The sequence below is a fragment of the Bos grunniens genome, chromosome 3 (assembly GCF_055505025.1).
Source record: "Bos grunniens cultivar Pamir isolate PY7600 chromosome 3, Bosgru_T2T1.0, whole genome shotgun sequence".
NCBI classification, from domain to species: domain Eukaryota; kingdom Metazoa; phylum Chordata; class Mammalia; order Artiodactyla; family Bovidae; genus Bos; species Bos grunniens.
The window spans coordinates 109,878,767-109,950,855 of NC_141167.1; the positions used below are offsets into that span (position 1 = coordinate 109,878,767).

The following is a 72,089-nucleotide window of genomic DNA, read 5'->3' on the forward strand; positions in this document are numbered from 1 at the left end:
TTTATTATGTGTTGCCCTAAAACAAGTAGATGACCACATATATCCCCAAACAAGATTGATTCATTCCAGATGAGCAGAGAATTGCAATTTGGCATCTGCAATCATGGTGACCCATGTGAAAGCTTGAGAGCCCCCACTTTGGGTCTCCCAACTCTATTTAATTGAGGTTTCACTTTATTATTTTTTTACATCATAAATAAGAGATTTACTGCAGGACCCTTTCTGTAAACTTCATGTTTATTAGCATATATTTTAATCTGAAGTAAAACTCTAAAGTTTTTCACTTCATCAAGTAGGAGTAAGTAATGTTTTCTGATGTCTTGAATAATTTTATGTTGAAGAACACTATAATGTACAATATCATTTGATGCCTGTATCAAATTTATGCCAACACTCAAATATATTCGCTGAGCACTTACCACTTGCCAGGCACTCTGTTAGATGTTGGGGATCCAGTAGAGTAGGGGTTGTTGAATAGAAAACCACAGGCCCATAGTGGAGTCACTTGGGTAAAGTGCATGATGCCAAATCTAGATTCAATATCTGACTTAACTGCATATCCAACCTTCACCAGAAATGTAATCTTAATCAACTATTTTGGGATTTTCTGATCAGCACCAATGGGATAATCTCCCTGTGAGGCCCTCTCCATCCTCCAGAGAAAGAAGAGGCAATCTACATGATAAAATTCTCGCTATTCCTGAAAAGTTGTTGTTGAATCACGCGAATACACTGGAATTCTTGGCCCCCGGAGGAGAAGAATTCAATCCGGGGCCAGAGACGAGGCTTGATCGCTCAGAGCTTTTGTGTAATAAAGTTTTATTAAAGTAAAGTATAAAGGAGATAGAGAAAGCTTTTGACATAGGCATCAGAAGCGGGCAGAAAGAGTACCCACTTGCTAGTGTTTAACAACGAAGTTACATAATCCAAAGAATGTCTGGAGGTTGTAAAGACCTCATCAGATCTACTCCCATAATTTACATTTTAAGATAACAGAAGGTTGAATCCAAAGACTGTCCTTAGGCAGGATACATTATTGTTATGTAATCCTAAGGAATGTGGAGAAAGAAAAAAAGTTTGTCCTTTCTTCCTCCTTGAGAATTCCAGACCCCTCTCTCCTTGGGGACCCCTAGACTCCCTATCAACCTGCCTAGGAACTGACTCTCTCATTTCCCCCTTTTCTTTTAGGAGAATTATGTTGCCTAGGGAAAAGGGGCGTTGTTCTCTTTCCATAACTACTTCCGAGCTGACAAGGGGCATTGTCCCTAAATTGGTGAGGCAACATATTCTCCTAATCCTCATATTGAGGATATCTGATCCAGGGGCCCCAAATAGTAGCTGGAGGAAGCTACAGCAGTAGCAGGAGTTTGAGCAACCATTTGTAACTTAAAAGCTTTCATGCGGCTAGAAACAAATCCAGTTATACAGTTACAGATGCAGGGAGCAAACAGCAAGAACAAAACAACCAGAATTATTGTAATTAAGATAGTTGTCCACCATGGGGAACTAGTTAACATCTTCCAAATTGAGGCAATTGAGGCTTCAGGAGTATCCATGGCCCTAATCATCTTGTTCATGTGGTTAGTAAAATGAGTAACATTCGTGCTCATATCAGGTATATATGTACAGCATTGGGTATGAATAATGGCACAAGTTCCTCCTTGTGCAGCTGTCAGAATATCTAGAGCCAATCTGTTTTGTAAAACCACCTTTCTAATTTGTGCTTGTTCAGCATTAAGAGCTGAAATAGCCTTTTGAGAATCCTGTAATGCCTGTTGAGTAAAATTAGTCAAAGCATCCACTCATAACATAACACCTGTAGTTCCCAAAGAGGGAACAAACGCTGCAGCCAAATAATCATACCAATGAAATACAGACCTTGCCCACCGAGTTTTAAGGTGGGGTAAATTAGCAGGCTTTTCTGGAAGCTCTGAAAATATAAAGCCATGCTAGACCCAGGGTGCATCTCCCTATCCAACCAGGGGGAAGCCATGCCCATAGGTAAGAGCCACATATCCAATAAGTCCCGTTTGGAGCAAGCCAGCACGACTGAGATATCCAGTCCCAATTTGTACCTGGCCAGACAAAGGGAGAACCTGAACTGGGATTGGAAAACACGGGAATGATTACATTGCATGTTTCCTGAGACAAAAATCCCACTTGTTTCCAATCATTGTAATTAAGTTGTTGGCTAACTTTTGGGGATGGCTCTGTTCGTTCCCAGCATATAGAGGCAGTAGATATTAAACGTCCTTTTTCAGGAGTTAGCCATGTAACCTCATTCCATATTTGATAAACGTCAGGTAAAAAACCATTAGATGTAGACCTGTTTACCTTATATGCAGCAAAATAGTCATTGAACCGAGACAATGTATAATCAAAATTAAAAGTCACATTATGTCCATAGTTAGAGTACAAAGCGTTGCACCAGTCCATTTTAGGGTTGGTAGATGTCATCAGATAAAGAAGAGGCATCGCATGTGATTGTTGTTGAAGGTATTCACAGACTTGGAGAAAGTCTTTTCCTTGAAGTGGGGATGTCCACCTCCGGAAGCCTTCCACTGATGAAGAGGGGAGTGCTCCACAGACCCAGCGGTTAGACTGATTGTGGAATGCAGCATAGGAGTGAGCCCAGGACAGGAAGACATTGTCTTGAGGATCCAACGGCAGACTCCGGATTTTTGGAGTCAGCAGAAGAAAACTCACATAGATTATCAGGCCCATCCACTGCCCTTTGTTTAACTCTAGAGCTCGGGTCAGAGCCACAAGCTCCGCTATCTGAACACTGGTTCCCTGGGGGAGAGATTTTGCCTCCAAAACCTGTTCAGCAGTCACCACGGCATAACCTGTTTTACGCTTTCCATCCTGAACAAAAGAACTGCCATCTGTAAATATTTCCATGTCAGGATTGTCTAATGGGGTATCCTTTAGATCCTCCCGAGCTGCATAGTTTAAAGTTAGAATTGAGAACAATCGTGATCAGGTGTTTCATTTTCCTTCTCAGGAAGGAAAGTGGCAGGATTTAAATTTCCACAAACTAAGCTTAGTTACTGGTCCTTCTAACAACAATAATACTTAAGAAGCCTACTGTCTGTCATCCAAATATTAACCTTAGAATTTAAGATTCCACTCACATCATGAGAAGTCAGTACAGTAAGGTTTTGTCCATTAATTATTTTTAAAGCTTCAGGTGCTAATAAAGCCACTGCCGCAATTACTCTTAGGCAGTGGGGCCACCCACGTGAAACTACATCTAATTCTCTGCTTAGATAAGCAATAGGTTGCTGGTGAGGCCCTTGGGGTTGTGTCAAAACTCCCAATGCCACACCTTTTCTTTCAGTGACAAATTAAATTCTGATCCTGTGGGCAAGCTCAGAGCTGGAGCTTGCAGGAGAGCAGTCTGAAAAACCTTAAAAGCCTTTTGAGTCTCTGGAGACCAAACCAGTTAGTCGGTTTGGGCCTGCTGAGTTTCAGCTATAAGTTTATATAAAGGCCGGGCAAGTTCCCCATAACCCGGAATCCAAATGCGACAGTAACCTGTGATTCCCAAAAATCCTCTCAATTGTCTTGAAGTCATAGGTAGAGGATGATTTAGTATAAGTTTAATTCTCTCAGGGCCTATGGCCCTAGTCCCTTCTGATATGATTAGGCCCAGATATCTAACTGATTGTTGACAAAGCTGAGTCTTTTCTCTAGATGCCTTGTAACCACAGCCTGCCAGAAAGTTTAAGAAATCTTCTGAGGCTCGCAAACAAGCTTCCTCTGTCTCAGCACAGAGCAAAATATCATCTACATATTGTACCACCACCGCTTCAGAGCTATTAAAGTTTTGTAGATCCTGTGACAAACTTTGTCCAAATAAGTGAGGACTGTCACGAAATCCCTGGGGCAAAACTGTCCAGGTTAACTGAGAAGCTGGCTGGGTAGAGTCTTCAAAGGCAAATAGAAATTGACTTTCTTCCTCCAAAGGCACTGAATAGAAGGCATCCTTTAAATCAATTACTGAGAAATATTTGGCCCGTTCAGGAATTTCAGACAATAGAGTATAAGGATTAGGCAGCACAGGGTGTAAAGGAACTACAGCCTCATTTATTATTTGTAAATCTTGAACTAGTCTCCATTTACCATTCGATTTCTTTATACCCAAAATAGGAGTGTTGCAAGGACTGTTACAGGGAATTAATAGTCCCTGCTCCTTTAAATTTTCGATGATGGGTTTTAACCCTTCTTTAACCTCAGGCTTCAATGGATACTGCTTCTTATGTAGGAATACGTGCGGGTCTTTGAGCTTAACAACTATAGGAATAGCATTTTGTGCTCGACCCACAGATTTTCCATCAGCCCATTCTCTAGGATTTACACTTTGTTCAACTAAAGGGAGAGAAAGGAAGGGCTCCATATTCATGAAAACAGAGGCATGGACCTTGCTCAGTATATCCCTTCCCAAAAGGGGTGAGGGAGATTCTGGCACAATCAGAAACTCGTGTGAAAACAGCACAGAATCCCAGTTTCAAGATAAAGAATAACTGAAATAATACCTTTTGGCTCATCCAGACAGTCCCATTATGGAAGCGGATCGGGAAGAAAGTGGGCCAGGGCCTTCAGTAAGCACAGAATAAGTTGCCCCAGTATCTAAAAGGAAATCAACGGATTGGCCCCCCACAATTATTAATACCCTGGGTTCCTCAGGTGTAATTAGGACGGGAGCTTGTGTGGGGACCCCCGGGCACCTTCAGTCCTGATTGTCTTGAGAGTCCGACCCCGGAGACCTATGCCTCTGGGGGCAGTCTCTCTTTCAGTGTGATCCTTTGCAGACCGGACATGGAGCTGGGGGCGGCTTAGATGCCTGAGGGCAATCCCACTTGAGATGCCCCTCCTCTCCATGGTAATAGCAAGCCCATCCCTTTTCACCTGGGCCCCTCTGGGCATTTTTCTCAGGCTGTTTAAGAACGTTTTTCATAGCCATGGCGAAGGCTTCCGCCTTTTCCTTTGTCTTTTTTTGCCTCTCTTTCCTCATATTCCCTACCATAATAGACTGTCTGAGCCAGTTGTGACAGAGTATCTAAAGACTGATTTGGTCCATGCACCCGTTTTAATAGCTTACAGCGGATATCTGGAGCTGACTGAGTGAGAAATCTATCCTTTAAGATCACTTTTCCCTCTTCACTTTCGGGATCAATCTCAGAGAATCTGCGAAGGCCTTCTCTCAGTCTATCTAGGAATTTACCAGGAGCTTCCTTCTCCTCTTGTTCTATGTCTGCCAATTTGCCATAGTTTAAGGCTTAGAATGCACCTGCCTAAGTCCTTCAAGAATACATCTAACAAAATGACTCTGATCCCATCTTCCTTTAGCTGTGTTGTAGTCCCAGTCTGGTTCTTATAGTTGGAACTGCCTGATTCCCAGTGGGGAGGGCCGCTATCTCGTTCTCCCTCTTCCCTACTGATGCATTACCAAGCCATTCATCTCCATAAGCAACCGCTTTTCCCGAAACTCGAGTCTTTGACTCCGGAGTCAGCATTTGTCCCAAGATATACATCACATCCTTCCAAGTGAGATCATAAAGCAGAGTAACACCTTTAAAAGCTCTAATATATTTTTCTGGGTCCTCTAAATAGTCTCCCAGATCCTCCTTGATTCTTTGTATTTCTTGATAAGAGAAAGGCTTATTAACTCTCATAGACTGATTATTTCTCCCAGTGGGTGTTTCATAAAGAGGCAACAGCTTGTGTGGCTCTTCCTCAGTCTCTCTGGCTGCTCTGCGCATATGATCCCAGGGATAGATTGGGGAAACCTGTTTTTCCTCTTCTCTTTGTCTCCTGTCCTCCATCTCATCTCTTACTTCGATGGTCTGAGTTTCTACTGAAAGCAGAGTAGTCTGAGGTCGTACTGAGACAGGAGTTGTTTGGACCTCCATGTGGGCAGTTTGAATCCCAGTTTGGAGTCCCAGGTATGGGGGCAAAGTAAGAGGACAGGAAGGAGCTGAAAGTTTCACGCCCAAATCTATACCCTTAGGACATAAGTCTGGCATATTTCACAGACAGAAAAAGGGCAACACATATGCTACTTCTACCCATTTCCCTTGTTCCTTACAGAACCGCTCTAATTGTAGAACAGTATTATATTTAAGAGACCCTCCAACTGGCCACCATTTCCCATCCTCCAGTGGATACCGTGGCCATGCAGTATCACATAGGAAGACCAGGTGTGTCTTCTTTAAGCCCTGGAGATCAAATCTACCCGTTTTTCAGGATACAGTTCAAAGGAGTGAGGCTGGAATTGTTAGCTCCCATCTGTAAGAGAGAAAAAAAGCGACCAAGGCCATTTTTCTACCGGAGGCATCCCTCCCTGCTCTAGATGGGAGTGTAGACAGACGTTACACCAAAATCTTTTCCTTCCTGGTTGGACTTAGTCTGCCCCTTACCAACGCAGGCACCGTACTCGTCCCTCCCGGTTCTACCATCGAGATGGGGTGGGGATGTACCAGGGGTAGACTTGGTAGCATCCCTACTTGACGTCCAGCTCTTCACCTTTAACCTTGCTTGCCTCTGATGTCACCCAGGGTGAATCAGAGTAACCTTCTGGAATGCCTCCCAAGCTAAGACCGCTGTGGGAAACATTTGTCACCTGAGTGCCTGTGCACGACCCTGTATTTCCTGATCACAATAAGACCGAAGTGAACAGTATTTCCTGATCACAATAAGACCGAAGTGAACATAAAACTGAGATGTTCTTTCCAAGCATCACCACACCAGTATAACAGCCTCCTCTGATCCACTAAGAGCCGGTGTTACCAAAGAAAAAAACCCATTGCAGTCCCAATCTGAGTAACCTTTAACCTCAGAGATGTTCTTGGAGCTAGAGCTCCATCCAGGTTCCGAACTTTCGATTCCTAGGAAGGCTAGGCGCTTTCTTGACTACCAATCCAAGTCTTGGACCTAAGCCACAGTACATAGTAACAGTATAGATCACAAGTCCCTTGAAAGTCTATGATCTGATAGATTAGGTTAGTACTTCTAATTCCCAAGGAGTTATGAAATGGTCAAAGAGACCGAAAAGTTTGACCGAGAAAGGAGAGTTCGGTCCACACGCTTTGCCCATTTCTGGTCGGTTCCTGAAGGAGACATTGGGTGCCTCTTGGCATTGGCAGGTCAGTATAACGCCCCGACAGGTTTCTGCCATAAGCCGTATGAGATCACTGTGGAACCGCAGAGCAGGGCTCCTTACTTGCTTCAAGCAGGGCATGCCATTCATTCACACAAGCACACGGTAGAGTTAGTAAAGCACAGCAGAAAACGTGTTCACTAAGAGAACAAAGAACTAAAGCTCCAAGCATCCTTACCTTGTCTTGAAGGATCCCGGACGAGCCCCCAAGATGAAAGGTTGTTGTTGAATCACGCGAATACACTGGGATTCTTGGCTCCCGGAGGAGAAGAATTCAATCCGGGGCCAGAGACGAGGCTTGATCGCTCAGAGCTTTTGTGTAATAAAGTTTTATTAAAGTTTAAAGGAGATAGAGAAAGCTTCTGACATAGGCATCAGAAGGGGGCAGAAAGAGTACCCGCTTGCTAGTGTTAACAACGAAGTTATATAATCCAAAGAATGTCTGGAGGTTGTAAAGACCTCATCAGACCTACTCCCATAATTTACATTTTAAGATAACAGAAGGTTGAATCCAAAGACTGTCCTTAGGCAGGATACATTATTGTTATATAATCCTAAGGAGTGTGGAGAAAGAAAAAAAGTTTGTCCTTTCTTCCTCCTTGAGAATTCCAGACCCCTCTCTCCTTGGGGACCCCTAGACTCCCTATCAACCTGCCTAGGAACTGACTCTCTCATTCCCTTCCCCTCAAAAAGAAGATGTCCTGGTCTAAAATACTCTTTTCTGTTGATAAATAGCTCACCTGACCTGCCCTTTTTATAAAAACCTTCCATTCTATGCTGTTTCTCTGAGTGCCTTTGTAGTTGCTAGATGGGATGTTGTCCAATTCAAGAATCATTGAATAAAGCCAGAAGATCTTCAAATTTACTCAGTTAAAACTCCCCCCCCCACCACCCCCCACACACATAGGCTATATATGTAACACCTCAGGACAATCTCTGAAGTCAAGATCCTGTTGGGTAAACAAAACAGTTAAGGGTCACCATTTTGGAAAATGTTGTTTCAAGAATGCTTTTTGTGTGTGTTTTTTTTTTTTTTTTTTTTTGTCTAGAGTTTATATATTATAATAAGTCTCAACACAGCAAGATTTATAATTCTTGTTTCAGTGTTTTATACCCTAAGGGATCTAAAAAGTCTTTGAATAAGGTTATTGCATTGTGTAACATGATTCACAAGTGTAACAGATGCTTGTCCTCAGGCAGGTGCTACGTGATTGTTTGATGAGTGACTATATGTCAATGCAGGTCAAACAGAGGAGGGTTTTCTTTATGCTGCAATGCTCCTGTGATCTCTGTGATGGCTACTGGCTACTCCCTAAGAATAATGAAGAATATGTGTCAGTTTATACTGTTTCTCAGGGAAATCATAGGGGATCCTGAAAAAGCTAATAAAGCAATGAGTGAGAACTCAGAGGCGTGAATGAGGTAGGTGGGAGTGAGAAAGGGGGAGAGAATATTTGAGGAAATATTAAAAAAAAATGCAAGAGAAAGACAGAGTAACAGAAAAGAGCAGTGGCATGAGAATTTTAAGCAGGTTGCTGGGAAGACATTTAGTTTCATGCTTTTATTTCAAGGTTGAAAAAGTCCTTACTGGTACATTCATTTTTAAATACCACATAAGACTTGGTCCATAACAGTTAGATTGGGGAAGATGAACAGGATGGAAGCTGGTGACAAGGAGAGAACTTGGAAGCCAGAGAAGAGAGTCAGAACTGGAAGAGAAATGAGCATTTGGGTAGGCGGTCTTGGGATTAGGGAAGGAGCAGATTTTTTTTTTTTTTTTTTCTTCAGACAGTGAATAAAGGGAAGGTTCATTGGTAAGAGCAGGAAGTCAGAGTAGTGGTGTTGTGTGGTAGGTTTGCTTAGAACAGAAATCAAAGACCAACTTTTCTGAGAGAAAAAAAAAAAAAAACATCTGCAAATGAGATGCTGTTTCTGCAACTTCCATTGGCTCCTGGTTCTCCTCGTGGGTGGAGACAATGAAGAGAATAAGAACTCTGTTCCAGAAGCTGGGTATATGTGTGTGTGTGTGTGTGTGTGTGTGTGTGTGCGTGCGCACGCACGTGCATACCTATGTGTATGGGGTGGTTTCCCAAACCAGAAGATTGAGAATATCAGCCTAGTTTCATTCTGAGCATCCCTGACGCAGACCCCTGTGCTCTCATAGCACATAGGGCCCTGGGGCAGGCATGTGTCTGCTGAGATATCTTGCCTTTCATCTAGATTCTGAGTTTCCTTTCTTTGGCACCTTTCATTCTCCAGTCTCTCCTTCTCAATGCCCCTCCTCATTGTCTTTGTTCTTTTACCACAGACTTTCAGGAGCCCGTTTCCTTCGAAGTCATCTGTATCTTATCCTTTTACAACAGTTCTTGGGTGCAAAGTCTGGGCTCAGGCTGGTTGGGTGAGTTGCAGACTCATGGCTGGAAGAGCAACCCTGGCACTATTATTTACCTGTGGCCTTGGTCCAAGGGCAACTTCAGCAATGAGGAGTTGATGGAACTGCAAAGTTTTTCTCACATGAGCTTCATTAGATTTGTTCAGGCATTTTACAGCCATGCCAGGAAATGGCAATTTGAATGTAAGTTCATTTTCCTTAACAGGGATTGGGGATATGGTAGGGGGTGTGTGGGTTTTACTGAGTTTATTTCTCTAAGAAACAGCCTCCAATCAATTCTGGAACTTAACTCTCCAAACCATAGCATTGCAATTGTATCCTTTTGGCAAGAGGGTATAATCCAGACCCTGATTTCACAGAAGGTTCAAGACTTCTGCTATTTACAGACTCCTCTCTCATTGACTGCAGGCTTGTGCTTTATTATCTTGCATTTTGGTCACTTGCAAGAGCCCCTTTCCCCAGTTTCCAACTAGGCATCTATGTCTATATATTCATTGTTATCTATATATTCAGTGTTATCTATTGTATTTCATTCATCCTGGGTTATTTTAACCCCCACTTTCTCACATTAAGTCCTTCCTTATTCTCTTGCTCATATAATTTACACTGCCTTCTTTAAATATTTTACCCTCCTCCTTATGTCATCCATCTCTTCCTATATTCCTAATTGCCAATAATTCCCCTTTCTCTGAATATCTGATGAAACCAATCTTGCTCCATTTCCTCAAATCATCTGAAATTCTCCCTTCTGTTTCCATCTTCCTTTTATCTTTTTTATGCGCTCTTTTCTCTAATTTTTTTGCCAGATCCCTTTGAGGTACAGATAGCAAAAGGCTGTGAGCTGCAGGCTGGGGAAGCCCCAGTAGGCTTTATGAGAGTTGCTTATCAAGGATCAGACTTCTTGAGCTTTCAGAACAAGTCATGGGTGTCCTCTCCAGAGGGTGGAAGGAGGGCTCAGGTCCTCAGAAGACTATTCAATTTGTTCCAAGGAACCCAGTTAATAATACACAAGCTCCTCAGTGATACCTGCCCACATTTCCTCTTGGGTCTTCTTGATGCCAGGAAGGCATATCTCCAGAGACAAGGTTAGTCCCACACCCTTTTCCATTAATATTTTGTTCTAAAATCATACCTTTTCATTTCCTAACAAGGAACTAAGAGGGGGAGGGGATAATGGGTGACAATCCTAGATATGGGAAAGTGAAAGTTGCTCACTTGTATTTGATTCTTTGCAACCCCATGGTCTATTACAGTCCATGGAATTCTCCAGGCCAGAATATTGGAGTGGGTAGCCTTTCCCCTTCTCCAGGGGATTTTCCCAACCCAGGGATCGAACCAAGGTCTCCTGCATTGCAGGTGGATTCTTTACCAGCTGAGCCACAAAGGAAGCCCAAGAATTCTGGAGTGGGTAGCCTATCCCTTCTCCAGAGGATCTTTCTGATCCAGGAATCAGGCCAGGGTCAATGTGGGAAAGTGTGTCTATCTAAATTGATGTGAAAATCTGAACTTCTGGGTCTGCATTAGAGTCCTCATCTGACTATCTTCCCTGTCCTCTGCAGTACGACCAGAGGCCTGGCTCTCCCTCGGCCCCAGTCCTGGCCCTGGACAACTGACGCTGGTTTGTCACATCTCTGGCTTCTACCCAAAGCCTATTTGGGTGATGTGGATGCGGGGTGAGCAGGAGCAACAGGGCACTCAGAGAAGTGACATCTTACCTAACGCTGATGGGACATCGTATCTTCGGGTTTCCTTGGATGTGGAAGCCAGTGAGGCATCTGGCCTGAGTTGCCGGGTGAGGCACAGCAGTCTAGGAGGCCAGCACATCATCCTCTACTGGGGTGAGGAAAAACTGGAGCCCCGCTGGGATGGGAATAGGTGGTCCTTAAGCAGACTAAGAGAGCCAAGTGAAAAATTGGGGATTCTAGGGACTCCAGACCCAAAAGGAATACAAATAAAATAAAAAATATAGGAGTTGAAAATGAGAACCCTAGAGACATAGGGAAACTTGAGGTTAGATGAAGGAGGGATGAGAGAAGAAATAGGGAAGAATGAGAGGGTGAGGTGACACTCCAGTAACAAAGGAAGAGCACAGAAATGCAGTAAAACAGTGGGTGGGTTTTGAGGACATCTGTGTGTGTCCTGTCCACAGATCATCACAGCTCTGTGGGCTGGATTGCTTTGGCAGTGAGTGTGACCTTGGTGCTCATGGCAGGTCTTGCATTTTGGCTTTGGAAGCACTGATGAGTTCTTTGTGTGCATCCTTCCTGCCCTTTTTCAAGTGTCCACTTGTCTGTCCATCCTTTTTCTTCTCTCTCTCATCAGTTTTCCTCTTCCCAGCTTTCTTCCTTCTTAGCAGTCATTTCTTACCTCCACTCCATCTTTGTTCTCATTAGGACACACCATGAATCCCCAAGCTCTATTCTTCCTTTGTAATGAGATCCCAGCTGCCCAGGAACTCAGGACACATCTAAACAGACTTAGGTGATGATGGCCTTTCCACTCTCCTTACAGAGAGTTTTTAATTGTTGTGATTTTCTGCTTAATGATCAGCTGTCAATGAAGCTAAATGCATTTTTGTGGTATTTGTCATTCTAACCTGTGTTTGGGATTTTAAATTCTGAATGGAATATGGTCCTAGGATCCTTCACGTATTCAAATGTGAGTGCATCATCAGGCTTATTTCAGATGTTACTTCCTCCAGAGGATCTTCCCTCATTCACAAGTGGAAGTTGTCTCTGCCTCGTCTGAACTGCCATTGTAATTTAACTGAACTTTTAAAAATCCTCCTCACTTTAGACCCTTTGTTGTAGCTGTTTATTTCCCCTTTCCCTTCTATTTTATAAGCTTCTTGAGAAAAAAGTCCATGTCTTTTTACTATTTGTATCTATGGCAAAATGTCTTATCTGTATGTAGTATGTTGTAAGTAAAAATCTGGGCTGAATTTATTCTGAATTTATGATCTTAAAAACATTTTTTTTCTTCCTGTCATCTTTGTAGTAGTTGATACATCTGATGCTCTTCTGGTTAAAGGTCTTTTCACTTGGCTAAGGGACTGCACTTAGTGATCTTAGTTTTTAGTCATTTCTCTGAGCTCTTGAGGAGAAACAGTTTTATATTTGACCATTCTTATTTTTTAACTCTAGAGATTAATTTGGATGAAAATATTTCTTTATATTGAGAGCCAATTGTACTGCAAGTATATCAAACCAGTCAATCCTAAAGGAAATCCATCCTGAATGTCCATTGGAAGGACTGATGCTGAAGCTGAAGCGACAATACTTTGGCCACCTGAGGTGAAGAGTGTACTCATTGGAAAATACCTTGATCCTGGGAAAGATTGAGTGTAGGAAGAGAAGGTGATGACAGAGGATGGAAATGGATGGATGGCATCACTGAGTCAATGAACATGAGTTTGAACAATTGTGAGATAGGGAAGGACAGGGAAGCCTGGGCGTGCTGCAGTCCATGGGGTCGCAAAGAATTAAACATGAGAGCGATTGAACAAATCGATTTATAAATATTCTAAAAAAAAAAAAAGCAGAAGGCAGAATGTAGACTCATATTATTTAAAATATTTCAGTGATAAGGAACAGAGTTATCACCTTGTTAGACATATAGAATCTTGGACCTCAGCTGAGAATTCCTGAAACACAATTTGTATTTCAGCAAAACCAGCAGGGTTTATAAATGCATTAAAATTTGAGAAGCACTGATATTGGTGACATCCACAGCTGGGTATTGTTTTTGCTTTGGCTCCATCCCTTAATTCTTTCTGGAGTTATTTATCCACTGATCTCCAGTAGTACATTGGGCACCTACTGACCTGGGGAGTTCCTTTTTCAGTATCCTATCATTTTGCCTTTTCATACTGTTCATGGGGTTGCCAAGGGAAGAATACTGAAGTGCTTTGCCATTCCCTTCTCCAGTGGACCACATTCTATCACAACAGACTGGTTCCAAATAAGAAAAGGAGTACATCAAGAAAATACCCATAATACCAAAACTGTCACCCTGCTTATTTAACTTATATGAAGAGTACACCATGAGAAACGCTGGGTTGGAAGAAGAACAAACTGGAATCAAGATTGCTGGGAGAAATATCAATAACCTCAGATATGCAGACGACACCACCCTTATGGCATACAGTGAAGAGGAACTCAAAAGCCTCTTGATGAAAGTGAAAGAGGAGAGTGAAAATGTTGGCTTAAAGCTCAACATTCAGAAAACTAAGATCATGGCATCTGGTCCCATCACTTCATGGGAAATAGATGGGGAAACAGTGGAAACAGTGTCAGACTTTATTTTTTGGGGCTCCAAAATCATGGCAGATGGTGATTGCAGCCATGAAATTTAAAGACACTTACTCCTTGGAAGGAAAGTTATGACCAACCTAGATAGCATATTCAAAAGCTGAGACATTACTTTGCCAACAAAGGTCCGTCTAGTCAAGGTTATCATTTTTCCAGTGGTCATGTATGGATGTGAGAGTTGGACTGTGAAGAAAGCTGAGCGCCAAAGAATTGATGCTTTTGAACTGTGGTGTTGGAGAAGACTCTTGAGAGCCCCTTGGACTGCAGTCCATTCTGAAGAAGATCAGCCCTGGGATTTCTTTGGAAGGAATGATGCTGAAGCTGAAACTCCAGTACTTTGGCCACCTCATGTGAAGAGTTGACTCCTTGGAAAAGACTCTTTTGCTGGGAGGGATTGGGGGCAAGAAGAGAGTGGGACGACAGAGGATGAGATGGCTGGATGGCATCACTGACTCGATGGACGTGAGTCTGAGTGAACTCCGGGAGTTGGTGACGGACAGGGAGGCCTGGCGTGCTACGATTCATGGGGTCGCAAAGAGTCGGACACGACTGAATGACTGATCTGATCTGATCTGATCCACAGTAGTAGATATAATGGTCATTTGAGTTAAATTCTCCCATTCCAGTCCATTTTAGTTCTTTGATTCTCAAAATGTCGATATTTACCCTTGCCTTCTCCTGTTTGACCATTTCCAATTTGCCTTGATTCATGCATTCAAGGTTCATATGCAATATTGCTCTTTACAGCACTGGACTTTTCTTCCATTACCAGTCACATCCGCAACTGGGTATTATTTTTGCTTTGTCTCTGTCTTTTCATTCTTTTTGGAGTTATTTCTCCACTGATCTGCAGTAGCATATTGGGCACCTACCGACCTGGGGAATTCATCTTACAGTGTCCTATCTTTCTGCCTTTTCTTACTATTCATGGTGTCTTCCCTGGTGGCTCAGAGGGTAAAGCGTCTGCCTGAAATTTGGGAGACCCAGGTTGATCCCTTTGTTGGGAAGATCCCCTGGAGAAGGAAATGACAACCCCCTCCAGTACTCTTGCCTGGAAAATCCCACTGACAAAGAAGCCTGGTAGGCTACAGTTCGTGGGATTGCAAAGAGTCAGACACAACTGAGCGACTTCACTTTCACTTTCACTGTTCATGGGGTTCTCAAGGCAAGAATACTGAAATGGCTTGCCATTCCCTTCTCTAGTCAGCCACGTTTTGTCAGAACTCTCCACCATGACTCGTCCATCTTGGGTGGCCCTACATGGCACTTCCAGATATTCAAGCTGGTTTAGAAAAGGCAGAGGAACCAGATATCAAATTGCAAACATACACTGGATCATCAAAAATGCAAGAGAGTTCCAGAAAAACATTTACTTCTGTTTTGTTGACTGTGCCAAAGCATTTGACTGTGTGGATCACAACAAACTATGGAACATTCTTCAAGAGATGGGAATACCAGACCACCTGACCCGCCTCCTGAGAAATCTGTATGCAGGTCAAGAAGCAACAGTTAGAACTGAACATGGAACAGCAGATTGATTCCAAATCAGGAAGGGAGTCCGTCAAGGCTGTATATTGTCACCCTGCTTATTTAACTTATATGGAGAGTACATCATGAGAAATGCTGGACTGGATGAATCACAAGCTGGAATCAAGATGCCTGGGAGAAATATCAATAACCTCAGATAAGCAGATGACATCACCCTTATTGTAGAAAGCGAAGAAGAACTAAAGAGCCTCTTGATGAAAGTGAAAGAAGAGATAGAAAAAGTTGGCTTAAAACTCAATACTAAGAAAACTAAGATTATGGCATCTGGTCCCATCACTTCATGGGAAATAGATGGGGAAACAGTGGAAACAGTGACAGAATTTATTTTTCTGGGCTCCAAAATCACTGCAGATGGTGACTGCAGCCATGAAATTCAAAGATGCTTGCTCATTGGAAGGAAAAATATGACAAACCTAGACAGTCCATTAAAAAGCAAAGACATCACTTTGGTGACAAAGATCCATATAGTCAAAGATATGGTTTTTCCAGTAGTCGTGTAAGGATATGAGAGTTGGACCATAAAGAAGGCTGAGCACTGAAGAATTGATGATTTTGAACTGTGGTGCTGGAGAAGACTGTGAACTGTGGTGCAAGAGAAGGGCTCTTGAGAATCCCTTGGGCATCAAGGAGATCCAACCAGTCCATCCCAAATGAAATCAGTCCTGAATATTCACTGGAAGGACTGATGCTGAAGCTGAAGCTCCAATACTTTGGCCACCTGATGTGAAGAACAGACTCATTAGAAAAGACCCTGATGCTGGGAAAGTTTGAAGGTGGGAGCAGAAGCAGATGACGGAGGATGAGATGGTTGGATGGCATCACCAACTCAATGGACATAAGTTTGAGTACACTCTGGGAGTTGGTGATGGTTAGGGAAGGCTGGCATGCTGCAGTCCCTGGGATCACAAAGAGTCGGACATGACTGAGCGACTGAACTCAACTGAACTGAACACTGGAATCCAAGAATCACATGATAAAACAATGCTTTAGATTTGAAAATGACTCAGAAAGAAAGATGAGATTAGGTTTTAGGGTAGGGACTATGAAAAGATGGAGAAGAAGACCAAGAGTTGAGATAAAGGCTTAGTGGATAATGAAGGGGAGACACAGAAAAATGAGAGAGGAGGGAGAGGCAGAGTAGTGAAAGAGGAGAACACACTGGTCAGAAGGTGTAGGAGCATAGTAAGACACAAAATTGTTGGAGCCAGACGTGTTGCTTGGCATATTCAGTTCTTTTCACTTAATCATATTACAGATAAGAAAACTAAGATCAGAATGCTTATGATCGCTCCAATATACTACTATATCCAGCAAGTGTCTATCCAAGAGTTTATCTTGCTCTCAGTCCAAAGCTCCTTTTGAAGTGTGAAGTGACAGTCACTCAGTCGTGTCTGACTCTTTGCCACCCTGTGGACTGTAGCTGGCCAGGTTCCTCTGTCTATGGAATTCTCCAGGCAAGAATACTGGAGTAGGCAGCCATCCCCTTCTCCAGGGGATCTTCCTGACTCAGGGATCAAAATGGGGTCTCCTTCATTGAAAACAGATTCTTTACCATCTGAGCCACCAGGAGTGCAAAGTACTTGCCGTGAGGGGTGATAAGCAAACAGACCAGATGAATGAAGCCAGAAAAGTGAAGGGGAATCTTGAAGCAGAGTGGGAGGGAAAATGACGCCAGTAAAAGGCACATCATTGTAAGAGGCAGTAGATTTTTCTAGCAGGGAAGCTGAGATTTCTTTTGGTAGAGAGGAAATGTAGGATAAGCCTGTGAAATAGTGTAGGGAGGGGTGCTCACACCTGGGTCCTGAGGGGATGGAATTAAAGAGCTAGATTGTGTATGGAGGAGCACCAAGAGACAATTGTTAGAAAGGATATGAGATTGCTGGTGGCATAAGCACCAATGATTTAAGTCTTGACCAATGCATCAAGAAGGATCCTCAGGGAGGTCTGGTAACCCAGGGAAGAATACCAGACTCCCCTAAGATATCCAACCAACTTGATTTATAATCAAGGTGTCTCCCAGCATGCCCAGATTTCTCTTCTAGGTTTTGCTGGTCCAGGGAGCAGATCTCTTAGTTCTTTGCTTTCTTTTTTTCCCCTCTGGTCACAGTCATCTCACTCCTGCCCCCACCTTATCCCTTGAGTTTGGCTTCCAGTTCTGGTTTTTCTCAACTCCCCCATTTCTCAGTATTTCTCAGTCAGCTCCTGAGAAACCCCTATCCTTTCTCCTCCTTCAGAGCTGTCCCTCATCCAACATAGCTCAGTGTATGCTCAGGAGTGGAGCTCCCTGGGAAGCTGCAGGTCCACAGTGGGGCCACAACTCAAGTACTAGCTGCTTCCTGTTCCCTGATTAGGACCAACGTTGCCCACAAAAGCTGAGATGAAGAATCAGCAGCTCTGCCCCACTTCTCTCTCCAATCATCCTCCTGCTCCTCCCTCTCAGCTTCCTCTCCTTCCTCCTCCCATCCCACCCTCTGCCACTCTCCTCCTCTTTCTTCTTGTTCCTCTCTACTCCCCTCTTCTTCCTCTTCTGGGCTTCCTTCTCTCCTCCTCCATCTGTTATGTCCTTGGTCTCTCTGCCCTGCTCCCAACCTGTTGTTTCCAGCCTCCATTCCTCAGGTAGTTAACTCTTCTTCCTCTTCTTCCCACCCAAACTCAAACTGCCTCCTCCTTGCAGTTTGACCAGATATATCCCCAGACAAGATGGGTCTATTCAGGAAGAACAGAGAATTGCAATTTGGCATCTGCAATCATGGTGAGTCATGTGAAATCCTGAGAACCTCCACTTTGGGTTTCCTGACTTTATTTAATTGAGGTTTTTGTTTATTAATTTTTACATCATTAATAAGAGATTTACATCAGGGTCCTTTGTGTAAACATCATACTTATTAGCATGAACTTTAGTAAAAAAAAAAACAACCTAAAGTTTCTCATTTCATCAAGTAAGTTTTTTTGTTGTTGTTCAGTTGCTAAGTCGGGTCTGACTTTGGGACCAATGGGCTACAGCACACCAGGCTTCCTGTCCTTCATTATTTCCCAGAGTTTGCTCAAGCTCATGACTATTGAGTTGGTGATGCTACTTAACCATCTCATCCTCTGTCACCCTTTCTCCCTTTGCCTTCAATCTTTCCCAACATCAGGGTCTTTTCTAGTGAATCAGCCCTTTGCATCAGGTGGCCAAAGTCTTGGAGCTTCAACTTCAGCATCAGTCCATCAAATGAATATTCAGGGTTGATTTCCTTTAGGATTGACTGGTTTTGATCTCCTTGCTGTCCAAAGGACTCTCAGGAGTCTTTTCTAGCACCACAATTTGAAAGCACCGGTTCTTTGGTGCTCAACCTTCTATATGGTCCAACTCTCACACCTGTACATGATTACTGGAAAATCCATAGCTTTGACTCTACGGACCTTGATCAGCAAACTGATGTCTTTGTTTTTTAATATGCTGTCTAGGTTTGTTTTAACTTTTCTTTCAAGGAGCAAGCATCTTTTAATTTCATGGATGCATTCACCATCCACAGTGATTTTGGAGCCCAAGAAAGTAAAATCTGTCACTGCTTCTACTTTTTCTTCTTCTATTTGCCATGAAGTGATGGGCCCAGATGCCATGATTTTAGTTCTTGAATGTTGAGTTGTAAGCCAGCTTTTTCACTCTCTTCTTTCACCTTCCTCAAAAGGCTCTTTAGTTCCTCTTCATTTTCTGACATTAGGGTGGTGACATCTGCATATCTGAGGTTGTTGATATTTCTCCCAGAAATCTTGATTCCAGCTTGTGATTCATCTAGCCTGACATTTTGCATGAGGTACTCTGCATATAAGTTAAATAAACTGGGGGACAATATACAGCCTATGGTACTCCTTTCCTAATTTTGAACCAGTCAGCTGTTTCATGTAAGGTTCTCACTGTTGACCCACATATAAGTGGACCTTAAGAAGTGTTACTACAATGCTAGTGGAGGTGATAGAATTCCAGCTGAGTTATTAACTAAAAGAGGATGCTGTTGAAGTGCTGCACTCAATATGTCAGTAAATTTGAAAAACTCAGCAGTGGCCACAGGTCTGGAAAAGATGTTTTCATTACAGTTTCAAAGAAGGGCAGTTGAAAAAATGTTCAAACCTTGATTCAATATCTAACTTAATTGCAGTTTCGGCCTTCATGAGAAATGTAATCATAATCAACCATTTTGTAATTTTGAATTGGTACCAATGAGATAATCTTCCAGGTAGGCTCTCTCCACCTTCCAGAGGAAGAAGAGGCAATCTACATGATAAAATTCTTGCCATTCCCTTCCCCTCAAAAATATGTCCTGCCTTAAAATAACCCTTTCTTTTCTTTTGAAAATTGTTCCTCTGCAAAACCTTTCTTCCTATAAAAACCCTCCGTTTTATACTGTTCCTTTGTGTACCCTTCCAGCTGCTAGAAAGAATGCTGCCCAATTCATGAATCATCGAATAAAGTCCATTAGATCTTCAAATTTACTCAGTGAAAACAATTTTTTAAACAGGCTATAGATCAAATACCTCAAGGCGACCTCTGAAGACAAGATCCTGTGGGGTAAACAAAAGAGTTAAGGGCCAGCATTTTGGCAAATGTTTCAAGGAGGCTTTTTTTTTTTTTTTTCCCTTTGTTGTTGTTTGTTTAGAGTTTATACTTTATAGTAAGTCTCAGCACGCCAAGATTTACAATTCTTGTTTTAGATGTTTTTTCTCCCAAGGAATTTAAAACGTCCTTGAATAAAGTGGTTGTATTTTCAGCCACTACATAACACTACTCACAGGTGTAATAGACGTTTGGTTTAGGCAGATGTTAAGTGATTCTTTGGTGAGTGAATATATGTCCATATAGGTCAAATAGAGGAGGTTTTTCTTTACATGTTTCCATATTCCTGTGGTCTTTGTGATGGCTACTGGCTATTCCCTAAGAATAATGAAGAATATGTATCAGTTTATACTGTTTCCCAGAGAACTCATAGGGGATTCTGAAAAAGCTAATAAAGGAACCAAGACAAGTCAGAGATATGAATGAGGTGGGGTGAAGGTGAGAAAGAGGAAGAGAATATTTGAGGAAATATTCAGAAAAGCAAGAGAAAGACTAACTGACGGAAAAGAGCAGAGGCATGAGAATATTAGATATGATGCTAAGAAGATGTTTAGTTGCATTATTTTATTGTACGAATGAGAAAAGAGGCCTTACAAATACATTGACTTTCCAACAAGATTTGGTCCATATCAGTTAAATTATAGAAAGGTGAGCAGAATGGATGTTGGTGACAAGGAGAGAAACTGGAATCCTGATAGGAGTATCAGAACTGGAAGGGAAATGAATATCTGAGTGTGTGGTCCAGGGCTTATGGAGGGAGCAAGCTTTCTTTTTTCAGTCAGTGACTAAAGGAAAGGTTTGCCTGTTGGCAGGAAGAGGAAGTCAGAATAGAGGTGTTTCGGGGTAGGTTTGTTTAGAACAGAAATCAAAGACCTACTTTTCTGTGAGAAAGGACATCTGCAAATGAGATGCTGTTTCTGCAACTTTCATTGTTCCTTACTCTCCTCCCAGGTGGTGACAATGAAGAGGGTAAGAGCTCTTATCCAGGAAGGTGCGTGTGTGTGTGTGTGCACGTGCGTGCATGCATGTGTGCCTGTGTAATGGTTTCCCCAAGCTGGAGATTGAGAGTTATCAGCCCCGTTCCATTCTAAGTATCCCTGACTCCAGGCCTCTGTGCTGTCTTGAAGGCTGCATATAACTAACTCTTGGGACCCTGGGGCAGCCAAATGTCCACTGAGATATCAATGGCTTGCCTTTTCTATTATATACCAAGTTTCCCCTCTTTGGTACCTTTCTTTCTCCATTCTCTCTCCTTCCCAATGTCCCTTCTCATTCTCTTTGTTCTTTTCCTACAGGCTTCCAGGAGCCAATCTCCTTCTAATACATTTGGATTTTATGATTTTACAACCATCCCTGGGTACAAAATCTGGGCTCAGCTTAGTTGGGTGACTTGCAGACTCACGGCTGGAAAAGCAGCTCTCACACAGTCATTTACCTTTGGCCTTGGTCTAAGGGCAACTTCAACAATGAGGAGTTAATGGAACTGCAAAGTGTATCTCACAGGAGATTCACTATAGTTTTGCAGGTATTTCACAACAATGCCAATCAGTGGCAACTTGAATGTAAGTTCAGTTCCCTCAGTGGGGATTGGGGATACAGTGCGAGGTGTGTGTGTGTCTGTGCATCTCTGAGTTTCTTATTTCTCTAATATACATCCTCCAATCAATTTCCACTCAGTTCTGAACCTTACCTCTCCCTACCATGGAACAGCAGTTGGGCAAGGTTCATAATCCAGACCCTGTCTTCCTATAATGTTCAAGACTTCTGCTACTTACTTATACATTTCCCTCTCATTGACTGCAGGCTTGTGGTTTATTATATTCCAACAGTGGTCACCTGTGACAGCCCCTTTCACTCGACTCTGACTAGATACCTTCAGTTTCCTCACTCTATGATGGACTCCTTAAAGTGTGACTTTCTTCCCCATTCAATCTCTTCAGCAATCTGTATTTACACACTCAATATAACCTATTGCATTCCACTCACTCTTGATTATTATACTCCCCACTGTCTCACTAAGTCCTTCCTTATTATGTTATTATCTATTATCTACATCCTTTATATTGCCTTCTTCAAACACTTCTCCTCATGCCATTCATCTCTTTCTCAATCTCCAACTACCACCAATTTCCTTTTCTTTGAACTTTTGTCAAGCCAATCTTGCTTCATTTCCTCAAATCTTCTAAACTTCTTCTTTCTGCTTCCAACATTTTTTGATTAACTTTTTCCTTTTAATGTCCTCTTTTCTCTGATTGGTAACTCCTCTTCCCTAGATCCCTTTGAAATACAGATAACAGAAGGCCGTGAGTTGCATGCTGGTGAAGCCTCAATAGACTTTGTGTAGTTTGCTTATCAAGGATCAGAACTGCTGAGCTTCCAGACAAGTCATGTTGGTCAGCAGACTATTCAGCTTTTACAGACACACCCAGGAAATACATAAGCTGCTGAATGACATCTGCCCGTGTTTCCTCTTGGGTCTTCTTGAGGCAGGAAAGGCATATTTCCAGAGATGAGGTCAGTCCTGCACCCTCTCTCCACAAATTTTTTGTTCTAAAATCACACCTTCTCATCTTCCCAACAAGGAGCCAAGTGGGGGAGGGGATAATGGGTGACGACTGCTAACGGTGGGAAAAGTATGTCCATCTAAAATGACATGAAGCTCTGAACCTCTGAGTCTGTACTAGAATCCTCATCTGACTATTTTCTCTGTCCTATGCAGTAAGACAAAAGGCCTGGCTCTCCCTTGGCCCCAGTCCTGGCCCTGGCCATCTGATGGTGGTTTGTCATGCCTCTGGCTTCTACCCAAAGCCCATTTGGGTGATGTGGATGCGGGGTGAGCAGGAGCAATAGGGCACTCAGAAAAGTGATGTCTTGGCTAAAGCTGATGGGACGTGGTATCTTCGGGTTTCCTTGGATGTGGAAGCCAGTGAGGCATCTGGCCTGAGTTGCCGGGTGAGGCACAGCAGTCTAGGAGGCCAGGACATCATCCTCTACTGGGGCGAGGAGGAACTGGAGCCCCGCTGGGATGGGAATAGGTGGTCCTCAAGCAGAGAAGGAGAGCTAGATGAAAAATTGGGGGATTCTAGGGACTTCAGACCCAAAAGGAATAAAAATAAGAAATACGGGAGTTGAAAATGAGAGCCCCATAGATATAGGAAGGAGGTTAGATGGAGTCATCTCTGATGAGGGATAGGAGAGGAAATAGGGAAGAAGGAGATCGTTGAGGCAGATACTTGAATAACAAATGAAGAGCACAGAAATGCAGTAAAACAGTGGGTCGGTTTGAGAGGACACCCTTGTGTGCACATCCATCCGCAGATCATCACTGCTCTGTGGGTTGGATCATTTTGACAGTGATTGTGCCCTTGGTACTCCTAACAGGTCTTGTATTTTGGCTTAGGAAGCACTGGTGAGTTTTTGTGTCCGTTTTTCCTACCCTTTCCCTCAGTCTCCACTTGCTTGCCCATCTTTTTTTTCTCTCTCTTTTCTCAGTTTTCCTCTTCTCAGCCCCTTTCTTCTTATCTATCAGCCCCTTCCTTCTCACCTCCATCCCATGTAGAATGACTTCCATCTCTATGCTCATCAGGACACACTGTGAACCCCCAAGCACTCTTCTCCCTTTGGAAAGAGATCCCAGCAGCTCAAGAGCTCAGGACACATGTAGACATAGGACAGTGATGATGACCTTTCCACTCTCCTTGTATACCTGTTTTGGTTGTTGTTTATTTCTACCTAATGATTGATATAAGTTAAATGTAATTTTGCAGAATTATTTTTCTATCCTGTGTCATATGGCTTTAAAATTCATAATTTAAATTCTGAATGGAATTAAGCCCAAGGGCCCTTCATGTATTTAGATGTGAATAGACCATCATGCTTATTTCAGATATCACTTCCTGAAGAAGACCTTCCCTGATTCACAAGTGGGAGCTGTCTCTGCTTCATCTAAAGTGCTATCACAATTTAATTGGATTTTGCTAAATCTTCTCCCCATTTTAGACCTTTTGTTGTGGCTATTTAAGTTCCTTTTCCCTTTTAATTTTTAAGCTTTTTGAGAGTAACATCCACGTCTTTTTACTATTTGTATCCCTGTCAAATTGTCTTACCTGCATGCACTATGCTCTCAGTAAAAGTCTGTGTTAAGTTTGCAACAAATTTATATTCTTCTAAAACTCTTTTACTTTCTGCCATCTTTGTTGTGTTGAGACATCTGATGCTTGTCTGGTTAGAAGTCTCACTTTGGCAAGAAATTTTGCACTTTCCTAGTTATTTAGTGATTTCTTTGAGTCAAAACAGATGCAATTTTCCATTGACAGCTCTTTTAAAAAAAATTTTGTTTTACTGAAGTATAGTTGATTTCCAATGTTGTGTGAATTTCTGCTCTAGAGCGGTGTGATTTAGTTATATATATACACATATATATATACATATATAAAAGAATATTAGAAGAAATATATTTCATATTACATATATTTTATTTATTTATAATATATTAATTATTATATATCACTTAATTAATATATATTAATATATATTTCATATTCTTTTCCATCATGGTTTATCACATGGAATCGTGGTCTATTGAATACAGCTTATATCATTATATCACTTATATCATGGTTTATTGAATATAGTTCCCTGTGATATGCAACAAGACCTTGTTTATCCATTCTATAAACAGTGGTTTGCATTTGCTAACCCCAAAATCTCAGTCCATCCCTCACTACTCTGTCTCCCCCTTGCCAATCACAAATCTATTCTGTATGCTTTAGAGTCTGTTCCTATTTTGTAGATAAATTCATTTGTGTCATAGTTTAGATTCCACACATAAGAGATATCACATCGTATTTCTATTTCTCTTTCTGACTTACTTAACTCAGTATGATAAGCTGTAGGTCCATCCATGTTGCTGCAAATTGCATTATTTCATTCTCTTTTTGTGGTTGAGTAGTGTTTCATTATATACATGTACCACATCTTTATTCATTCATCTGTTGATGGACATTTATGTTGTTTTCATATCTTGGCTATTGTAGGTAGTGCTACTCTGAACATAGAGGTGCATGTGTCTTTCTGGATTAGAGTTTTGTCTGGGTACATGCCCAGGAGTTGGACTGCCAAATCATGCTACTGCTAAGTCACATCAGTTGTGTCTGACTTTGTGCGACCCCACAGACAGCAGCCCACCAGGCTTCTCTATCCCTGGGATTCTCCAGGCAAGAATACTGGAGTGGGTTGCCATTTCTTTCTCCATTGTCTGGAAGGTAATCAAAGGTAATTAAACCCAGAAGCAAGCTGAGAAAAAAGAAAAAAACAAAACAAAACAAAACAACAACAACAAAAAACCCACAAACCCTAAAAACCCCAGAACTACATCAATCATAAGACAGCTCTAATTTTAATTTTTGATGAACCTTCAGACTTTCCTCTGACCATTCTTATTATCTAACTCTGGAAGCCTATTGGTGTGAAAATTTTGCCCCAAGTGTTTAAACAGAAAGAAGAAGGTGGAATGTAGGCTCTAATTATTCAGGGTGGCTTAGGGACAGGTAGCAGAACTTGTTAGAAATATCAAGCCTTTCAATTCTGGTTTCCTCAGTGTGTATGCCCAGCAGTGGGATTGCTGGGTCATAAGGCAGTTCTATTTCCAGTTTTTTAAGGAATCTCCACACTGTTCTCCATAGTGGCGGTACTAGTTTGCATTCCCCCCAACAGTGTAAGAGGGTTCCCTTTTCTCCACACCCTCTCCAGTATTTATTGCTTGTAGACTTTTGTATCACAGCAAAACCAATACAATATTGTAAAGTTTAAAAAAAAAAAAAGAAATTTAAAAAAAAGAAAAAAAAAAAAAAAAAAGAAATATCAAGCCTTGAGTCAATGGACTTCATCTAGTAGGTCTACAGGTGTAAAGTAGAAAGTTTCCAAAGAGGAACAAAAAGAAGACAAATCTACATTTGGAACACTGGCATCAATGGCAGACACTCCCAGAAAGATCCATCTGACAAAGCAGAATGGTCATCACTCCTTTTTTCCATAATACTGTGGAATGGACTTTAACAGTGCATTACTGTTGCAGAGAAGGAGTAATTGTTGCAGAGAAGAACTAATTTTGAATCCATGTTGGAAACTGTTTCTTTGACCTGTTTTTCACTGGTACTGTTATTGAGTTCAGTTCAGTTGCTCAGTCGTGTCCGACTCCCTGTGACCCCATGGACTGCAGCACACCAGGCCTCCCTGTCCATCACCAAAACTCAGGTGTATGGAGTTGGTGATGCCATCCAACCATCTCATCATCTGTCATCCCCTTCTCCTTCTACCTTCAACCTTTACCAGAATCAGGGTCTTTTCAAATGAGTCAGCTCTTTGCATCAGGTGGCCAAAGTATTTGAGTTTCAGCTTCAACATCAGTCCTTCCAGTGAACACTAAGGACTGATCTCCTTTAGGATGGACTGGTTGGATCTCCTTGCAGTCCTAGGGATTCTCAAGAGTCCTCTCCCACACCACAGTTCAAAAGCATCAATTCCTCAGCACTAAGCTTTCTTTATAGTCCAACTCTCACAACCATACATGACTACTGGAAAATCATAGCCTTGACTAGATGGAACTTTGTTGACAAAGTAACATCTCTGCTTTTTCTTTTCTTTTTTCTCTTTATTTTTTTTGGAGGCTAATTACTTTATAATATTGTATTGGTTTTGCCATAGATTGACATGAATCCATCATGGGTGTACATGTGTTCCCCATCCTGAACCCCCTCCATTCCCCCTCCCCATCCCATCCCTCTGGGTCATCCCAGTGCACCAGCCCCGAGCACCCTGTATCATGCATCGAACCTGGACTGGCGATTCATTTCACATATGATAATATACATGTTTCAATGCCTTTCTCCCAAATCAAATGACCCTCGCCCTTTCCCACGGAGTCCAAAAAACTGTTCTATACATCTGTTTCTCTTTTGAGTTATTATTACCATTTTCTAAATTCCATATATTTGTGTCAGCATATTGTATTGGTGTTTTTCTTTCTGGCTTACTTCACTCTGTATAATAGGTTCCAGATTCATCCATCTCATTAGAACTGATTCAAATGTATTCTTTTTAATGGCTGAGTAATATTCCATTGTATGTATGTACCACAGCTTTCTTGTACATTCGCCCGCTCACGGACATCTAGGAGGCTTCCATGTCCTGGCTATTAAAAACAGTGCTGTGATGAACATTGGAGTACACGTGTCTCTTTCAATTCTGGTTTCCTCAGTGTGTATGCTCAGCAGTGGGATTGCTGGGTCATCAGATCAGATCAGTCGCTCAGCCGTGTCTGACTCTTTGCGACCCCATGAATCGCAGCATGCTAGGTCTCCCTGTCCATCACCAACTCCCAGAGTTCACTGAGACTCATGTCCATCGAGTCAGTGATGCCATGCAGCCATCTCATCCTCTTTCGTCCCCTTCTCCTCTTGCCCCCAATCCCTCCCAGCATCAGAGTCTTTTCCAAGGAGTCAACTCTTCACATGAGGTGGACAAAGTACTGGAGTTTCAGCTTCAGCATCATTCCTTCCAAAGAAATCTCAGGGCTGATCTCCTTCAGAATGGACTGGTTGGATCTCCTTGCAGTCCAAGGGACTCTCAAGAGTCTTCTCCAATACCACAGTTCAAAAGCATCAATTCTTCGGCACTCAGCCTTCTTCACAGTCCAACTCTCACATCCATACATGACCACAGGAAAAACCATAGCCTTGACTAGACGAACCTTTGTTGGCAAAGTAATGTCTGTGCTTTTGAATATGCTATCTAGGTTGGTCATAAGTTTCCTTCCAAGGAGTAAGCGTCTTTTAATTTCATGGCTGCAGTCACCATCTGCAGTGATTTTGGAGCCCAGAAAAATAAATTTTGACACTGTTTCCACTGTTTCCCCATCTATTTGTCATGAAGTGATGGGACCGGATGCCATGATCTTCATTTTCTGAATGTTGAGCTTTAAGCCAACTTTTTCACTCTCCACTTTCACTTTCATCAAGAGGCTGGGTCATATGGCAGTTCTATTTCCAGTTTTTAAAGGAATCTCCACACTGTTCTCCATAGTGGCTGTACTAGTTTGCATTCCCACCAACGGTGTAAGAGGGTACCCTTTTCTCCACACCCCTTCTAGCATTTATTGCTTGTAAACTTTTGGATAGCAGCCATTCTGACTGGTATGAAATGGTACCTCATTGTGGTTTTGATTTGCATTTCTCTAATAATGAGTGATGTTGAGCATCTTTTCATGTGTTTGTTAGCCATCTGTATGTCTTCTTTGGAGAAATGTCTCTTTAGTTCTTTGGCTCATTCTTTGATTGGGTCATTTAGTTTTTTGGAATTGAGCTGCAGGAGTTGCTGGTATTTTTTTGAGATGCATTCTTTGTCAGTTGCTTCATTTGCTATTATTTTCTCCCATTCTGAAGGTGTCTTTTCACTTTGCTTATAGTTTCCTTTGTTGTGCAAAAGCTTTTAATTTTAATTCGGTCCCATTTGTATATTTTTGCTTTTTTCCCAAATATTCTGGGAGGTGGGTCATAGAGGATCCAGCTGTGATTTACATCGGAGAGTGTTTTGCCTATGTTTTCCTCTAGGAGTTTTATAGTTTCTGATCTTACATTTAGATCTTTAATCCATTTTGAGTTTGTTTTTGTGTATGGTGTTAGAAAGTGTTATAGTTTCTTTCTTTTTCTTTTTCTTTTTTACAAGTGGTTGACCAGTTTCCCCAGCACCACTTGTTAAAAAGATTGTCTTTTCCCGATTGTATATTCTTGCCTCTTTTGTCGAAGATAAGGTGTTCATAGGTGTGTGGATTTATCTCTGGGCTTTCTATTTTGTTCCATTGATCTATATTTCTGTCTTTGTGCCAGTACCATACTGTCTTGATGACGGTGGCTTTGTAGTAGAGCCTGAAGTCAGGCAGGTTGATTCCTCAGGTCCCATTCTTCTTTCTTAAGGTTGCTTGGGCTATTTGAGGTTTTTTGTATTTCCATACAAATTGTGAAATTATTTGTTCTAGCTCTGTGAGAAATACCATTGGTAGCTTGATAGGGATTGCATTGACTCTATAGATTGCTTTGGATAGTATACTCATTTTCAACTATATTGATTCTTCCAATCCATGAACATGGTCTATTTCTCCATCTATTAGTGTCCTCTTTGATTTCTTTCACCAGTGTTTTCTATATATAGGTCTTTTGTTTCTTTAGGTAGATTCATTCCTAAGTATTTTATTCATTTTGTTACAATGGTGAATGGAATTATTTCCTTAATTTCTCTTTCTGTTTTCTCCTTGTTAGTGTATAAGAATGCAAGGGATTTCTGTGTGTTGATTTTACATTCTACAACTTTACTATATTCATTAATTAGCTCTAGTAATTTACTGGTGGAGTCTAAAGGGTTTTCTATGTATAGGCTCATGTTGTCTGCAAGCAGTGAGAGTTTTACTTCTTTTCCAATCTGGATTACTTTTATTTCTTTTTCTGCTCTGATTGCTATGGCTAAAACTTCCAAAACTATGTTGAATAGTAGTGGTGAGAGAGAGCACCCTTGTCTTGTTCCTGACTTTAGGGGAAATGCTTTCAATTTTTCACCATTGAAGATAATATTGGCTGTGGGTTTGTCATATATAGTTTTTTATTATGTTGAGGCATGTTCCTTCTATTCCTGATTTCTGGAGACTTTTTTCTTTTTTTATCATAAACAGGTGTTGAATTTTGTCAAAGGCTTTCTCTGCATCTATTGAGATAATCATATGGCTTTTATTTTTCAATTTGTTAATGTGGTGTATTACATTGATTTGTGGATATTGAAGAATCCTTGCATCCCTGGGATAAAGCCCACTAGGTCATGATGTATGACCTTTTTAATATGTTGTTGGATTCTGTTTCCTAGAATTTTGTTAAGAATTTTTGCATCTATGTTCATCAGAGATATTGGCTTGCAGTTTTCTTTTTTTGTGGCGTCTTTGTCAGTTTTTGGTATTAGGGTGATGGTGGCCTCATAGAGTGAGCTTGGAAGTTTACCTTCCTCTGCAATTTTCTAGAAGAGTTTGAGTAAGTTAGGTGTTAGCTCTTCTCTAAATTTTTGGTAGAATTCAGCTGTGAAGCCATCTGGTCCTGGGCTTTTTTGTTTGTTTGTTCGCTGGAAGATTTCTGATTACAGTTTCAATTTCTGTGCTTGTGATGTGTCTGTTAAGATTTTCCATTTCTTCCTGGTTCAGTTTTGGAAAGTTGTACTTTTCTAAGAATTTGTCCATTTCTTCCAAGTTGTCCATTTTATTGGCATATAGTTGCTGAAAGTAGTCTCTTATGATCCTTTGTATTTCTGTGTTGTCTGTTGTGATTTCTCCATTTTAATGTCTAATTTTGTTGATTTGATTTTTCTCCCTTTGTTTCTTGATGAGTCTGGCTAATGGTTTGTCAATTTTATTTAACCTCTCAAAGAACCAGCTTTTTTCTTTGTTGATTATTGCTATGGTCTCTTTTGTTTCTTTTGCGTTTATTTCTGCCCTAATTTTTAAGAATTCTTTCCTTCTACTAATCACTACAGCCATGAAATTAAAAGACGCTTACTCCTTGGAAGGAAAGTTATGACCAACCTAGATAGCATATTCAAAAGCACAGACATTACTTTGCCAACAAAAGTTCGTGTAGTCAAGGCTATGGTTTTCCTGTGGTCATGTATGGATGTGAGAGTTGGACTGTGAAGAAGGCTGAGCACCAAAGAATTGATGCTTTTGAACTGTGATGTTGGAGAAGACTCTTGAGTCCCTCGGACTGCAAGGAGATCCAACCAGTCCATTCTGAAGGAAATTAGCCCTGGGATTTCTTTGGAAGGAATGATGTTGAAGCTGAAACTCCAGTACTTTGTCCACCTCATGTGAAGAGTTGACTCCTTGGAAAAGACAATGATGCTGGGAGGGATTGGGGGCAAGAGGAGAAGGGGACGACAGAGGATGAGATGGCTGGATGGCATCACTGACTCGATGGACATGGTTCTGGGTGACCTCCGGGAGTTGGTGATGGACAGGGAGGCCTGGCGTGCTGCGATTCATGGGGTCACAAAGAGTCGGACACGACTGAGTGACTGAATTGAACTGAACTGAACTAACGCTGGGGTTCTTCATTTCTTCCATTTCTGGTTGCTTTAGGTGTAGAGTTAGGTTATTTATTTGACTTTTTTCTTGTTTCTTCAGGTAACCCTGTATTGCTATGAACCTTCCCCTTAGTACTGCTTTTACAGTGTCCCATAGATTTTGGGTTGTCGTGTTTTCATTTTCATTCATTTCTATGCATGTTTTGATTTCTTTTTTGATTTCTTCTGTGATTTGTTGGTTATTCAGCAGCGTGTTGTTCAGCCTCCATATGTTGGAATTTTTAATAGTTTTTCCCCTGTAATTGAGATCTAATCTTACTGTATTGTGGTCAGAAAAGATGCTTGGATGAGTTCATGTTTTTTTTGAATATAACAAGGCTAGATTTATAGCCCAGGATGTGATCTATCCTGGAGAAGGTTCCATGTGCACCTGAGAAAAAGGTGAAATTCATTGTTTTGGGGTGAAATGTCCTATAAATATCAATTAAGTCTAACTGGTCTATTGTATCATTTAAGGTTTGCGTTTCCTTGTTAATTTTCTGTTTAGTTTATCTATCCATAGGCGTGAGTGGGGTATTAAAGTCTCCCATTATTATTGTTTTACTGTTTATTTCCCCTTTCATACTTGTTAGCATTTGCCTTACATATTGTGGTGCTCCTATGTTGGGAGCATATATATTTATAATTGTTATCTCTTCTTCTTGGGTTGATCCTTTGACCATTATGTAGTGTCCTTCTTTGTCTCTTTTCACAGCCTTTGTTTTAAAGTCTATTTTATCTGATATGAGTATTGCTACTCCTGCTTTCTTTTGGTCTCTATTTGCATGGAATATCTTTTTCTAGCCCTTCATTTTCAGTCTATGTGTCCCCTGTTTAGAGGTGGGTCTCTTGTAGAAAACATATATAGGGGTCTTGTTTTTTTTATCCATTCAGCCAGTATTTGTCTTTTGGTAGGGCATTCAACCCATTTACATTTAAGGTAATTATTGATACGTATGATCCCATTGCAATTTACTTTATTGTTTTGGGTTCGAGTTTATACACCCTTTCTGTGTTTCCTGTCTAGAGAAGATCTTTAGCATTTGTTGGAGAGCTGGTTTGGTGGTGCTGAATTCTCTCAGCTGTTGCTTGTCTGTAAAGCTTTTGATTTCTCCTTCATATTTGAATGGTATCCTTGCTGGGTGCGGTAATCTGGGCGGTAGATTATTTTCTTTCATCACTTTATGTCTTGCCATTCTCTTCTGGCCTAAAGAGTTTCTATTGAAAGATAAGCTGTTATCCTTATGGGAATTCCCTTGTGTGTTATTTGTTGTTTTTCCCTTACTGCTTTTAATATTTGTTCTTTGTGGTTGATCTTTGTTAATTTGATTAATATGTGTCTTGAGGTGTTTCACCTTGGGTTTATCTTGTTTGTGACTCTCTGGGTTTCTTGGACTTGGGTGACTATTTCCTTCCCCATTTTATGGAGGTTTTCAATTATTATCTCCTCAAGTATTTTCTCATGGCCTTTGTTTTTGTCTTCTTCTGGGATTCCTATGATTTGAATGTTGGGGCATTTAACATTGTCCCAGAGGTCTCTGAGCTTGTCCTCATTTCTTTTAATTCTTTTTTCTTCTCTTTTTCATTTATTTCTACCATTCTATCTTCTGTTCACTAATTCTATCTTCTGCCTCCATTTTTTTACTGTTGGTTCCCTCCTGAGTGTTTTTGATCTCATTTGTTGCATTATTCATTATATATTGGCTCTTTTTTTGTTTCTTCTAGGTCCTTGTTAAACATTTCTTGCATCTTCTCAATCCTTGTCTCCAGGCTATTTATCTGTAACTCCATTTTATTTTCAAGATTTTGGATCATTTTCACTATCATTATTTGGAATTCTTTATCAGGTAGAGTCCCTATCTCTTCCTCTTTTGTTTGATTTGGTGGGCATTTATCGTGTTCCTTTACCTGCTAAATATTTATCTTTCTTTTCATTTTGTTTATATTGCTGTCCTGGGATGGCCTTCTGTATTCTGGAAGTTTGTGATTCCTTTTTATTATGGAGGTTCCTTGCTGTGGGTGGGGTTGGACGTGTGGCTTGTCAAGGTTTCCTGGTTAGGGACGCTTGTGTCAGTGTTTTGGTGGGTAGAGTTGATTTCTTCTCTCTGGAGTGCAATGAAGTGTCCAGTAATGAGTTTTGAGATGTCAGTGGGTTTGGTGTGACTTTGGGAAGCCTAGATATTGATGCTTAGGGCTATGTTCCTGTGTTGTTGGAGAATTTGTGTGGTATGTCTTTCTCTGAAACTTGTTGGCCCTTGAGTAGTGCTTGATTTCAGTGTAGGTAAGGTGGTGTTTGATGAGCTCCTGTTGATTAATGTTCCCTGGATTCAGGAGTTCCCTGGGGCTCTTAGGATTTGGACTTAAGCCTCCCGTTTCTGGTTTTCAGTCTTATCCTTAGAGTAGCCTCAAGACTTCTCCATCTATACAGCACCGATGATAAAACATTTAGGTTAATGATGAAAAGTTTCTCTACAGTGAGGAACACCTGGAGAGGTAACACAGAGTTACATGGAGAAGAGAAGAGGGAGGAGGGAGATAGAGGTGACCAGGAGGAGAAGAGGGGGAATCAAAAGAGGAGAGAGCAAGCTAGCCAGTTATCACTTCTCTATGTGCTATCCACAGTCTGGACCCCTCAGAGATGTTCATGGAGTTACAGAGAGAAGAGAAGAGGGAGGAAGGAGACAGAGGTGGTCAGGAGGATAAAAGGGGGAATCAAAAGGAGAGTGACAGTTCCAGCCAGTAATCAGTTCCCTAGGAGTTCTCCACAACCTAGAACACACAAAGAGATTCACAGAGTTGGGTAGAGAAGAGAAGGAGGAGGGAGGAGATAGAGGTGACCTGGTGGAGAAAAAGGAGAGTCCAAAAGTGGGGAGAGCAATTCAGCCAGTAATATGGCTCCCAAGTAAAAATGGGTACTGAAGATTGGGTTCTTAAAGGTACAAAATTGATAATAAATACCAAAAAGCAAAGATTAAAAATCTAGAGTAGAGTTAGATTCTCAAAAATACAATATTAAGGGCGGTCCTAAGATGGCAGAGGAATAGGACAGGGAGACCACTTTGTCCCCCAGAAATTCATCAAAAGAACATTTAAACGCTGAGTAAATTCCACAAAACAACTTCTGAATGTCGGCAGAGGACATCAGGCACCCAGAAAAGCAGCCCATTGTCTTCAAAAGGAAGTAGGAAAAATATAAAAGACAAAAAAAGAGACAAAAGAGGTAGGGATGGATCTCCATCCCAGGAAGGGAGTCTTAAAAAGAGAGAAGTTTCCAAACACCAGGAAACACTCATTGCCGAGTCTGTGGCGAGCCTTGGAACCTCAGAGAGCAACATAACAGAGAGGAAAAATAAATAAATAATTAAAACTCACAGATTACGAGCCCAAAGGTAACTCCCCCAGCGGAGACGCAGCGCAGACGCCTGCACCTGCCACTAGCAAGTGGGGACTGGGCAGGGAGGCGCGGGCTGCATTGCTTAGAGTAAGGATCGGGCCTGAATGCCCCGAGGGCAATCTGACGGAACAACTCAGGCTAGCAAACCAGACTGTGGGATAGCTACCACGTGAAAAGCCCTACCTAAGACACTGCCAGGCCCGTGCACAGAACAAAGGACTGAACAGAACCAGCTGGCTGCAGACCATCCCTCTCGTGTGACAGGCAGCCAGAGCCAGAAGGGGGGCAATTGCAGCCCCAGAAAGACATTATCTACCAAACTGCAAGCAGGCTTCTTTGTTAACTAAGACTTCTTGGGCTTCTGGACAGTCAACATCTGCCTGAGAAGGTCCCCGGTTGTACACCCAGAAAACCGAGCGGCAGGGAAAGGGGGAGGTGGTAAGTTGCAGCGACCACGCTTGCCAAACACCTCATCACCTGAGCTACTCGGACCTGGGAAGGGCACAAAACGCAGGCCGAATGGAGTCTGTGCCTCTGAGGACTACCCTAGTGCCTGAACCTGAGCGGCTTAGACCTGGGAGGTGCATGCAGCCCAGTGCAGGCCTCGGATGGTTCCTGGTGGAGCACCCTAGAGCCTGAGCTGTGTGGGCAGGGAGGGGACATGTGCTGTGAGCGTGGACAGGCCCAGTGTGGCTGAGACACTGCGAGCACATGCCAGTGTTATTTGTTTGCAGCATCCCTCCCTCCCCACAGCGCAACTGAACAAGTCAGCCTGAAAAAATGTCCACCGCTGCCCCCCTTGTGTCAGGGTGGAAATCAGACACTGAAGAGACCAGCAAACAGAAGAAGCTAAAACAGAGGGAACCGCCTTGGAAGTGACAGGTGCAATAGATTAAAACCCTGTAGTTAGTACCAACTACTAGGAAGGGGCCTATAGATCTTGAGAAATATAAGCCAGACCAAGGAACTATCCGAAAATAAACTGACCCCACACTGCCTGCAACAACACCAGAGAAAGTCCTACATATGTTTTTACTATTTTTATGATCATTTTTTTTAATTAAAAAATTTTGTTAAGTCCTCTATTACTCCTTTAATTTTCATTTTTATAACCTAGTATTACTTTACAAAAAAAAAAGACCCCATTTTCTAAAGCAAACTTCATATACATATTTTTTTAAATAATTTTTGTGACTTTTTTTTTCATCTTCATTTTTTCTTTAATATCATATTTTTGAAAATCCAACCTCTACTCTAGATTTTTAATCTTCACTTTTTGGTATTTGTTATCAATTTTGTACCTTTAAGAACCCAATCTTCAGTACCCATTTTTACTTGAGAGTGAGATTACTGGCTTTACTGCTCTCTCCCCCTTTGGACTCTCCTTTTTTTCCACCAGGTCGCCTCTGTCTCCTCCCTCCCCCTTCTCTTCTCTACCCAACTCTGTGAATCTCTGTGTGTTCAAGATGATGGAGAATACTTCAGGAACTGATTACTGGCTGGATCTCTCTCCTTTTCATTCCCCCCTTTTATCCTCCTGACCACTTCTGTCTCCTTCCTCCCTCTTCTCTTCTCTGTATAACTCCATGAACATCTCGGAGCGATCCAGACTGTGGAGCGCACATAAGGAAGTGATAACTGGCTAGCTTGCTCTCTCCTCTTTTGATTCCACCTCATGTCATTCACTGGTGGCTCAGATGGTAAAGCATCTGTCTGCAATGCAGGAGACCCGGGTTTGATCCCTGGGTTGGGAAGATCCCCTGGAGAAGGAAACGGCAGCCCACTCCAGTATTCTTCCCTGGAAAATCCCATGGACGGCAGAGCCTGGAAGGGTGCTATCCATGGGGTCGCAAAGAGTCGGACATGACTGAGAGAAGGGAAGATCAAGAAGATCATTTCATTCGGGTCACATCTAACTCCCTCCTCCCTCTTCTTTTCTCCATGTAACTATGTGAACCTCTCTGTGTGTCCCTCACTGTGGAGAAACTTTTCCTCTTTAACCTAGATATTTTATCAACAGTGCTGTATGGAAGAAGTCTTGAGACTACTGTAAAAATAAGACTGAAAACCAGAAGCAGGAGGCTTAAGTCCAAATCTGAGAACATCAGAGAACTTCTGACTCCAGGGAACATTAATCGACAGGAGCTTATCAAACGCCTCCATGCTGCTGCTACTGCTGCTGCTAAGTCGCTTCAGTCGTGTGCAACTCTGTGCAACCCCATAGACGGCAGCCCACCAGGCTCCCCCATCCCTGGGATTCTCCAGACAAGAACACTGGAGTGGGTTGCCATTTCCTTCTCCAATGCATGAAAGTGAAAGTGAAGTTGCTCAGTCGTGTCCGACTCTTAGCGACCCCATGGACTGCAGCCCACCAGGCTCCTCTGTCCATGGGATTTTCCAGGCAAGAGTATTGGAGTGGGGTGCCAATGCCTTCTCCAAATGCCTCCATACCTACACTGAAACCAAGCACCAACCAGCGGCCAACAAGTTCCAGAGCAAGACATACCACACAACACAGGAACACAGCCCTGAGCTTCAATATACAGGCTGCCCAAAGTTACTCCAAATCCATTGACATCTCATAACTCATTACTGGACACTTCATTGCACTTCAGAGAGAAGAAATCCAGCTCCGCCCACCAGAACATGGACACAAGCTTCCCTAACCAAGAAACCTTGACAAGCCACCGATACAACCCCACCCACAGGAAACTCCACAATAAAATAACTCCACAAACTGCCAGAATATAGAAACTCCACAATAAAAAAACTCCACAAACTGTCAGAATACAGAAAGGCCACCCCAAACACAGCAATATAAAAAGATGAAGAGACAGAGGAATACCCAGCAGGTAAAGGAACAGGATATATGTCTACCAAACCAAACCAAAGAGGAAGAGGTAGGGAATCTACCTGATAAGGAATTCTGAATAATGATAGTGAAAATGATCCAAAACCTTGAAATTAAAATGGAATCACAGATAAATAGCCTGGAGACAAGGATTGAGAAGATGCAAGAAAGGTTTAACAAGGACCTAGAAGAAATAAAAAAGAGTCAATATATAATGAATAATGCAATAAATGAGATCAAAAACACGCTGGAGGCAACAAATAGTAGAATAACAGAGGCAGAAGATATAATTAGTGAAGTAGAAGATAGAATGGTAGAAATTAATGAATCAGAGAGGGAAAAAGAAAAATGAATTAAAAGAAATGAGGACAATCTCAGAGACCTCCAGGACAATATTAAATGCCACAACATTCAAATCATAGGAGTCATAGAAGAAGACAACAAGAAAGACCATGAGAAAATACTTGAGGAGATAATAGTTGAAAATTTCCCTAAAATGGGGAAGGAAATAGTCACCCAAGTCCAAGAAACCCAGACAGTCCCAAACAGGATAAACCCAAGGCGAAACACCCCAAGACACATATTAATCAAATTAACAAAGATCCAACACAAAGAACAGATATTAAAAGCAGCAAGTGAAAAACAACAGATAACACACAAGGGGATTCCCATAAGGATAACAGCTCATCTTTCAATAGAAACTCTTCAGACCAGGAGGGAATGGCAGGACATACTTAAAGTGATGAAAGAAAATAACCTACAACCCAGATTACTGTACCTAGCAAGGATCTCATTCAAGTATGAAGGAGAAATCAAAAGCTTTTCAGACAAGCAAAAGCTGAGAGAATTCAGCGCCACCAAACCAGCTCTCCAACAAATGCTAAAGGATCTTCTCTAGACAGGAAACACAAAAAAGGTGTATAAATTCGAACCCAAGACAATAAAGTAAATGGCAATGGGATCATACTTATCAATAATTACCTTAAACGGTAATTTAAGGTATTTAAATGGGTTGAATGCCCTACCAAAAGACAAAGACTGGATGAATGGATACAAAAACAAGACCCCTATATATGTTGTCTACAAGATACCCACCTCAAAACAGGGGACACATACAGACTGAAAGTGAAGGGCTGGAAAAAGTTATTCCATGCAAATAGAGACCAAAAGAAAGCAGGAGTAGTAATATTTATATCAGATAAAATAGACTTTAAAACAAAGGCTGTGAAAAGAGACAAAGAAGGACACTACATAATGATCAAAGGATCAATCCAAGAAGAAGAGATAACAATTATAAATACATATGCACCCAACATAGGAGCACCGCAATATGTAAGACAAATGCTAACAAGTATGAAAGGGTAAATAAACAATAACAAAATAATAGTGAGAGACTTTAATACCCACTCACATCTATGGATAGATCAACTAAACAGAAAACTAACATGGAAACACAGACTTTAAATGATACAATGGACCAGTTGCTGCTGCTGCTGCTAAGTTGCTTCAGTCATGTCTGACTCTGTGCGACCCCATAGACGGCAGCCCACCAGGCTCCACCGTCCCTGGGATTCTCCAGGCAAGAACACTGGAGTGGGTTGCCATTTCCTTCTCCAGTGCATGAAAGTGAAAAGTGAAAGTGAAGTCGCTCAGTCGTGTCTGACTCTTTGTCACCGCATGGACTGAAACCTACCAGGCTCCTCCGTCTATGGGGTTTTCCAGACAAGAATGCTGGAGTGGGTTGCCATTGCCTTCTCCAAATGGGCCAGTTAGACTTAATTGATATCTGTAAGACATTTCACACCAAAACAGTGAATTTCACCTTTTTGTCAAGTACACACGGAATCTTCTCCAGGATAGATGACATCCTGGGCCATAAATCTAGCCTTGGTAAATTCAGAAAAATTGAAATCATTCCAAATATCTTTTCTGATCACAATGCAGGAAGATTAGATGTCAACTTCAGGAAAAAAGCTCTTGAAAGTACAGACATATGGAGGCTAAACAACAGACAACCAACAAATCACAGAAGAAATAAAAAAAGAAATTAAAATATGCATAGAAAAGAATGAAAATGAAAACACAACAATCCAAAACTTATGGCACTCAGTAAAAGCAGTGCTAAGGGGAAGGATCATAGCAATCCAAGCCTACCTCAAGAAACAAGAGAAAAGGCAAATAAATAATCTAACTCTACACCTAAAGCAAATAGATGAGGAAGACATGAAGAACCCAAGATCATAAAAATTAGGGCAGAAATAAATGAAAAAGAAATAAAGGAGACTGTAGACAAAATCTACAAAGCTAAAAGCTGGTTCTTTGAGAGATAACTAAAGTAGACAAACCATTAGCCAGACTCATCAAGAAACAAAGGGAGAAGAATCAAATCAACAAAATTAGAAATGAAAATGGATAAGTCACAACAGACAACACAGAAATACAGAGGATCATAAAAAACTACTATCAGCAACTATATGCCAATATAATGGACAACTTGGAAGAAATGGACAAATTCTTAGAAAAGTATAACTTTCCAAAACTGAACCAGGAAGAAATAGAAAATCTTAACAGACCCATCTGAAGCACAGAAATCAAAACTGTAATCTGAAATCTTCCAACAAACAAAAGCCCAGGACCAGACGGCTTCACAGCTGAATTCTACCAAAAATTTAGAGAAGAGCTAACACCTATCCTACTCAAATTCTTCCAGAAAATTGCAGAGGAAGGTACACTTCCAAACTCATTCTATGTGGCCACCATCACTCTAATACCAAAACCTGACAAAGATCCCACAAAAAAGAAAACTACAGGCCAATATCACTGATGAATATAGATGCAAAAATTCTTAACAAAATTCTAGCAAACAGAATCCAACAACATATTAAAAAGATCATACATCATGACCAAGTGGGCTTTATCCCAGGGATGCAAGGATTCTTCAATATATGCAGATCAATCAATGTGATACACCACATTAACAAATTGAAAAATAAAAACCATATGATTATCTCAATAGATGCAGAGAAAGCGTTTGACAAAATTCAACATCCATTTGTGATAAAAATCCTCCAGAAAGTAGGAATAGAAGGAACATACTTCAACATAATGAAAACCATATATGAGAAACCCACAGCAAACATTATCCTCAATGGTGAAAAATTGAAAGCATTTCCCCTAAAGTCAGGAACAAGACAAGGGTGCCTACTCTCACCACTACTATTCAACATAGTTTTAGAAGTTTAAGCCACAGGAATCAGAGGAGAAAAATAAATAAAAGGAACCCAGATTGGAAAAGAAAAGTAAAACTCTCACTGTTTGCAGATGACATGATCCTATACATAGAAAACCTTTTAGACTCCACCAGAAAATTACTAGAGCTAATCAATGAATTCAGTAAAGTTGCAGGATATAAAATTAACATACAGAAATCCCTTGCATTCCTATACAGTAACAATGAGAAAACAGAAAGAGAAATTAAGGAAACAATTCCATTCACCATTGAAACGAAAAGAATAAAATTCTTAGAAATGAATCTACCTAAAGAAACTAAAGACCTATATATAGAAAACTATAAAACATTGGTGAAAGAAATCAAAAAGGACACTAATAGTGGAGAAATATACCATGTTCATGGATTGAAAGAATCAATATAGTGAAAATGAGTATACTACCCAAAGACTCTATAGATTCAATGCAATCCCTATCAAGATAACCAATGGTATTTTTCAGAGAACTAGAACAAATAATTTCACAATTTGTATGGAAATACAAAAAACCTTGAATAGCCAATGCAATCTTGAGAAAGAAGAATGGAACTCGAGGAATCAACCTGCCTGACTTCAGACTATACTGCAAAGCCACAGTCATCAAGACAGTATAGTTCTGACACAAAGACAGAAATATAGATCAATGGAACAAAATATAAAGCCCAGAGATAAATCTACGCACCTATGGACACCTTATCTTTGACAAAGGAGGCAAGAATTTACAATGGAGAAAAGACAATCTCTTTAACAAGTGGTGCTGGGAAAACTGGTCAACCACTTGTAAAAGAATGAAACTAGAACACTTTCTAACACCATACACCAAAATAAACTCAAAATGGATTAAATACCTAAATGTAAGACCAGAAACCATAAAACTGCTAGAGGAAAACATAGGCAAAACACTCTTCGACGTAAATCACAGCAGGATCCTCTATGACCCACCTCCCAGAATATTGGAAATAAAAGAAAAAATAAACAAATAGGACCTAATTAAACTTAAAAGCTTTTGCACAACAAAGGTAACTATAGGCAAGGTGAAAAGAAAGCCTTCAGAATGGGAGAAAATAACAGCAAGCAAATCAACTGACAAAGAACTAATCTCCAAAATATACAAGCAACTCCCGCAGCTCAATTCCAGAAAAATAAATGATCCAATAAAAAAAATAGGCCAAAGAACTAAAGAGACATTTCTTCAAAGAAGACATACAGATGGCTAACAAACACATGAAAAGATGCTCAGCATAACTCATTATCAGAGAAATGCAAATCAAAACCACAATGAGGTACCATCTCATGCCAGTCAGAATGGGTGCTATCAAAAAGTCTACAAACAATAAATGCTGGAAAGGGTGTGGAGAAAAAGGAACACTTTTACATTGCTGGTGGGAATGCAAACTAGTACAGCCACTATGGAGAACAGTGTGGAGATTCCTTAAAAACTGGAAATAGAACTGCCATACGACCCAGCAATCCCACTGCTGGGCATACACACTGAGGAAACCAGAAGAGAAAGAGACACGTGTACCCCAGTGTTCATCGCAGCACTGTTTACAATAGCCAGGACATGGAAGCAACCTAGAAGTCCATCGGCAGATGAATGGATAACAAAGCTGTGGTACATACACACAAAGAATATTACTCAGCCAATAAAAAGAATGCATTTTAATCAGTTTTAATGAGATGAATGGAATTGGAGCCTATTATTACACAGAGTGAAAGAGAAGGCAATGGCACCCCACTCCAGTACTCTTACCTGGAGAATCTCATGGACAGAGGAGCCCGGGCGCTAAGAGTCGGGCACGATTGAGCAACTTCACTTTCACTTTTCACTGTCATGCATTGGAGAAGGAAATGGCAACCCACTCCAGTGCTCTTGTCTGGAGAATGTCCAGGACGGGGGAGCCATGTGGGCTGCCGTCTACGGGGTCGCATAGAGTCGGACACGACTGAAGTGACTTAGAAGCAGCAGCAGAGCAGCATACAGAGTGAAGTAAGTCAGAGAGAAAAACACCTATACAGTATATTTACGCATCAGTTCAGTTAAGTTCAGTCACTCAGTCGTGTCCGACTCTTGGCAACCCCATGAATCACAGCACGCCAGGCCTCCCTGTCCATCACAAACTCCCAGAGTTCACTCAGACTCACGTCCATCGAGTCAGTGATGCCATCCAGCCATCTCATCCTCTGTCGCCCCCTTCTCCTCCTGCCCCTAATCCCTCCTAGCATCAGAGTCTTTACCAATGAGTCAACTCTTCGCATGAGGTGGCCAAAGTACTGGAGTTTCAGCTTTAGCATCATTCCTTCCAAAGAAATCCCAGGGCTGATCTCCTTCAGAATGGCCTGGTTGGATCTCCTTGCAGTCCAAGGGACTCTCAAGAGTCTTCCCAAAAACCACAGTTCAAAAGCATCAATTCTTCAGCGCTCAGCCTTTTTCACAGTCCAACTCTCACATCCATACATGACCACAGGAAAAACCATAGCCTTGACTAGCCGGATCTTTGCTTGCAAAGTAATGTCTCTGCTTTAGAATATGCTACCTAGGTTGGTCATAACTTTCCTTTCAAGGAGTAAGCCTCTTTTAATTTGATGGCTGCAGTCACCATCTGTAGTGATTTTGGAGCCAAAAAAACTAAAGTCTGACACTGTTTCCCCTGTTTCCCCATCTATTTGTCATGAAGTGGTGTGACCGGATGCCATGATCTTCGTTTTCTGAATGTTGAGTTTTAAGCCAACTTTTTCACTCTCCACTTTCACTTTCATCAAGAGGCTTTTTAGTTCCTCTTCACTTTCTGCCCTAAGGGTGGTGTCATCTGCATATCTGAGGTTATTGATATTTCTCCTGGCAATCTTGATTCCAGTTTGTGTTTCTTCCAGTCCAGCGTTTCTCATGATATACTCTGCATAGAAGTTAAATAAACAGGGTGACAATATACAGCCTTGACGAACTCCTTTTCCTATTTGGAACCAGTCTGTTGTTCCATGTCCAGTTCTAACTGTTGCTTCCTGACCTGCAAACAGATTTCTCAAGAGGCAGGTCAGGTGGTCTGTTATTCCTATCTCTGTCAGAATTTTCCACAGTTTCTTGTGATCCACACAGCCAAAGGCTTTGGCATAGTCAATAAAGCAGAAATAGATGTTTTTCTGGAACTCTGTTGCTTTTTCCATGACCCAGCGGATGTTGGCAATTTGATCTCTGATTCCTCTGCCTTTTCTAAAACCAGCTTGAACATCTGGAAGTTCATAGTTCACGTATCGCTGAAGCCTGGCTTGGAGAATTTTGAGCATTACTTTACTAGTGTGTGAGATGAGTGCAATTGTGTGGTAGTTTGAGCATTCTTTGGCGTTGCGTTTCTTTGGGATTGGAATGAAAACTGACCTTTTCCAGTCCTGTGGCCACTGCTGAGTTTTGCAAATTTGCTGGCATATTGAGTGTAGCACTTTCACAGCATCATCTTTCAGGATTTGAAATAGCTCAACTCGAATTCCATCACCTCCACTAGCTTTGTTTGCAGTGATGCTTTCTAAGGCCCACTTGACTTCACATTCCAGGATCTCTGGCTCTAGGTGAGTGACCATACCATCGTGATTATCTGGGTCATGAAGATCTTTTTTGTACAGTTCTGCTGTGTATTCTTGCCACCTCTTCTTAATATCTTCTGCTTCTGTTAGGTCCATATCATTTCTGTCCTTTATCGAGCCCATCTTTGCATGAAATGTTCCCTTGGTATCTAATTTTCTTGAAGAGATCCCTAGTCTTTCCCATTCTGTTGTTTTCCTCTATTTCTTTGCATTGATCACTGATGAAGGTTTTCTTATCTTTTCTTGCTATTCTTTGGAAAAATATAAGCATTCCGATGCTTATATCTTTCCTTTTTTCCTTCGCTTTTTGCTTCTCTTCTTTTCACAGCTATTTTTAAGGCCTCCCCAGACAGCCATTTTGCTTTTTTGCATTTCTTTTCCATGGGGATGGTCTTGATCCCTGTCTCCTGTACAATGTTACGAACCTCCGTCCATAGTTCATCAGGCGCTCTGTCTATCAGGTCTAGTCCCTTAAATCTATTTCTCACTTCCACTGTATAATCATAAGGGATTTGATTTAGGTCATACCTGAATGGTCTAATGGTTTTCCCTACTTTATTCAATTTCAGTTTGAATTTGTCAATAAGGAGTTCATGATCTGAGCCACAGTCAGCTCCAAGTCTTGTTTTTGCTGAGAGTATAGGGCTTCTCCATCTTTGGCTGCAAAAAATATAATCAATCTGATTTCGGTTTTGACCATCTGGTTATGTCCATGTGTAGAATCTTCTCTTGTGTTGTTGGGAGAAGGTGTTTTCTATGATACTAGTATATATGGTAGTTATATAACTACCATATATTCTAGTATATCCCATGACCATTTTTTCCCAGGAAGTCCGGCTACCCATTTGGGTAAGATTAAGGCAATTTCTCCTTTTCTTTCTCCTCCAAAAGACAAGAACAGTGAGCCTTCTAGTTTTTTTAATTTCATGAGTTTATTTTTATTCACTACAAGGACCTATGGGAAAGTTACAAAGAATCCAGGATCTTACAAAGATCTTACAGTCATTACTTCTATGCTTTTTAATTTTATTCTTTTATAACAAAGTATAGGTATGTGGCAAACTGGTAGCAATGGGACAATTAAGCAACAGGGACAAAGCCTAATTTATAGGACTGTTGTAAGGATCCATATGAAAAGTGCATATAAGGAACTTAATATAATCCTGGCATGTAGAAACTGCCCCCCAAATACTAACAATTGTAGTTTATATATAATAAGATCTATCCATGGGATTTCCCAGGCAAGAATACTAGTGTGGGTTGCCATTTCCTTCTCTAGGGGATCTTCCCAACCCAGGGATCACACCCACATCACCTGCATTGGCAAGCACATTCTTTACCACTGACGCACCAGGAAAGCTCCATTATTCCATTATGCTCCCTTTTCTTGACACCTAGGCTTTTCTGCAGATGACTTTCAAACTTTTGCCTGGGATCCTCACTAAGAAAAAAGGTTTTCCATCTTGTCCTAGTACATACAATTATTTCATAAGACAAGATTTACTTTTGCTATTTTTGATTCACTCTGATAGTTTCTGCTTTATATATATATATACACCCCAGTCTAGTCTATTTCATTAAAACAGAAATACTTGTAGTGACTCAACTAACTTCACAGGTTTTAATGAACTTTTCATTCTGGTTTTAGAGGAAATCTGGGAAGAGCAAACAAATATTTGCCTTCTGAATTCTTGGAGGCTGGATGAGAAGCATGTGATAGCAATTGACTCATCTGAGCAACTCCTTTCACATTACCACTGAAAAAACAAAATATGTTTACATACCTAGTAGAATGGCCAAAATCTGGAACACTGATAATACCAGGTGCTGGCAAGTGTAGGGAACAGTAGATATCCTCGTTCATTGTCGGTGGGAATGCAAAATGGCATAGCCACTTGGGAGGACAGTTTGGCAGTTCCTTTCAAAATTAGACATACTCTTACCTTATGATCCAGCAGCTGTGCTCCTTGGAATTTACCCAAAGGAGTTAAAAACATATGCCCACACAAAACCCTGCACACAGATCATTATAGCAGCTTTATTTGTAATTGTCACAGCTTGAAAACAATAAAGATGTCCTTCAGTAGGTGAATGGATATGTAAACTGTGGTATATCCAGATGGTGGAATATTATATAGTGCTAAAAAGAAATGTGTTATCAAGCCATGAAAAGACTTGGCTTAAATGCACATTACTAAGTGAAGGAAGCCAATTTGAAAAGGTTAAATGCTGTGTGATTCCAACGATGTGACATTCTAGAAAAGGCAAAATTAAGCAGACAGTCAAAAGATCAGTGATTACTAGAGGTTGGAAGTGGGGGGAGGGAGGAATAGGCAGAAGCGCAGAAGAGTTTTAGAAAATACTCTGTACACTAACATAATGATGTATTCATGTCTCTATGCTATGCCAAGTCACTTCAGTCGTGTCCAACTTTGTGTGACCCCATAGACGGCAGCCCACCAGGCTCCCCTGTCCCTGGGATTCTCCAGGCAAGAACACTGGAGTGGGTTTCCATTTCCTTCTCCAATGCATGAAAGTGAAGTCGCTCAGTCATGTCCTTAGCGACCCCATGGACTGCAGCCTACCAGGCTCCTCCGTCCATGGGATCTCTATACCTTTGTACAAATCCAGAGAATGTGTAACAACAGGAGTAATCCCCAAGGTAAACTATGGACCTTGAGGGATAAAGTTGTGTCAGTGTAGTTTCATCAGTTGTAAGAAATGTATCACTCTTATGGGGAATGTTGATAATGGCTATGCATATGTGGGGGGTAGTAGGTTATGGGAAATTGCTGTACCTTTCTCTCAGTTTTGCTTTAAACCTAAAAGCACTCTAAAAGAATAAAGTATTATAACACAAAAAGAAAAGTGTGTTAAGTTCACACTTGGCAGTTTTGAAAGAGAAGACTTGAATTCACAAGACTAGTTTGGGAGCCTGCTAGGTAGACAGTGTTTGTGTGATGAGAGCCATAAAAAAGGCACATACACAAGGATCTACAGGAAAAGCAACTGCCAGTTAACTGGGATTGAGGGGGTGAGAGGTGGTGGGGAGAGGCATTTCTGAATTGAACATTAGAATCGGTGGATGATTGTAATTACCTGTAATGGGTCTGCCCATGTTGAAGAAGGGAGTGTGTTACTAGAAGAAATTGGATTAAGATTCAACTAAAAGATACCAAGTATCTACTATGTGCCAGAAATGTAAACACTCTATCTAATCTCCAACATAAACTCACATAAAATATTCACTTCATAAATGAGGAACCTGAGACTCAGAGATGTTAAATGACTTTCCCATAAAATGGAGAAGTTGGAAGTTGGATTTTTAACTCCTCTTTTTAGACTTTGCTAGTTCTCCATGTTTCTGTTTTTAAAAGTGATATGTACTGTGCTTAGTGGCCCAGTGGTGTCCGACTTTTTCGACCCCGCTGGACTGTAGCCTGTCAGGCTCGTCTGTCAATGAGGATTCTCCAGGCAAGAATACTGGAGTGAGTTACCATGCCCTCCTCCAGGGAATCTTCCAAACCCAGGGATCGAACCCAGGTCTCCTGCATTGCAGGTGAATTCTTTACGAGTTGAGCTTCCAGGGAAGCCCAAAGGTGATATAGGGAAAGCTAATCAGATCTTGCTGCCTAATTTCTTTTAGTGTCATTACACAAAGTGGGCTGAAAAGCACATTATTGAATGCAGGGATATCTGGCCTTACTTTGAATATACCAAACCACTTCAAGCATAGCAGTGGATAAGACAAAAGAGTAAGACCCTTCGCCACTTCCCCCACCTCTGGTCAAGACTGAATTCTTGAGTAGTTAAGAACTTGACTCTGGGCTCAAATTCCATCTGTGCCATCTCAAACTGCATAACTTTTAGCAAGTTACTCTGCACTTCTAACTGCAAGGTGATTAAAAAGAGTAACTAATATATCAGGCTGTTGTGAGATTCAAAAGAGAAAAAAAAAAATAAACGTAAAATGCTTACTGTAGTGATGGTGTGTGGAAACTGCTCAAGAAATATTTGCAGTTAAAGCATTAGGAAGAGGCTACTTCACTTCCCTAAATTAGTTTCACTCATTGCTTTGAACCTTGGTTGACTTGTCACCTTCTCTAAAGCCTATACTGTGAATAAAACAGAAACTGACCAAAGCGGGTATGGCCAGAGCAGTCATGGGAAAAACACAAAAGGCTTTTAAAAAAATGCTTCTGGATAGTGCTCTGCTGCTGCTGCTAAGTCGCTTCAGTCGTGTCCGACTCTGTGCGACCCCGTAGATGGCAGCCCACCAGGCTCCCCTGTCCCTGGGATTCTCCAGGCAAGAACACTGGAGTGGGTTGCCATTTCCTTCTTCAATGCATGAAAGTGAAAAGTGAAAGTGAAGTCGCTCAGTCGTGTCCGACTCTTAGCGACCCCATGGACTGCAGCCTACCAGGCTCCTCCATCCATGGGATTTTCCAGGCAAGAGTACTGGAGTGGGGTGCTATTGCCTTCTCCAGAATAGTGCTCTGAATCCCTAGAATATTACAGGCACATTTACCTTTGGAATGTGGGAGAATAACCGTCTCAGGAGCTGAAGTACAAGGTGGGGATGAAATGATGAATGGGAAAGAGGAAGGGAGAAGAAGTAGGAAAGGAAGGAGGAAGTAGATGATTCTGCTGTGTGTGGGTGAAGATGTGTAGCAGCCAGGAAGAGAGAAGAGGGGGAAAGATGGGAGAGGTAGAGAGATGGGGTAGGGGAGAAGGGAATGAGAATAATGAAAGATTCAAGAGATATTGGCAACATATGTTAAAAGAAATAACACATGTCAGTTGTAGCTATGTGTCTGTTACATCATGCTTACTTTTCAAAGGCATCTGCTTTGTGAATTGTGAGTCACCAAGGGATCATGGCATCTGGTCCCATCACTTCATGGGAAATAGATGGGGAAACAGTGGAAACAGTGTCAGACTTTATTTTTTGGGGCTCCAAAATCACTGCAAATGATGATTGCAGCCATGAAATTGAAAGACACTTACTCCTTGGGAGGAAAGTTATGACCAACTTAGAATATTTAAAAGCAGAGATATTACTTTGCCAACAAAGGTCCATCTAGTCAAGGCTATGGTTTTTCCAGTAGTCATATGTGGATGTGAGAGTTGGACTGTGAAGAAAGCTGAGTGCCGAAGAATTGATGCTTTTGAACTGTGGTGTTGGAGAAAACTCTTGAGAGTCCCTTGGACTGCAAGGAGGTCCAACCAGTCCATCCTAAAGAAGATCAGTCCTGGGTGTTCCTTGGAAGGACTGATGCTAAAGCTGAAACTCCAATACTTTGGCCACCCCATGAGAAGAGTTGACTCATTGGAAAAGACCCTGATGCTGGGAGGGACTGGGGCAGGAGGAGAAGGGGGAGGATGAGATGGTTGGATGGGATCACCGACTTGATGGACATGAGTTTGCGTAGACTCCGGGAGTTGGTGATGGACAGGGAGGCCTGGTGTGCTGCAGTCCATGGGGTCTCAAAGAGTCGACACGACTGAGTGACTGAACTGAACTGAACTGAGGGACCATTAGAAAAGAGTAGGTGCTCCTTTGAATTCGAAGTCGAGAACTGTGAGAAAGTAGCCGTTAACTCATTATTGACCAGTGGATTGTTGCAGAAACTAGTGTCTGCAATTTATGGATATTTATATTTTCCAGCCAAAAATTAATTCTGTTATTTTACTTCCCTGAATTCGTTTCACTCATTGCTTTGAACCTTGGTTGACATGTCACTTTCCCTAAAGCACTTTGCAGGTTATTACATTCAATAGTTTCACCTGACATACCTGTAAAATCATCTAATTTTTGTGAGGTGTTTTCTTCTATAGAAGCAAGGAGCATTTTCCAGCACCATTTCATTTTCACATTCTATATCAGAATTTATCACTAAGGTTTTTCTTTTATTGTCTTTTTGTTGGTCTAATATTCATATTGGCTGAATCAGAACTATATTTTGAAGAACTATCACCTTCTGAGACACTAGTATATATGTCTCTTGAATGATCAAAAGAAGTATCTGCATAATATTCACTGAAAAATTCTTCTTCACTCAAAATTTCATGATGCATCATTTTAAAAAAGTTTGTGTTTATAATATGCACAAGATTGAAACAAAAGCTTAATGGAACAAAATGTGAATGATAATGACAACCATAAATTTCTTAATAAACCCTCAATTTTAAGCTCTAACAACTTCTTGTGGTGATGTTAATTGCATCACTGTCTAAAAACGTATTTGTATGTCTCCAGTCAATAACGTTTGGGTAGCAAAAGACATATTAATAGCTCTCTGGTCAATAGCATGTTTTAAGATATCTTCTGGTACTCTATGAGCTTTGTTCAATTTTACTGGTGGTTAATGACTTCTTAATATGTCTAAGCTATAAGCTTAGATATCCAGGCTAATTGAATCACAGATAATGAAAATTGAGGTCACAGGATTAGAATTTTGTCACAAAACCAAAGGACCTTATAATTACAAGACTCCATGCTCACAAAAGTGTTCCCCAGTGGCTCAGACAGTAAAGAATCTGTCAACAATGCCAGAGATCCAGGTTCAATCCCTAGGTCAGGAAGATCTCCTGGAGAAGGAAATGATTACCCACTTCAGTATTCTTGCCTGGAGAATCCCATGGACGCTTCTTCTTCATTGACTATGCTAAGTCCTTTGACTGTGTGGATCAAAACAAACTGTGTAAAATTCTTAAAGAGATGGGAATACCAGACCACCTTACCTGCCTCCTGAGAAACCTGTATGCAGGTCAAGAAGCAACAGATAGAACAGGGCATGGAACAATGGACTGATTCAAAATTGGGAAAGAAATACTTTAAGGCTGTCTGTCTATTGTCACCCTACTTATTTAACTTCCATTCAGAGTACATCATGTTAAATGCTAGGCTGGATGAAGCACAAGCTGGAATCAAGATTGCCAGGAGAAATATCAATAACCTCAGATATGCAGATGACACTATCCTTATAGCAGAAATAGAAGAGGAACTAAAGAGCCTCTTGATGAAGGTGAAAGAGGAGAGTGAAAAAGCTGGCTTAAAACTCAACATTCAAAAAACAAAGATCATAGCATCCAGTCCCATCACTTCATGGCAAATAGACGGGGAAACAATGGAAACAGCAACAGACTTTATTTTGAGGGGCTCCAAAACCACTGCAGGTGGTGACTGCAGCCATGAAATTGAAAGCTCCTTGGAAGAAAAGCTATGACCAACCTAGACAGCATATTAAAAAGAAGAGACATTACTTTGCTGACTAAGGTCCGCCTAGTCAAAGCTATGGTTTTTCCAATAGTCACGTATGGATGTGAGTGAAAGTTGCTCAGTCATGTCTGACTCTTTGTGACCCCATGAACTATACAGTCCATGGAATTCTCCAGGTCAGAATACTGGAGTGGGTGGACTATCTCTTCTCCAGGGGATCTTCCCAACCCAGGGATTGAACCCAGGTCTCCCTCATTGCAGGCAGATTCTTTACCAGCTGAGCCACAAGGGAAGCCCAATGGATGTGAGAGTTGGACCATAAAGAAGGCTGAGTGCCAAAGAATTGATGCTTTTGAACTGTGGTGTTGGAGAAGACTCTTGAGAGTCCCTTGGATTGCAAGATCAAACCAGTCAATTCTAAAGGAATCCTGAATAGTCACGGGAAGGATGAATGCTGAAGTTGAAGTTCCAACACTTTGGCCACCTGATGTGAAGAACTGACTTATTGGAAAAGACCCTGATGCTGGGAAAAATTGAAAGCAGGAGAAGGAGGTAACAGAGGGCAAGATGGTTGGATTGTATCACTTACTCAATGGACGTGAGTTTGAGCAAGCTCTGGGAGATGGTGAAGGACAGGGAAGCCTGATGTGCTGCAGCCCATGGGGTCACAAAGAGTTGGACACACCTGAGAGACTGAAAAACAAAATGCTCAAAATATCTTCAACATATTCCATGTATTTGGCAGATGGCCAGCAAAGTCCAGTATGAACATCTTTATTGGCAGAGTTCATTAAAACAAAACAAAACAAAAAACCCAGACTATTCTTAATATATTAATATATAGTTTTCAGTCCTCCAGCAAAAATAAAATCTAGACTGTAAATTTATGGCAAAAGCAAATTCAAAATCAGACTATCCTTACTGGATAATTTTAACAGCTATGAACTTTGCTCATTCTTGCATTGATCTAAGTTTTGTCTTCTTGTAACTTTCACACACTGGACCTAATGCCACCTCCAAAGCCACTGAGAACTGAGTGAATTTCCATTTTCTTATGACAGATCTTTAAACATTGGCTGGAGACCCACAGTCCCCTAGATTGTTTTTCATTTTGATAATTTCAGACCCTTCCCATTTTGAATGACCTCTTCTGGACAAGATTCAATTGTAAAAACTCCTCTTCTGTTAGGGTGCTCAGAGTAATATCAAGCATCATAGTGGGTAACAAGGTAACAAGGCAGAGTAATGTAACAGAGACTGCTCACTCATCTCAACACATACTTCAAAGACTTTAAACGCTGAGTTAAATGTAACCTAAAGATTATAGACTATGCAGTCAAGCTCAAGCCTGTCTGTAACAAAGAGAAATGCTAAGTCCATAATAGTAAGAGTGAAGTGACAGAGTGGCAGCTTATTTGTGTCCTGGTCATGGCAAATAGATGGGGAAACAGTGGAAACAGTGAGAGAGTTTATTTTTTTGGGGGGGCTCCAAAATCACTGCAGATGGTGATTGCAGCCATGAAATTAAAAGACACTTACCCCTTGGAAGGAAAGTTATGATCAACCTAGATAACATATTAAAAAGCACAGACATTACTTTGCCAACAAAGGTCCGTCTAGTCAAGGCTTTTGTTTTTCCAGTGGTCATGTATGGATGTGAGAGTTGGACTATATAGAAAGCTGAGCACCGAACAATTGATACTTTTGAACTGTGGTGTTGGAGAAGACGCTTGAGAGACCCTTGGACTGCAAGGAGATCCAACCAGTCCATCCTAAAGGAGATCAGTTCTGGGTGTTCCTTGGAAGAACTGATGCTAAAGTTGAAACTCCAATACTTTGGCCACCTGATGCGGAGAGCTGACTCATTTGAAAAGACCCTGATGCTGGGAAAGATTGAGGGCAGGAGGAGAAGGGGACGACAGAGGGTGAGATGGTTGGATGGCATTACCGACTCAGTGGACATGAGTTTGGGTGGGCTTCCAGAGTTGGTGTTGGACAGGGAGGGAGGCCTTGCATGCTGCAGCTCATGGGGTCGCAAAGAGTCGGACACGACTGAGCCACTGAACTGAACTGGTTATTCCTAGGTGCTGGGGGCTGTGTTTCTCTTGTTCATACGGGGATCAAACACTTTGCCTTTGGACCAGTGGGGGGTGGGGCTCTGCAAAAGAGGCCCCTTGAGTAAAGCTGTATCCTTTAACAGATGAAAAGCTTATGACTAATGGGCAAGAAAACCCTGCCCACTGGTCCTGAGAAGTGATGAAAAAACTTACTAGGTCTGTGGGTATAATAAAAAAAAATATCCTGGAATAATTAAAACCCCAAGCTTGTGATATGCACTGGTTTGAGGCCTTGATATTTTGTTGTCTGCATGGACTGTGAAGTATGTGCTAAGAATTAACACAAAACTGTTCTGGGACCATTAACATTCCTGGGACCTTAACAGAGCAAATACAAAATAGTTCTATATGGATTTTCCCCCTAATCTAGGTCAGATGGGACTTCTTTGGAGAAAAATATATAAAATATTAATTAAAAAAACCCCTCTGTGGCAATGAGGACACAATAAATACAAATTACATTAGTAAAAGAATCAGTAGACATAAAAGAAAACTCACATCCCAATAATTAAAGATAATAAAATAATGTGAAAGGTAATAAAATAAATCTGCTCAAAATGTTTAATAAGCTAAAAGAAGGAACAGAAAGCATAATAAAAATAGGACAGCACAATAAAAAGAACAGGATTAAAATAAATCAAGTATGGGATGACCCAGAGGGATGGTATGGAGAGGGAGGAGGGAGGAGGGTTCAGGATGGGGAACACATGTATACCTGTGGTGGATTCATTTTGATATTTGGCAAAACTAATACAATTATGTAAAGTTTAAAAATAAAATTAAAAAAAATAAATCAAGTAAATCTCTGAGAAATGAGTCTCCAATATCGACAAGTCAATGTACAAATTAAATAGCAGAACAGAGATGATTGAAGGTAAACTTAGTGAAATAGAAGGTAGCTCTAAAAAATTACCCAAAATGCATGAAGAGAAATTAAATGGAGGAAAGCATAAAAATGAGCCATAGAGATATAGAAGTGAGAATAAGAAACTCCAACACATAGCCAATTGAAAGTCTAGAAGAAAACAGCAAAGATAATGGAGAAGGATCCATCAAAAAGATTATTCCAAAATAAAGAAAAATGTAAAGGTTCCATCTAAAGAAGTACAACCACTCTGCATTAATACATTAACACATTTTCAGTTTGGGGTCATTACAAGGGGCTTCCCAGATGGTGCAATGGTAAAGAATCCGCCTACCAAGCAGGAGACCCAGGTTCGATCCCATGACTGGGAAGATCCCTTGGAGAAGGAAATGGCAACCGGCTCCAGTGTTCTTGCCTGGAGAATCTCATGGACAGAGGAGCCTGGTGGGCTATGGTCTATGTAAAGAAGTATAAATGCACTTGATTGTTAAACAACCACATTTTCAGTTTGGGATCATTACAAACAATACTGCTATGATCATGTCTCATGGTATACCCAGGTGAGGCAGGAGGTAGATGAGCTCCAGTCTTGGCATTCGCATGTAGCGTCCTATTTACATTTCTTGGGTAAGGAGGCAGATGGTCTCTAGACTAGATATTTACAATCAACTTCCTGTTCCCACTTTGGGATGAAAATAACAACAGGAACTGGGCATTGTCTTCTGTGGACACTTAAAGATAACAAACAGCATGGCAGTGACAGAGAGGGGCTAAACCCTGCTGAGTAAAAGATCAATAAGTCACTTATTTCCTGTCCTTGAGGCAAGGGAGACACTGCATACCCTTTCTCCCCAGCTGTGTATCTCTGCCTTGGCTTTGTCTTAAACTGCTTCTCTGTGTGCTCTTCCACTTGTTGTACTGTACCTCTAATAATAAACTACGAACTTGTTTTTACAGTTTTTGTCTCCTTGAGAAATTCATTTTTCAATGAATTGAATGGGCAAGAGCCAGGGGAACTCTGCTTCTAGCCTCCAGTCCCTGGTAGATTAGCAGTTAGGATTTCTGGTTTTCACCCAGGCTGCTCAGGTCTAATTCCTGGGCAGAGGACTAAGATCTTGTTTCAAGTCAGTGCTCACTGCTGCCTTTCTGAACTCACAGGCATGCATTTATATAGACACTCAGGAGAGGAACTGCTAGGTCAGACCTAGATCTGGATTGCTGTCTGATATACATAACGCGTATTTCAATTTACTGTGCAAGTAGGGTACTGTGCAGGGTATCCATGCACTGTCGATTTACAGACCTGGTACAGAAATCTTGGAATCTAATTTTTAGATTCTTTGACTCTGCTACATGACCATAACATATAATGCACAATTCTTTTCTGCCGAACACAGAGTATATCCACAGTGTCTGCAACCCCCAAGGTTTCTACCTTCTCTAATGATGCTTGCTGGATACACTGCTGCTATGTTAGCCCGAATATTCATTCTTATATTCCATTCCACTCTCCCTCACAATATTCTCTACCCCTGTGTCTCTGTCTTTCTTTCTGTCTTTCACCTACATATAGTGCACAGTCACCCTCAACTGCAACAAAAAAATGTCTGCTTTTCCAATAAACAACAATATTGCTGCCATTAAGCCATGGATTATTGCAGACCCTCCCCCCCCATTCCCCAGTGGTGCACCCTCAGGGGAATTCAGGGTGAAAGAAAACAGAATACTGGCCCTACATAGTTAAGGTGCATATCTAATGAATAATTTCAGTGTGTCTAGATTCTTGCATTTTCGCACACATGAGAAAGCACTAAAATCACTAACTAGATGTCTTTTTTTTTGTGATTAGCAGTTATCTTTGATGTTTGATTAATTATTTTTGAGCAAAACTCGTATATATCCTGACTTCTTACCTCTTCCGAGCAGTTCCTCAAAGCTATTTGAGAGACTGTCTCCTGGGCTATAGTTCTCAGTAAAGTCCATAAAATACGCAACTGTTAGGTTGTGTGTTTTTCTTCAGTCAGCGATACTCTATCTACATACACTTTAGGTTGATTCTTTCTTGAAAGCAGGTTTTCCAAGTATCTTTAGTCCTGAAGCTGCTGGCTCTACCTCACTCTAAATTACTTTTTCCACCTTAACAACTCTCCCACCCTCAGCACACTCAGATGATCCCTGGGGGTAATATGAGAGACATGACATTACCCTGGAGGTAATATGAGTGCAAGGAACATGACATTTGGGAAGACACTTAAGTTAGACTCCTACAGTCAATATTTACAAGCTGATGAGAAGTTATTTAAAATCTAAATTTTCCCCTAGAAATAAAGTGTGGATTAATACCACTTACCTTCACTTTTTTTTGGAAAAATACTTGAGTGCTTAAAAACTGTCCCAGGGACTATTCTAGGTGAATGAAACCAGTAAGGTATCTTGCGGATATCAGGATTAAGTAAGACAATGACTGTAAAGTACTTAGAACAGCTGTGGACCTAGAAAATGTGCTTGGTAAATTTCTTTTTTAACTTAACAGATATTTATTGAGTATCTACAGTGTTCCAGTCTGTGGTGTACCCAGTGGGGATACAGTACTGAGAAAGACAGAGGAAACAGATCCTGAAAATAAATAAGCAAAATAAATGAGTCAGTTTCAGATCATGATAAGTGCATGTGATTCACATAAATCAGTAAGAGTAAATGAAAGTACTATTGAGATCAGAGGGGAAATTTTATTCAGAAACTTGAACCAAGCCACTCTACTGAACAGTAATGCTAAGAGTAAAAAGAGAATCAAAAAGTACTTCCAGGAGTAAAAGGAGAACTAAGGAAATCAACATGTGGTGATCAGAACCAATCAGGATACATCAGAGAGAGAGAGAGAGCTGACCTAGAAGCAAACAGTGTGTGGTAAAATCAACAGCAAGCAGGAAGTTCCCATTATATATCTCACTTCCCATATATCTCATATATATGGGAAGAGGGTTGAGGTGAGGAGGTGAAAGAGGGATCTCACAAAGCCTTCATGATACTTGTGGAGAAGGCAATGGCACCCCACTCCAGTGCTCTTGCTTGGAAAATCCCATGGATGGAGGAGCCTGGTGGGCTGCAGTCCGTGGGGTTGCGAAGAGTCAGACACGACTGAGTGACTTCACTTTCACTTTTCACTTTCATGCATTGGAGAAGGAAATGGCAACCCACTACAGTGTTCTTGCCTGGAGAATCCCAGGGACGGTGGATCCTGGTGGGCTGCCGTCTATGGGATCGCACAGAGTCAAACACTACGAAAGCAACTTAGCAGCAGCAGCAGCATGATACTTGGGCTTCTGATTACTTAATCCATAACCAATTATATTTGTGACTATTTTCAGTCAAATCATCTTTGATTCTTGAATTCTAGGCCAACTTCACTTCCATCCAAGAAATCCCTATTCCATTCTCTAGCTGTGATGACCTTGGATCACAGACTCTCAAGGTTAGCAGAAACTACATCCATCATATCACTTAACCACATCCTTAGAGTAGGACTCCTTATTGCCAAATTCAGACTTAAATTGAAGAAAGTAGGGAAAACCACTAGACCATTCAGGTATGACCTAAATCAAAATCCTTATAATTATACAATGGAAGTGAGAAATAGATTTAAGGGACTAGATCTGACAGAGTGCCTGATGAACTATGGATGGAGGTTCATGACATTGTACAGGAGACAGGGATCAAGACCATCCCCATGGAAAAGAAATGCAGAAAAGCAATATGGCTGTCTGGGGAGGCCTTACAAATAGCTGTGAGTGAAAAGCAAAAGAGAAAAGGAAAGATATAAGCATCTGAATGCAGAGTTTCAAAGAATATCAAGGAGAGATAAGAAAGCCTTCTTCAGTGATCAATGCAAAGAAATAGAGGAAAACAACAGAATGGGAAAGACTAGAGATCTCTTCAAGAAAATTAGAGATGCCAAGGGAACATTTCATGCAAAGATGGGCTTGATAAAGGACAGAATGGTATGGACCTAACAGAAGCAGAAGATATTAAGAAGTGGCAAGAATACACAGAAGAACTATACAAAAAAGATCTTCATGACCCAAATAATCATGATGGTGTGATCACTCACCTAGAGCCAGACATCCTGGAATGTGAAGTCAAGTGGGTCTTAGGAAGCATCACTATGAACAAAGCTAGTGGAGGCGATGGAATTCCAGTTGAGCTATTTCAAATCCTGGAGAATGATGCTGTGAAAGTGCTGCACTCAATATGCCAGCAAATTTGGAAAACTCAGCAGTGGCCACAGGACTGGAAAAGGTCAGTTTTCATTCCAATCCCAAAGAAAAGCAATGCCAAAGAATGCTCAAACTACTTCACAATTGCTCTCATCTCACACATTAGTAAAGTAATGCTCAAAATTCTCCAAGCCAGGCTTCAGCAATATGTGAACCATGAACTTCCACATGTTCAAGCTGGTTTGAGAAAAGGCAGAGAAACCAGAGATCAAATTGCCAACATCTGCTGGATCATCAAAAAAGCAAGAGAGTTCCAGAAAAACATCTATTTCTGCTTTATTGACTATGCCAAAGCCTTTGACTGCATAGATCACAATAAACTGTGGAAAATTCTGAAAGAGATGGGAATACCAAGCCACCTGACCTGCCTCTTGAGAAACCTATATGCAGGAAGGTTTCAGGAAGCAACATTTGAACTGGACATGGAAGAACAGACTGGTTCCAAATAGGAAAAGGAGTACGTCAAGGCTGTATATTGTCACCCTGCTTATTTAACTTCTATGTGGAGTACATCATGAGAAATGCTGGGCTGGAAGAAGCACAAGCTGGAATCAAGATTGCCAGGAGAAATCCTAATAACCTCAGATATGTAGATGGCAGAAAGTGAGGAAGAATTAAAGAGACTCTTGATGAAAGTGAAAGAAGAGAGTGAAAAAGTTGGCTTAAAGCTCAACATTCAGAAAACGAAGATCATGGCATCTGGTCCCATCACTTCATGGGAAATAGATGGGGAAACAGTGGAAACAGTGTCAGACTTTATTCTTCTGGGCTCCAAAATCACTGCAGATGGTGACTGCAGCCATGAAATTAAAAGACACTTACTCCTTGGAAGGAAAGTTATGACCAACCTAGACAGCATATTGAAAAGCAGAGACATTACTTTGCCAACAAAGGTCTGTCTAGTCAAGGTTATGGTTTTTCCAGTGGTCATGTATGGATGTGAAAGTTGGACTGGAAGAAAGCTGAACACTGAAGAATTGATGCTTTTGAACTGTGGTGTTGGAGAAGATGCTTGAGAGACCCTTGGACTGCAAGGAGATCCAACCAGTCCATTCTAAAGGAGGTCAGTCCTGGGTGTTCTTTGGAAGGAATGATACTAAAGCTGAAACTCCAATGCTTTGCCTACCTTATGTGAAGAGTTGACTCATTGGAAAAAATTGATGCTGGAAGGGATAGGGGGCAGGAGGAGAAGGGGATGACAGAGGATGCTGGATGGCATCACCGACTCAATGGACATGAGTTTGAGTGAACTTCGGGAGTTGGTGATGGACAGGGAGGCCTGGTGTGCTGCAGTTCATGGGGTCTTAACGAGTCGGACAAGACTGAGCGACTAAACTGAACTGAGCGTAGGACATGCAACCTCAGAAAGCAACCATGAGGGACAAAGAACCAGGAGTTAGAAGATTGAGTTCTAGGGCAGAATCTGAATCATTATTGTGCATCACATCATTCTCTCTTTGATCTGGTTTCTTCATTTACAAAGTAAGAGTAATGATCCCTATTTCTCACAGTTGTTACTGGGATTAAACAAAATGGTATACATGAAAGCTCTTTGGGAGCCAGAAATACTCTAGAAATCAGAGACATGACTAATCTAGGTGCATGGATTGCAGCCAGTTTCTGGGCAACATGAAACGTACTATGGGTGATTTCTCCCTACCATGGGCTGATTTTGAGAACCTGAGTAAATCAACACCTTGCTATGCTCTGGTTTTCTGACCTCTAGTATGTGAGCATAAGTCTTGCCCCCAAAAGGTTCTTCCATGTTTCCATGAGTCTCTTCCCAGAGAAAAGTAGTGAAACCTGGAATAGATAAAAACTATCTGACTCAACTGACTTTTGGAAAAATATATTTATTTCCAATCCTAACTACTGAATGCCATGCTGTCTGCTTTTTTTTTTTTTTTTTTATTGTTGTTGTTGATAAAAAACAGCTCTTATATTTGTTTCTGAAAGGATGACATCACTTGCAAATTTTAAGATACAGATAAACTAAATAGAACTGTGCAAATTCTAAAAGGGAGGTTGGAAATTTCAAGAATGCAAAGTTATATGATTCACATATAACCATTTTTCCTTTTACTTCCAGCTTCATAGCTTCCCTCCGCTCCAGGCTTCTATCCACTATTTGGACAAGTTTGTATCCCAATTTAATCACTTGGCCTCTTACTTCAAATAACAGAAATAATTTTTCCACTTTATTGTAAACAGTTTTGGGGCAACATTAAGCATCGTAAGATAGGCTGGGAAAGGCTAGCTCCAAGACGCCAGCAGAAGCGGGAGCAGAAGTCTATTTTCTCTAGGGCTTTTACTATGGCAGAGTGAGGGAAGATGGAAACGTTACTGTTGGCAGAATGGGGAGAAAACATGATCTTTGAATTCTGGCCACTCTCTAGTGGATTAAGGAAAAGACAGAGAGACAGATGTGTGAACACTTCTATAATTACAAGCTCTGGTATGTACTGGGAGGAAAGGTTTACAAGGCTAGCTGGTGTACAAGGAGTGGAGGTGGGGCTGACCTAGTTCTTCTGCCTTTGTTCACACAGCCTGGGAGGCCTGGAGAACTCCTCTGAGAAGAGAACTTTCCAGCTGAGATCTGAGCAGGAAGGAAAAAACTAGGCATTGTGAAGGGGTGTAGGGAGGAGTGGGCCAAGAGATTTCCAAGCAGAGAGAACTATTTGTGCAAAGACCTTGGGCAGGAAGAGGCTTTGCATATTAGAGGAAGTGAAAGCATGTCTGCTGGGTTAAGGTCAAAATTAGTGAGACTAGAGTGAGAGATGATGCTGAAAGGCAGACCAAGGTCAGACTGCACACAATCTTGTATCCTGAGAAAGCTATTTCAGAAGATGAGGCAAAAGAATGGATGGTGGTGGAGGTGGAAATGTAGACAAGTGGGCACATGCAAGACATATTTCAAAAGAGGTATAGTAGAGGAGAGTTGTGATGGACTGGATAAAAGAAGGGGGCAGGAGGTGCCAGGTGCTGTCCTGGTTCTGACTCACCAAAGACAGGACTTCCTTTCTCACGGTGATCTGAAGTTCTGAACCGCTAGGCTTCATTGCTCTTTTTTTCAGCGTGATAACTGGAGAGCTGGCTGCTCAGGAACACATCATAATCTTGTCTCTGTTCTTTAAAACAGAAGCTCATATTTGGAGAATGAAGAGGCAGAGGAGAAAATGAGCAGGCAGAGACCAGGTGGGAGGTGGAATGGGAGGAAGAGAGTCTCCCGGAAGGAGGCAGGGAAGACAGGGAGATTGGAGGAGTGGATTCAGGGACCATTACAGGAGGAAAGAGAGGCTGGGGATGGGGACAGTGAGATGGAAGGATCTTGGGATATTAAAGCTTGAAAATTTTTAGCCAACCCAGTCCAGTCCTGTCAATGTAGAGCTGAGACAATTAGGGCTTATGTGAATATTTTATTTGTTTATTTGGCCGTGTGCATTGGATCCTACTTGCAGCACATTGGGTCTTGTGATGTGGGATCTTTCATTGCAGTGCAAGGATTCTCTAGTTGTGTCTTGTAGGCTCCCGAGCTCGTGTGATTCATTCAGCAGTTGTGGCATAAGGGCTTGTCCCCCTGAGGTAGGGGATAGATGACCTCCCCCTACCTGCCAGGGTAAAGTGATTGGAGATTCATTCCTTGTGAATTGAAACTCCAAGACAAGAATAGCAGGTGTTTTGCCGAAAGTTTTCACTTTCGTCTAAGGTTCAAAGAATTTGTTAACAAAATCAGCCACTCTTTATATACAAATAAGTAATACAAATATTTATCAGAGAATTATCTAGCTCACTTTCAATATACTAAATTAAGAGAAAACAGAAACAGTAGAGGATACATCACCAAATTGGGTTTTGACCAACATCCAGACTCAAACAGCGCTGGGAAGTCCCATGACACAGCACATCTGGAGTCCCAGTTGGGAAAAGGTCCCAGGCAAAGAGTCCCCTCCATGGGTGAGACTTCAAAGACTGCAGCTCAGGACTCCTGTTTATAATCCCAGGACGCAAACTGATATCATCATCAGTCTGTAAGCAAATTGCAGCTCTGATTTGATGTTAATGCTGTTTGTTTCATCATGTAAAACTTGGAATTGTTGTTAAGCCTGGGGCTTGATTGGCCAGGTCCCCTTCAGGGGCTCATAATCTCAAGATTACTCCCCCATTTTATCTATGGTGCTGCAAGACTTGCACTCACAGCAGGCAGTCACTTCCAGTCACTTCCAGACACACCTAGTGAGGGCAGTGTCCAGGCAGGTTAGAAGCAAGGTCACAAGCCTGTTCTGCTTTGTCTCTGAAGCCTAACAGTTCAGTTCAGTTCCATTTAGTCACTCAGATGTGTCTGACTCTTTGCAACCCCAAGGACTGCAGCATGCCAGGCCTCCCTGTCCATCACCAGCTCCTGGAATTTACTCAAACTTATGTCCATTGAGTCCGTGATGCCATCCAGCCATCTGATCCTCTGTCGTCCCCTTCTCCTCCTGCCCCCAATCCCTCCCAGCATCAGAATCTTTTGCAATGAGTCAGTTCTTTGCATCAGATGGCCAAAGTATTGGAGTTTCAGCTTCAGCATCAGTCCTTCCAATGAATATTCAGGACTGATTTCCCTTAGGATGGACGGGTTGGATCTCCCTGCAGTCCAAGGGACTCTCAAGAGTCTTCTCCAACACCACAGTTCTAAAGCATCAATTCTTCTGTGCTCAGTTTTCTTTATAGTCCAACTCTCACGTCCATACATGACCACTGGAAAAACGATAGCTTTGATTAGATGGACCTTTGTTGGCAAAGTAATGTCTCTGCTTTTTAATATGCTGTCTAGGTTGGTCATAGATTTTCTTCCTAGCAGCAAGTGTCTTTTAATTTCATGGCTGCAGTCACCATCTGCAATGATTTTGGAGCCTCCCAAAATAAAATCTGTCACTGTTTCCCTTGTTTCCCTATCTATTTGCCATGAAGTGATGGGACCAGATATTGTGATCTTAATTTTCTGAATGTTGAAGCCAACTTTTCACTCTCCTCTTTCACTTTCATCAAAAGGCTCTTCAGTTCTTCTTCACTTTCTGTCATAAGTGTGGTGTCATCTGCATATCTAACGTTATTGATATTTCTCTCAGCAATCTTGATTCCAGCTTGTGCTTCATCCAGTCCAGCATTTCTCATGATGTACTCTGCATTTAAGTTAAATAAACTTATATTTAACTTATACAGCCTAACTAAGACAATTTATTTAAGTTCCCTAGGTATTTGGCAAGCCTAGAGGGACCACGAAGAAGGCAATGGCACCCCACTCCAGTACTCTTGCCTGGGAAACGCCACGGACGGAGGAGCCTGGTGGGCTGCAGTCCATGGGGTCGCTAAGAGTTGGACACAACTGAGCGACTTCACTTTCACTTCACACTTTCATGCATTGGAGAAGGAAATGGCAACCACTCCAGTGTGCCTGGAGAATCCCAGGGACGGGGGAGCCTGGTGGGCTACCGTCTATGGGGTCGCACAGAGTCGGACATGACTGAAACGACTTAGCAGCAGCAGCAGCAGCAGCAACAGTAGGACAATTAAGAGAGGATGCTGGGCCCTGTCCAGAACATATAGTTCTCAAAGTTAGGGGACCTCCCAGACCATACATGTGTAGAAAAGGCTCCTTGGAGGCCAAAGGAGAGTTATGTCAAGGGTTGTTCTACCCAGATGCCTTTTCAGTAAAATCCATCTTGGCTAAGAGATGCATGCTCACACATGGGAGGATCTTGAAATATACCAAATATGGACTGTGAAACAGGCTAATTAAAATGATTGGCCAAAGGAAAAGTGGAAGAAATGTCCTTTACTATAAAAGTTATTCAAACTGCCAGGAGGGTGAGACTTAGTGACTCTCTCCTTGAGTCCTATTCTCCCTGTTGTACTGTCCTTTTTTCCTCTCAATAAATACCGTACTTGCTTCACTATATTTTTTCTTTGTGGAAATTCTTTTCTGCAAAGCTGAAGGCCAGGGCCCTTGTCACTGATCACTGGTCTACTAGCTAGGATCTGGTGTTCTCAACGCTGCAACCCAACTTCAGTCTCTGGTTGGGAATCCAAGCCTTTTGGGAGCTGTTGCAGGCTGAGATCACCCTGACCGGGGATCCAACCAACACCCCCTGCATTGCAAGGTGGATTCTTGACCACTGGACCACCAGAGACGTCCCTTATTATTTTATCATTAACATGATGTTTGCACTCCTAGACATTTTGGAAAACAAAAAATGTAAAACAAATTAAATCTTCCATAATCCCTTTCTAGAGACATCCATTGCTTGCCTCCCACTCAAAAACTTTGTTTTAAAAAACATGGTACACGTTATACCATAGATACAACTTTATGTCCTGTTTTAAAAACAGGAAAGTTTTTCCTGTGAAGTTTTTTCCACATACTCTCTATAACTCTACGTTGGAAAAAGAGATTTAGACAAGCCGGTTGTTAGAAACGTGATTCTTAATGAGTGGCTGTGACCGCGGCTCTTTGCAGCTCAGATACCTAACAAGAGGGTCCATCTAGCAGATGAAACAGGGATCCCTGGACTGAGGGGGTTGGAATAAGTCCCAGGAGAGTCAGAATGGGCGTCCTGCCTGCCTCCAGGCTTAAGAATTGGCTAGCAACAGGGTCAAGTTCAGGCTTTTGGCAGCCCCAGAAACCCGGGTGTGTGGGCGGTCGTTGGGGAAGGACGGAAGAAGTGGGGGGTCGGGCGGAGATTCGAGGTCCGAGAGCAGAGCTAGGAAGTGGGATGCTGGCTGTTTCTGTTCTTCTGGGGGCTTCCGCAGATTTGGCGGAGTTTTGAGAATGAATGGAACTGGGCTGAGGGCAGAGAGAGGGAGCCGAGCAGGGAAAGGGGACGACGCTCGCGGCGGGCGGGCGGAGACTGATGCACCTCGAAAAGCCGGGAGCTTGATCCACCAGCCCGAGAACCTGCTACTCCCTGCCTTCAGCTGCTTGGCCCCTGGAGACCGAGCTCGATTCAGAGCGAGCAGACATCACCCTTTCTTCCCAAACCTAACTGTTTGTTTCTTTCTTTTTTTCTTCCTTCTCCCTTCTGTGCTCTCCCTCCCGTGCCCCCGGCTCCTCCGATCTGTATTCTCTCCAGCCCCGCAGACGCCTTTCTCCTTCCAGTTCCTCCAGATCTCCTCGTTCGCCAACCGCAGCTGGACGCGCACAGACGGCCTCGCGTGGCTGGGGGAGCTGCAGCCCTATACTTGGCGCAATGAATCGAACACCATCGGCTTCCTGAAGCCTTGGTCTCGGGGCACATTCAGCGACCAGCAGTGGGAGCAGCTGCAGCATACACTTCTGGTTTATCGCAGCAGCTTCACCAGGGACATCTGGGAATTCGTCGAAAACCTGCACGTCGAATGTGAGCTGAGGGATGGGATCGTGGACAGCTGCCCAGGGGGAGACAGTGGATGCTGAAGCCCAACCGGGAGGTTCTGGGCTCACGTGATTGTCTCCTCTCTCCGTGTTGAGTCCCACTTCTGCCTGAGAGGTCCCAGCTTGAGTCCTCAAAATACCCCTTGTTCATCCCGCTGCAGGTCACCCATTCTCATTTACATGAACTTTGGGGTGCCCAGTATAACCCTCACACCAATTTCTTCAACTCCTTTCAGTCTTCTAAGCTCTTCATAGATGTCTTTCCATTCGTCTCCTCAGATCCACTTGAGATCCAGATAGCTACAGGATGTGAGTTGCTCCCGAGGAACATCTCAGAAAGCTTCTTACGCGCAGCATTTCAAGGAAAGGATGTCCTGAGTTTCCAAGGAATGTCTTGGGTGTCAGCCCCAGATGCCCCGCCTTTTATCCAGGAGGTCTGCAAGAGGCTCAATCAGGACCAAGGGACCAAGGAAACAGTGCACTGGCTCCTCCATGACATCTGCCCCGAGTTGGTCAGAGGCCTCTTGCAGACCAGGAAGTCTGAGTTGGAGAAGCAAGGTCAGCCTGCCTTTGTCACCTCCTGCCTCCACTCCACTCTGGGGCTCCATCTAGGGTTTTCATTCCAGGGTTCACATCCCTTTAAGCATCACGGGAAGAAGAGGGGATGGATAAGGTGTGAGGGTATTTAAACACTCCACAGACATTAACTAGGTACCTTTTGGGTTCCATGAATTGAATTAAATAAACCCTGGGGGTCAGTCAGGATCTGTGCTTGAGAAGGCAGAGAAGGCAGATGAACAGTTAAAGCAGTGTCCTGCTGGATCAGATGGTAAAGGGTCTGCCCACAATGCAGGAGACCCGGGTTTGACCCCTGAGTTGTGAAGATGCCCTGGAGAAGGAAATGGCAACCCCCTCCAGTATTCTTGCCTGAATAATTCTGTGGACAGAGGAGCCTGGTGGGCTACAGTCCATGGGGTTGCAAAGAGTCAGGCATGACTGAGTGACTAACACTTAGAAACTTGCTACGTACGTTACAGCTGAACACATGGTGCTCTGGGAGTACAGAGTAGGGGCATTTACTGGAGACTGGACCAGGGAAGGGAATGGGGATCGGGGAAGGCTTTCCTGGAGAAGCTAATACAAATGGATTGAAACGGTGGGAGTTCATCTCCAGAGGACTGATGAGCCTGCTGTGAAGTCCAGAGCCTCTGATGTGGAGTCTTCACTCTAAGATGTCTCATTCTCCTATTGAATACAGTGAAGCCGGAGGCTTGGCTGTCCAGTGGCCACAGTCCTGGGCCTGGCCGTCTGCTGCTGGTGTGCCATGTCTCAGGATTCTATCCAAAACCTGTGCGGGTGATGTGGATGAAGGGCGAGCAGGAGGAGCCTGGCACTCGGCAAGGAGACGTTATGCCCAATGTCGACTCGACTTGGTATCTTCGAGTAACCCTGGATGTGGTGGCTGGGGAGGCGGCTGGCCTGAGTTGCCGAGTGAAGCACAGCAGTCTAGGAGACCAGGACATCATCCTGTACTGGGGTGAGAAGGAACTGAGGCCCGGCTGGGGATGGGAGGTGATGGTCCTCAAGCACAGAGGGAGGGCCTAGGGAAGGGGAGGGAAATGACACACCTTGGATGGAGGAAATGAAGCCCCAGCCAGGACTGATAGTAGGAGGGGATTCTCAAAGGGGAGGAACAAAGATCTGAATTGAAACAGGATGGAGACAAGGTGTTCCCTATTTAAGAAAGAACAGAGTAAAATCCCCACTGATCCAGAAATAGGTGGCAAGTACAGAACACCAGGAAGATTTGTTCCCCAGAGGACAGAACTGGGGACTTTGAAAGGCAGGGTAACAAAGATCGCTGTGGTTTGTTGAGTGCTTTCTCGGTGTGAGCTGAACACTCTGCGTACAGCAGAGGATGTATGAACAATCATCCCAGCTCTCCTTTGAGCAGGTACTATTGTTTTCATGTCACAGATGAGAAATTGAGGCGAAGCCAGGTCAGCCTGTCTGAGTCTCATCATTAGAAAGTGGAAGAGCTGGATTTAGACTCAGGTTTGGACTAGCTGTGAAACTAGTGCCTTGCTCCATGAGTACTAGCATATGCTGAAGTGAACTGAATTACAGATGTCCAGACCCCAAGAAAAGATGGGGCGTCTAAAAACTTCAGAGGAATACAAGTGGGCACATTAAACAGGACAAGAAATAAGCATCTGGCACGCTCACATGTGCTTATAGTAGGAGATATATGCAGATTCCTGGACTGAGACAAATCCTGTGTCCCCCACACAGATGGGAACCATGTCTCCAGGGGCTTGATTGTCGCCCTGGTACTACTGGTGTTCGTCCTTCTGTTTGTTGGAGGCTTAGTCTTCTGGTTTAGGAAGCACCGGTAAGTCTCTCCTTTCCATCTCCTCCCTACCTCAACCCCTCTGCCCAGGTTTTCTCCTCTTCCCTTTTCCTTAATGGTCTCTGTTTTCTCTCACAGCCGCTATCAAGATATCCCGTGACTCTTCTCACCACACCTATCTGTCTGGACTTCAGGATCTCAGGGCTTTAGCCCTCAGAATTTGAGGATTACCTTGAAGATGCAGAGAATAGGCAGCTCTTTTCACACACTTTGAACATTTTATCTAAGAGGATTTAAGTTTGTTTTTTTTTCTTTTAGTATACTACAAGTGTATATGCCCAAGTAGTTCTGTAAAAACCAGAAGTGCAAACTCAGATACCTCTCAGGGACAAGCAGATAAAAGCTGCAGTGTAACTGTGTGTGGTCCTTATTTGAATGATGGAATATGCAGTCAACTGGAAGATCCTTTTCCTTTCCAAGGAAGCATGTGCAACTGTTCCTTGTGAAGTATAAAATAAGACTTTGGCTTGGCTCTAACTCACCTTTTTTTCAAGAAAAACAGGTCTAACATTATATGTGAACAAGCCTATGTTATCGTGTTGACAGAAACCTTTACAATATGTGGGGTGTTGTTCAGTGGCCCAGTAGTGTCTGACTCTTTGTGACACTATCAGTTCATTTCAGTTTCTGGGGTGTTGTTCAGTGGCTCAGTAGTGTCTGACTCTTTGTGACCCTATCAGTTCACTTCAGTTGCTCAGCATACCAGGCTTCCCTGTCCTTCGCCATTTTCTGGAGCTTACTCAAACTCTTGTCCGTTGAGTCAGTGAAGCCATCCAACCATCTCATCCTCTGTCGTCCCCTTCTCCTCCCGCCTTCAATCTTTCCTCGCATCAGGGTTTTTTCTAACAAGTCAGCCAAAATATTGGAGCTGCACCTTCGGCATCAGTCCTTCCAATGAATGTTTTGGGTTGATTTCCTTTAGGATTGACTGGTTTGATCTCTTTGCAGTTCAAGGGACTCTCAAGAGTCTCCTCCAACACCACAGTTCAAAACATCAATTCTTCGGCACTTACCCTTTTTTATGGTCCAACTCTCACATCCATACATGACTACTGGAAAAACCATAGCTTTGACTAGATGGACCTCTGTTGGCGAAGTAATGTCTTTACTTTTTAATATGCTGTCTAGGTTTGTCAGATATTTCTTCCAAAGAGCAAGCATCTTTTGATTTCATGGCTGCAGTAACCATCTGCAATGATTCTGTGTGGGAACCATGTTTTACTGGTTTCTCAGAAATGTCTCCTGGAATTGAATACTCATTCCCTCTTCCTTGCTTGCTCTCTGCCACCCTTAATTTAGACATTCTGACTGACACCTCAGTGTCAGCTAGATGCTGTTCTGTACACAGAACAAACCCCCTTATCTTCAAAGACCTTTCCTTACAACTCTTATATCATTACCTTCAGACCTCCAGGAGGAAGCCTCCTTGATCCCTGAATTCTAGTCTCTGTCTTGCTTTCCTGTGCTTAGTTAAAGATTACAAGATAAGTTACCAATAAAATATGTGCTCTGTAGGTTCTTGGGGAGTTGCTTCTCTGAACGCTCTCCCTGTGCTGTCTGTCATAATACTGTGTGTTTGTATTATTCAGTGCGAAACCACCACAACTTTGGAACCCAAGAAAATAAAGTCTGCTGCCTTTTCCACTGTTTCCTCAACTATTTGCCATGGAATAATGGGACCGGATGCCATGCTCTTCGTTTTTTGAATGCTGAGTTTTAAATCAGCTTTTCTGGGGTTGTGGGATACTCCAAATACACCTCTGCTGGATGACCCTAGGCCTCCCAGTTTGTGTGTGTGGTATAAAAAGTTTGTCCTGAATGATACATTGAGAATTTCAGAACCTTCTCTGGTAGTTTAGATGGTAAGGAGTCTTCCTACAATGCAGGAGACCTGGGTTTGATATCTGGGTGAGGAAGATCCCCTGGAGAAAGGGATGGCAACCCACTCCAGGATTTTTGCTTGGAGAATCCCATGGATGAGGAGACTATCCATGGAATCACACAGAGTTGGTCATGACTGAGTGACTAATGCTTTCACTTTCAGAACCAAGGTTCTATTTTGAACCTGAATTTACAAAGAGAGACATTTTAAAAGAAAGGTCATAGGAAACAGAGGTGTCTCAAGTTTTTACTTCATGTAAGTTGGTTAAAAGAGGAGAAATCATAGTGTGGGTATATAATGTAGAAAAAGCTACTTTGGGTAGTGATATTTCTCTCACGTGGCCAGTTGTTTTTTCAGAGTGGATGGAGACAGATTCTCCCACTTATAGCTATTAAATGAGACTATACATGAGCTGGGCTGAACCCATTTGGACAGGCATGAGCGCTAGTGGAGGCCCAGCTGTCTGCTCTATTCTTAGCCTAGACAAAAGAAGCAGAAAACGTTGAGGAACAGCAGCCCTTACCGATGCAAAGAAATTTGAAGGTCAAGATAAAATCATCTGTAGCTACCAGAGAAGTAGTCGCTTGGCAGTCAAGGCCCTTGAACAACCAGAAAAATGACTAAGCTTTTGAAGTCTTTTCTTGAGAAAATTAAGATTTGGCATCTTCTTTGTTGGATTTGCAGATAAAACCCAGGATATGTGTGGAAATGCAGCTAGTTTCTAAATCCATGGTTTCTATACTGGTTTCCTAACCTATAGCCTCATCACCTGGTAAGTTGCAAATTATGTTGAGCCACCCCCTGCCAATGAGCCCTACTAAATGAGAAATCTTATGAGTGGGGCCCAATTGTCTGTGTTTTATCAAGCCCTCAGGTGATTCTCGGGGGCTTCGTAGGTGGTCAGTGGTAAAGAATCTGCCTGCTAATGCAGGCAGTGCAAGAGATGTGGGTTCAATCCCTGGGTCGGGAAGATCCCCTGGAGTAGGAAATGGCAACCCACTCCAGTATGCTTGCCTAGAAAATTCACTGGACAGAAGCTCCTGGTGGGTTACAGTCCATGAGGTCACAAACAGTCATATGTGACTGAAAGACTGGTGAGCACACACACACACCCAAACACACACACAGAGTTAATTCTGATGTTCAGTTAAAGTTAGAGAATCACTGTGTGTAAGTACTGTACATTGCTATGCAACAGATTCCTCAGAATGCTAAATGAAATGCTGGCTTGAGGTTAGTTAGAGAAAGCCTCCTAGAGGGAGGGGAAATTGAAACAGGAGGTAGAGATCCACTGAGGTGAACCAAAAAGTGCACTGGATCAGGAGATAAGGATGTCCTCTTTACTCACACACTTTATTCCTGTGCCAAAAGGAGATACTAATGTCTGTTTTGATCATGCTACAGAATGAATGTCTATGTCTTGTGTCCTCTGTTGCAAACTGAATACACAAGGTGATGGTTTTAGATGGTGAGTTCTTTGGGAGGAGATTAGACCATGAGGTCTGAGCTCTCATGAATGGGATTAGTGACCTTATAAAAAGGGTCCTTATCTGTATATACACTGTTGTAATCTATATGGGAAAAAATCTCAAAAAGAATAATATGTATGAGTTCAGTTCAGTTCAGTCACTCAGTCGTGTCCGACTCTTTGTGACCCCACGAATCACAGCATGCCA

General features: G+C 42.0%; 1 protein-coding gene and 2 pseudogenes across 1 annotated transcript; all 3 read left to right on the forward strand.

The window, feature by feature from the left end:
* The first annotated feature begins 9,085 nt into the window (after window positions 1–9,085).
* On the forward strand, window positions 9,086–11,883 carry LOC147376760 (T-cell surface glycoprotein CD1a-like; annotated as a pseudogene).
* Window positions 11,884–20,917: 9,034 nt separating this feature from the next.
* LOC147376761 (T-cell surface glycoprotein CD1a-like) lies at window positions 20,918–25,527 on the forward strand (annotated as a pseudogene).
* Window positions 25,528–65,396: 39,869 nt separating this feature from the next.
* LOC147376762 (antigen-presenting glycoprotein CD1d-like) lies at window positions 65,397–70,173 on the forward strand. The gene is made up of 5 exons (XM_086394532.1): window positions 65,397–66,107; window positions 66,401–66,679; window positions 67,380–67,658; window positions 68,414–68,513; window positions 68,610–70,173. The coding sequence occupies exons 1-5, from the start codon at window positions 65,540–65,542 to the stop codon at window positions 68,629–68,631; spliced, it is 1,248 nt and encodes a 415-aa protein (XP_086250658.1). The 5' UTR covers window positions 65,397–65,539; the 3' UTR covers window positions 68,632–70,173.
* Window positions 70,174–72,089: the final 1,916 nt, after the last annotated feature.

Excerpts from the sequence above, each read along its gene's own strand:
- LOC147376762 (XM_086394532.1), top strand. The coding sequence starts at position 65,540 with ATGAATGGAACTGGGCTGAGGGCAGAGAGAGGGAGCCGAGCAGGGAAA. Across the intron at positions 66,108-66,400 it reads CGAAAACCTGCACGTCGAAT|ATCCACTTGAGATCCAGATA; the intron begins GTGAGCTGAGGG and ends TCGTCTCCTCAG. Across the intron at positions 67,659-68,413 it reads GGACATCATCCTGTACTGGG|ATGGGAACCATGTCTCCAGG; the intron begins GTGAGAAGGAAC and ends TCCCCCACACAG.